This window comes from Cryptomeria japonica, chromosome 7, assembly GCF_030272615.1.
Source record: "Cryptomeria japonica chromosome 7, Sugi_1.0, whole genome shotgun sequence".
Classification (NCBI taxonomy): Eukaryota; Viridiplantae; Streptophyta; class Pinopsida; order Cupressales; family Cupressaceae; genus Cryptomeria; species Cryptomeria japonica.
This window is the reverse complement of record NC_081411.1, coordinates 615,796,283-615,868,371: the sequence shown is the minus strand read 5'-3', so window position 1 is coordinate 615,868,371 and position 72,089 is coordinate 615,796,283.

Genomic DNA, 72,089 nt, shown 5'->3' with positions numbered 1-72,089 from the left:
AGTCTACTAAGCATACCCACCTTGTGAAAAACCTAGAGGTAGGTTATAACCAATCTTACCAGGATTTTGATTTAGTTGATTCATTTTCAAGGTGAGGGGTGTATGCTTTGGCCAAGGTATCCATGTCTTGCTCTTGAATAGTCTATTTGATGAACATTTCAATCCATTGGTCAATGGCGTGGAAGTATGCTTCAGTGGCAACATTCTGAGCAACATTATAAGGATCTTGAAACCTTTTGTATACTCTTTGGAACTTAGTATTGAAGATAGTCAAAGGTTCATTGGGAAGTTTACTTAATTGGGAAAATTGATGGTATAGGGTTGCAAGGTCTACATACACCCTGAATCATGAAAGAAAAGCTTCTTCAAGCATGTTCCAACTAGTTATGGAATTTGCAAGCATGGAGAGGTACCAATGATACTTATTATCTCCCAAGTAAAAGAAAAGATGGCAAGCAACATCTTCATACTGGATATTATTTCATAAAAAGGCATCTTTGAAAGCTTCAATATGCTCTTCAGCAATCCCGATTCCCCCAAACTCAAATTTAGAACAAAACTTATCTGGGTTTTTGGGAAGTTCATGCATCCCACTAGGGATATTTCCTAAAGGAGATGGAGCCTGATTCAAAAAATCCATTGGTGTTAGAGCTTGGTTAACAAAAGGAGTTGCAATAGATTAAGGACTAGGGATGAGTTGGGAAGAGTGACTTGTATGGTGTTCCTAAATAGGTGGATCCTAGGACTTCAACTTCACTTTGTCTTTCTTCTACCTAATTGAGGGTCCAAGTTCCACAAACTTCTTCAGACTTGCAGCACTACCAAGGACTCTTTCGAACCTCTCAGGTGAGAAGGATGAGATTCACTCCAACTTGATGCTTCTCAATTCTGATCTAGCTAAGGATTGGGTGTCTGAGGTGCTTGAGGTGGTTAAGGTTGTACAGGTTGCTAGAGTTGAGCTCTTTGTTCAGCAATCTATCTTTGATCTTGAGCCTCCAAACATCTCCCCCTTCACCGCTCCTTGTCGAGCACCCTACGCATGTGTAACCAATCAACGTAGTTTTTCTTATGGTTCCAGGAAAGAGGATACAATTATGATATTGTCTCTTCTTGTTCAAACTCAAGGTTTGGTTGTGTAAATGGGAAGAGACTGTTGCCTAGTAGAACCATGTTATATCATGTTGTTGTAGTTACTATAAATTCAATGTGATCTATTGATGGCCCTCCTTCTAGCACCAGTTTTTGTTGATGGGTGTTTTTGTTGGAATCCAAGAATATTGAGAGGGGGGTGAATCAGTGTTCTATCAGAATGATAAATTTTTACCTTATTAAAACATGCATACACCAAACGGTATACCGGTACATATAGAATTGAAAGAAGTAAAGCAACCAATAAGCCAATCACATAACTGAATACCAAAACACAAAGAATTATACATGGAAAACCTCAGAGAGGAAAAACCACGGTGGGATTTGTGACCCACAATATCAATCCACTAGCCATATGAAGAGATATTACAAAATAGAGGAGCTTGCACATGTAGGAAGTCTTACAACCTATAGCACACTGCTCAATCACAAAAGGAGCCTCACTGGCTACATACAAATCTAGACTACAATCCGGAGAAATAATTGAACTACAATGATAGCATCTTCTATGCCTAAATATAGTTTTGGTTAAGCTTTGTCTGTTTCGGTCTGAAACCCTTAACCCTTACCAAAATATCCTTTATATAAATATCCTCACATACATGATCTCTCTCATATGTTTCACATTACATAACATTATCATATTCTCCTATCAATCCATATTTCAAAATGATCTAACCAACTGACCTATATACCCTTTACAATTCGTCATGCCTTCTGTCCTCTTACAAAGATAATTACAATATGGATGTACATGTCAACTCAATAATATAAATACATGAATATCAAAAATAATTGTTGATGTCAGATCTCCAAAAGATGTCAGCCTCCAATACCGATAACCTGATTCTAAACCATGTCGGCCTGCATTGTCGGTAACCAAATAAATCTATCCAACCTATCGGTGTCAGTGAAGTGTCTGTCGGTACACAATTGAACCAAAATATGAACTCAGAACATGTTAACATGTTTCCATGTTGCCATCAATGACAACATATTGAAACCAACCCATTGAGTGTCAATTTCCAACAATCTCCCCCTTTGGCATTGATGGCAAAACTCATGTAAAAAATGATCATGGTTTCCATCTGTCGGTTTCATCTTGAGCCTGCTCCCCCTAAGTTGAATATCCATCAATACAAAATATTCCATACCTCCATAATTTTCCACCTATACTCCCCCTAATGTATACAACTGCCTTTTTCTTTTTCACATCAATATCACTCCCCCTTTGACATCAATGCCATCAAAAATACCAAAAAGAATACAAAAAACTGGGATGAAGAATGAAAGACTGTACAATGAATATGTCTCAAAATACCTTACCGAAGCTAGATGTATTTGAAAATATCTGGATAGGCCTTATCCAAAAGCTCTAGATAGGTATCCCAACCAGATTTGAATGTGTCGAGAATAGATACAAGTCCATTTAGCATATGGGCAAATGACTCTTTCTCATTAAGCTCTGCAGGTGTGGGCTTACCAACCAGATCTATACACTCTTTCTCATGTACACTTAACGAATCCAACTGGGGACTCACCAATCCTCTAAGACTTTTGGTACTCCTTATTATTTTATCTTTTTCTTTCTCAAGAGAAAAAACTTGGGCTTCCAAAACCAAAATTTGACCATCTATAGATGTAGTTAATGAATTCAATCCATCAAAAGAATTGGCTATACCTGCAATCTCCTCCTAAATATCCTTAATCTTTTTATCTATCTTGGTTGTGAGTAAACTTGTATTACAACATACTCTATATATATTAGTACACTTCCTCAATGTATTATCTATCAATTTCAACTTTTCATTTATCTCCTTCCTCTCAAACTCAATTGATGGTATGATGAAAGAACAAGGATCTAGTCAACTACTGAGAGGGGGGGTGAATTAATAGATAGAAAAATTGATAAACTTCACCAATCTCAAAATCAATCTCTCAAATTAAACTTAGAACTATCAATGCAATATCACTGTCAAGATAAAATTGTCAAGCTAAAATGATTGACTATTACAACATATTAACAATAAACAACTTGAAACTCACAAACATCCAAATACTTTTACTGACATAAGTAAAACTCCATTTCATGTTGTTGCTGGTTATCATGACTTATCAAAGTGGATTAAGTAGTTAAGCAAATCAACCATAAAAAATATAACCACAAAAATATTCACCACTTGACACAATATTTTTGACATAGAAACCCAAATGGGAAAAACCACGGTGATATGAGACTCACAAGATAACTATCTGAACTCTTTTGAAGTTCACCCTGTTAGGAGCCAAGCCTGTTAAAGCTTTTACAAAAAGTCTTGTTAAGAACATATCTTGCTAGGGACCACCCGGTTAAGGGATTGACTATAATGCCTTGTTAGAAGCAATACCCTATGAGAACTTTGTAAAGGATTTATAATCCAAGCTAATGGATCACCTTGTTAGAGGATTTGAATATCACAAAACTTGTTAGAGCTTACCTGATTAGGGGATTTAACTATTGTAATTGTTAGAAAACAATAGGGGTTTGCTGATCTGTTTGAATAGTACTTCACTTTCTTGTTCAGATCCTTTTCATGCTCCTATCTGCCTTTACTCAAGCTATAGATACATCATCTGGTTTGGCAACCACACACTCAACAAAAACTTTGCCAACTCTGAAACTAAACAACTCATTGACCTTACAAACAAATGAACTAGGTCGGTAACACAACAAAAACCTAATTCACATAGAGATTACAAACAAGTCGGTTCAAGTATTACCATTAGATTACATAACAATCTCTACACATCATTCAAGAAAGCCTCGACCGCTCCTTGATCACCAATTCATCGAACTTAGTAGCTCATCACGTGCTTTTCATTACATGCAATATACTTGCTCATTCCCAAGACAAAAACCATTACCTCAACGTGCCAAAAACACTTTGAAACTCTCTTCATACAATATGCATACGTGTCATAATCATTACCACTCACCATAAAATCATAAACCAATATAACCAATTCACCAGACTTAATCGATTAGGGTTTATCAAATCAATAGGTAGGGTTTACCGGTTCAACTCTCCAATACTTAGCAATACCAGTTCACTCCACAAATTTACCTACCAGTTAAAGTTTCTTTTACTATCTCTTCCTACTGGTTACAAAACAACATTACAACAATATTATTACCTCATTAACAGTTAATTGACATCAATGACAACATATCATTTCATTAATGCAATCTTCATGCAAATGCCAACAATCTCCCCCTTTGGCATTGATGGAAATACAAATATCAATACCATTGATTGTTGTGATTGTGAATTGGAATCCTGGTTTACATTTTACCATTTACTCTCCTTGTCTTCATCTTTTCACTAGTTCTTCTCCCATAATCACATAGTTCTTCTCCCCCTTTGAGAACAATGCCAAATTGAAAGTAAAACATGCAATGTAAAACTTCACTGTTTAGCATCAACAACCTGCAACTTGATGCTCCCCCTGTGGAATAAATCCACTTCTACATCAATCCTGCTGTAAAATTTTGCAAGTAGCTCCATGACTAATGTACTCTACATCATGCTCAATTGACCTCATGAAGCGGTACAACCCCTAGCTGACTTCTAAGATACTCAAAAGTAGTGTTAGGCAGAGGTTTAGTAAAGATATCTACAAGTTGCTCCTTGGTAGAAACATGCTCCAAGATCACATCTTTACTCTACACTTTTTCCCTCAAGAAATGATACTTCAATTCAATATGCTTGGTTCGTGCATGCAAGATAGGGTTCTTTGAAATACTTATGGCACTGGTATTGTGACATAAGATCTTTACAGGTTTTATAAACTTCATCTTGAAACCTTCTAAAATGTGCCTCATCCAGATAGCCTAGGTACAATTCATATAAGTTGTAACATACTCAACTTCAGGAGTAGACTGTGAAATACAACTTTGCTTCTTGATACTCTATGAAACAAGTCTTCCTCCAAGAAAGAATTCTCCACTGGTTGTGCATTTCCTATCATCAACATTACCTACCCAATCTGTATCTATTTACACCTTCAAGTCAAAGTTTCCTTCATATGGATACCATAATCCATAGTCAACACTACATTTCAAATATCTTAATATCCTCTTGGTTGCTATCAAATGTGTTTCCTTTGGATTCTTCTGAAATCTAGCAACTAGACCAGCTGCATGAGCTATATCCGGTCTGTTGTGAATAACATAGTGTAATTTTCCAATGATTGACCTATACTCCTCATCAATAGATGTGGCCTCATCTTCCTTAGATAACTTACAACCTATAACCATTGGTGTCCCAACTGGTTTACAGTTACTCATACCAAATGTATTTAATACCTCCTTCACATACTTAGACTGTGTAATGAAAATACCACTCTTCATTTGTTGTATTTGCAACCCTATGAAAAAATTTATCTCTCCCACTAGAGACATTTCAAACTCACTTTTCATTTCTTTTGCAAAGTCATTGCTCATGTCATCATTACCTCCAAATATGATATCATCTACAAACACTTCACTAACCAGTATTTTATCTCCTTCAGATTTGAGATATATGTTGCTATCTTCATTGGTTCTATGAAAACCTATCTTCATTAGGTGTGAATGAATCCTTTCATACCATGCTCTCGGTGCTTTCTTAAATCCATATAATGTTTTATGAAACTTACATACCATATCTTTCTCATCAATCAGAGCATAACCATCTATCTGCTCAATGTATACTTCTTCTTCCAGTATTCCATTCAAAAATGTTGACTTTACATCCATCTGGTATAATTTGAATCCCTTGTGTGCTGCAAATGCAAGTAAAGTACTGACACCTTCTAGTCTAGCCACTCGTGCAAAACTCTCACCATAATCTTCTCCTTCTTCTTGTGCATAACCTTTGCAAATGAATCTAGACTTATTGTGAACTACAACACCATCTTCATTCAACTTGTTCCTGAAAACCCACTTAGTACCTATCACATTTTTATTTACTAGTTGGGGTACTAGGGTCCATGTGTTATTCTTCTCAATTTGTTCAAGCTCCTTCTCCATATCTTTAACCCAATGATCATATCCAAATGCTTCCTTAGCAGTTCTAGGCTCAATAGTGGAGATCATGCAAGAATTCTCTCTAATTCTTCTTCTAGTTAATACTCCAGTATCCTTATCTCCAATAATCTGCTCAGGATTGTGATTGAGTCTCACATATCTCAGAATAATATGATCATTATCTTCAGGTTATTCTTCATTGTTAACATCATCTTCTTCCGAATCTACCTGTTCCAGTTGAACTAGTAAAACAACATTTGCTTTACCGATTTCACATTTCACAGGTTTTGGTTCCAAAATTAAAATGCAAGGATCTTCATCCTTTTTCTCCACACCAGTTTCCCCTGAGACTTTAGGATACTCATCCACTCAAACATCAACACTCTAAATGATTCTTTGTATGTGGTTGTTATAACATTTGTAGGCCTTACTCTTGGTGGAATAACCAAGAAATATACCTTCATCACTTTTAGCCTCAAACTTGCTAACACAGTCACCTCTCTTAATAAAACATTTGCTGCAAAATCTCTTGAAATAACTAAAATTAGGTGATCTACCATACTAGTATTCATAAGGAGTCTTGTCCTTACCTCTTTTTACCAAAATCATATTCATTGTGTAGATAGTTGTACTGACAACTTCTCTCCAGAAAGTCTTCGCTACACCTCCTTGTATCAACATTGTTCTAGCAGCTTCAACAACTGACTGGTTGTTTCTCTTTGAAATACCATTCTTGTTGTGGTGTCCTCAGTGTAGAAAGTTTTCATTTGATACCATTTTCTTTACAATATCTAGTGAATTCCTCAGAAGTAAATTCACCATCTTGATCAGTCCTCAAACACTTTATCTTCTTTCCACTCTCCTTTTTAGCTAAGGCCCTAAATGCCTTGAACTTACCAAATGCATATGTTTTATCTTTCAAGAATGTGACTGACATCATTCTTGAGTAATCATCAGTGAAGATCATGAAATATCTATCACCTTGAATACTTTTAGTCCTTATTGGTCCACAGAGGTCTATATGAACCAAATCTAACAGATGTTCCGCTGAAAAAGTTTTTCTCTTGAATTTAAGGATGTCATCAATCCCAACTGACATTCCTTACATAGAGCATTAACTAGTTTGTCCAACTGAGGAAAACCTCTCACAACCTTTCACTTACTCACTTTAACAATGTTATCAAAATTTATATGACAAAATCTCCTATGCCAAAACCAACTATCATCTAATTTAGCAATTAAACAGTTGCTAACTTTAGGATTTAGGTGAAACAAGTTACCTTTAGTCTACTTGCTGGTTGCAATCAGTTCACCTTTGCTCCCATAGATTTTGCACATACCGTTTTTAAACACCAATGGATATCCTCTATCATTGAGTTGAGAAACACTCAAATGATTGTGCTTTAGACCTTCAACCTAGTAGACATCATCTACATTTCTCTTTCCATTAAGAGAAATAGTTCCCTTACCTTTAACCATGCAAGGTGATTCATTACCAAATCTTACAACTCTGCCATCAAATTCCTTCAAAGAAAGAAATTTTCTCTAGTCACCGGTCATGTGATGTGAACAACCACTGTCAATGATCCACATCATAATTATCCATTTGTGAAACTAAAGCCTTCTGAACATATGTTTCCTCTTTAATGGATACAAATACAATGTCTGCATTAGCATCACCATCAGATTCCTCATTAGTGATACCACCATTGACTGCAATAAGACAATCTCTTTTGCCTTTTCCTTTGTATTTCTTGAATTTCTCTTGCTTGTCTTCATTATGACCATTAGGATAGTTAGTAGCTATGTGTCCAATATTGTTGCATGCAAAACATTTCAAAGGTAATTTACCTCTATATTTACCAGTACCTCTGGGCAACTGCTTGGCTAACAATCCTTCAATATCAACCAAACTATCTTCATCATCAACTTCTCTGCTGGATCTAGATTCATAACTGTGACTGACATCTCTACTTTTCCTCAAAGATGGCTTAGAAACAGAAGCTCTAAATGTTGATTCAGATTTTTTAACACTACCATCATAACCATTTAATTCAAAAGCAGTAAGCTTACCAATGATGGATTCAAGGGTTACCTTATTTTTGTCAATAGATTTCAACTCTTGAATGGTTGCAACTCGAATAGCATAGACCGATAGAAGGGTTCTTGATACCCTACTAACCACTATGGCATCTTCCACTTTACCACTAGCACTCTTGATCTCACCAATTATCTCTTTTATCCTCTGACCATACTATTGGATATTCTCACCTTCATCCATCAGCATTTCATCAAACTTTCCTCTTAGACTCTCTTCTTTGGAAATCTTCACATGTTCATCACCACTATAAATCTCTTCAAGTTTCTCCCATACCTCATATGCAGTCTCCAGACCATAGACATCTACATACTCTGCATCAGACAAAGAACTGATAATAGCCTCTAGTACTTGATTGTTTTCTTGTTGCTCTTTCTTCTAATCATCAGTCATAATCCCACTAGGTGCAACATATTGAGTTCCAACATGTTCCCAGTATTGATTTTCAAGACTCTTGATATAAATTTTCATTATATCACTCCATATCCTATAGTTCTCTCTATTAAACTTCAGACCTTCCTTCTTCATCATGTTCTACAAGATCTTTACCTCAAGTTGTTAGTCTTAGACCTTAGAGGACCTGAGATGTTCTGATACCAATTGATGGTATGATGAAAGAACAAGGATCTAGTCAACTACTGAGAGGTGGGGTGAATCAGTGATAGAAAAATTGATAAACTTCACCAATCTCAAAATCAATCTCTCAAAGTAAACTTAGAACTATCAATGCAATATCACTGTCAAGCTAAATTGGTTGAGTGTTACAACAGATTAACAGTAAACAACTTGAAACTCATAAACATCCAAATACTTTTACTGACATAAGTAAAACTTCATTTCATGTTGCTGCCAGTTATCGTGACTTATCAAAGTGGATTAAGTAGTTAAGAAAATCAACCATAGAAAACATTCACCACTTGACATAATATTTTTGATGTGTAAACCCAAATGGGAAAAAACACGGTGAGATGAGACTCACAAGATAACTATCTAAACTCTTCTGAAGTTTGCCCTGTTAGGAGACAAGCATGTTAAAGCTTTTACAAAAAGTCCTGTTAAGAACAGATCCTGTTAGGGACCACCCGGTTGAGGGATTGACTATAATGCCTTGTTAGAAGCAATACCCTATGAGGAGTAACCTTTGTAAATGATTTAGAATCCAAGCTAATGGATCACCTTGTTAGAGGATTTGAATAGCACCAAGCTTGTTAGAGCTTACCCGGTTAGGGGATTTAGCTATTGTAATTGTTAGAAAACAATAGGGTTTTGCTGATATGTTTGAATAGAACTTCACTTGCTTATTCATATCCTTTTCATGCTCCTATCTGTCTTTACTCAAACTGCATATACATCATCCAGTTCGGCAACCACACACTCAACAAAAACTTTGCCAACTCTAAAACTAAACAACTCATCAACCTTATAAACAAATCAACTAAGTTGGTAACACAATAAAAACCTAATTCACATAGATATTAAAAACAAGTCGGTTCAAGTATGACCATTAGATTACATAACAATCTCTACACATCATTCAAGAAAGCCTTGACTGCTCCTTGATCACTGCTTCATCAAGCTTAGTAACTCATCACATGCTTTTCATTACATGCAATATACTTGGTCATTCCCAAGATAAAAATTGTTACCTCTGTTAGCATTCTACACTCTTAGGAGAATAGTTGATGTTGTCATTGATAGCAACCATCTGGCAACCCAATGGAAAGTCATCGACAATTAGTTTCTACATGCCAGGCATCACAAACTTCATACAACGGCAGACACCGGCATCGGCAGGAACTTCACCAGCATTCAAATTACATCGGCAACAAAGCATACTAACACTCCAACTAACATGGGATAAATTTTTGTTTATATAAATTGTTTTGTAATGTAATTATCTTTTGTAAAGTTGACATGGTATATTGTAAAAGGCTCATATATGTATGAGATATTATAGGTCATTTTATGTGAGTGATGAGAGAAAGATATAATGTGTGATAAGGTAATTTTGTATAAGGTGATATAGTTGATAGTGAAGGTTTTGGTTATTGACTGATCTTAAACCAGTACTGAACCTGGCATGAGAGATGTTGTTTTGAGCAGTACATTGTATTGGATTTGATAATCCATTTTGTAGTCAGTGTGACTCTTTATTGAGCAATGAGCTCTAGGCTGTTGGCCTCCCTGCATGTTCAAGCCCCTCATTGTAAGTAGTATTTATTCATTGGCCAGTGAGTAAATATTGTAGGTCACAAATCCCACCGAGGTTTTTCCCACACCAAGTTTCCTCGTTAGATATCTTGTGTTATGGTGTGTTTCTATGTTGTCTCTATTATTTCTATTTATTGCAATAATTCTTATTTACCGGTACACTATTTTGGGATGCAAAGTTATTAATAAGTTTAAATATTTTGTCAACCGGTTAGACATTGATTCACCCCCCCCCCCCCCTCTTAGTGTCTTTGGGACTATCATTGAATCTAACAACCTCAACATGTCAAAAATACTTTGAAACTCTCTTCATACAATATGCATACGTGTCATAATTATTACCGCTCACCATTAGATCATAAACCAATATAACTAATTCACCAGACTTAATCAGTTCGGGTTTATCAAATCAACAGGTAGGGTTTACTTGTTCAACTCTCCAATACTTAGAAATATAGGTTCACTCCACAAACTTACCTAATGGTTACAATTTTCTTTCACTAGCTCTTCCTACCGGTTACAAAACAACATTACAATAATATCATTACCTCATTACATCAATGACAATATAACATTTCATTAATGCAATCTTCATGCAAATGCCAACATCAATCACTTGATCAAATGTAGCTCTCTTTGCCTTTGTGAACCTCTCTTGTGCTTGTCGGTTTGATATCTACTGCAAGGATTGAAAATCCTTTGATATGTGCTTTGTGATAGTCTTAAGCTTGTCAGATGGTCTCACTTCTTTGTCAAACTTGCACTTCAGGACTAGTCTATGCAAAATGTGATAGACTGTTCAATAACCCCTTTATCCATAGATCCCTCCTTCAACATTTTATGTGCAGCCATCATCATGAGCTTAGTAGAACTCATCTCAGTTATGATTTTCTTTTCAACCTGCGAGGTGTCAATTGACAACAATGATGGAATTACTACTGGTTCCCTGTCGGATTCCCCTTTCTTCTCCTTTGAAGGTTTAACCTTTATATCTTCCTCACTTGCACCGATGGCTTCGCCAGTTGGTGCAGTCTCAATAACTACCAGTTCCTCCCTAGGAACTGTAACCTCATCCTGTACATTTGTATTCGGGGGTTGTTGTCCTTAACATTAGTAACCTGTACATTATCAACCTTTACACTCTCTGTATCTATCAGTATCTCAATAGTTACATGTACATTAGTATCTACTGGGGGCTCAATATCTACTACCTTAATGTTTTTCAAAATTGAGGGTGAAGTACCCATAATACCTTTACCTTTCCCTTCAACCAGGATGTCTACAGTATCTGTATTAGGTTCCAGTGAGGTATAAAAACCATGGTTCTCTTCAAATAACTTAACCCATGCCTTGTGGGTCTCCTTGATTATCTCATTTACTCTACCTAACATAAGACTGATTATTCTATGCTTGTTAAATATTTTCCTATCTACAACCTCAAGTGTCTTGTACATCTCCTCTGGAGCAATAGAGACACAAACAGATAACAACTCTTGAATCTTTATATATCTATCCTCTTGCATTGTTGATACTCTTCTAGCATCTAACATGTCATACAACTGTGTCGGTATTTGGTCTTCAATTTTTTAACAAGGCTTTTTTATATATATCATGTAGTCACATAAATCTGTCCACTTAATTAAATGAATATTTACTATTTATTTGATTATTTAACCATCAATCATTAGTTAATTAAATTAATATTTAATTAATTCATCTTCAAACTCTTCTCCTATTAATTAAATAAATTATCCAATTTATTTAAATTAATTCATTAAGCCACACTCAAAATCAATTAAATGAATAAAGCACATTTATTTAATTTAACCCCCTTTCCTCTTTCAGATAAATAATAAAACACACTACCCCCCCCCCCCCCCCCAACTTGCATTCTCCAACAAATGCAAGTTGCACCTATTTAGTTGAAATAATGAATTTTATTTTAATTAAAAACTTATTTTCCCTCACCCACCAAACCCACTTGCATCCTAAACCCATTCTAGATTCTTCTAAACCATTCCTAATTAGCCTAAATCCATCCCCTAATTATTGTCACATTTCTAAGAAACTTGAAGTCACTTCTCAAAGCCTCCAAAGTCTTTGAAAAGCATTAAATGTTTTATGAGCTAACCCCTAAAGTCTTCCAAACCATTAATGGTTCTTACATGACCATTTATGGCTCTTACATAACCATTAATGGTTAAACTCAACTCACCCACATGGTTAGAGACTTTTCTTCTAACTCAACCTCAATTTAACTCATGGGTCTCTTCAAGCATTCATTTCTTTGACCATGGTTACCCCACTAACTCTTGCACAAGAGTTTATCCATTGGATAAAAGCATTATTCATTAGATAATGCTTTATTCATTCAACTCAAGCCTAACCTTACTTCCCAAGCTATACTTGATGTCATCTCAAGCATTTAATTCTTCTTCCCTCTCCTCTCAAGCCATCTCATGAGGATATTTGTCATCCTGGGATTGGGTTGAAAACCCTCACATGGATCATAAACCCATCAATCCTGACCCTTGTTGAGATTACTCAATCTCAACCATCAATTTCTCTATTTTTCCTATAAATAGAGCCCATTTCCTTCATATCCAGATCCATAAATCTTGTATGCATCTAAAATGTACTAAAATTGAGAGAGCATTTTAGGAGCAAATCATATCTAAAATGTTGTTTTGGCTAAAATCAATATAGATTAATTAGGTATTTTCTCATATCTAGTTTGTGTGCATTTGCATAGTCTTTTATAATCATTTTCATAATCTTAAATCTCCATAAGACTTCCATAGTAGTGCAAAAAGATAAGGGCTACAATCATGTGGAACTTGGAGAGGAGAGGAATAAGGGAGGAGCAGCTATGAGCATTCTTTTGTCTATTTTTGTATGCTTTCTTTAATATGTTTGATATCTCTCTTGATATGCATTCTTAGGATTGTAGTTTCATTTGTATTTCATTTATAATTGATGCTACTAACACTAATGTTTGACTTCTTTGTCTTGTGTGTTCCTAACATCCTTTTTACAGTGCACCATTTGGTGAACCCGACGTGAATCGAACAGGCAACCTTCTAATCTAAAACTACTAACATTTTTTAAAATTGTTAAAATTGCCACACAGGTTGCGCTGTAGCGATATTGAACACATTTTAGCAATTTCAACAACTGAGGAGTTGGCGCTTTTGTCTGAATTATGGTGCTTATGTCAGAGAAGTAGTGCCTTTGTCTAAATTCTGATGCTATTGTTGTTTAAATAGCGCCTTTGTCACCATTTTAGCATTTTTGTGCTCTCTGTTTGACAAAGAATTCATTTGGTTTGACATTTTTAATTAGTGCATCTATTCATATAGTAGCGCTTTTGATGATCTTTTAGTGTTGTTGTCACTCTTTTAGCGCATCTGTATTAAGTAGTGCTTTTGTTTTTACACAGAGTAGCATTTTTGTAATAGAGAGTGAAAGAAAAATATTATGTAACCGAAAATCCAAAGTTTAGGCTTGTAGAAGCCCACCAAGAACTTTCTTTTTCACTAACTATTTGCATTTTATTTTTGCAGGTTTTCTAACTTCTTGTTGCAAGATTCGCAAAGTTAGGGACTTAGAAAGTTTATTTTCATTTTTTTTTTGCTTTCTTTCTAAAGTTTTTCTTTTAAAGATTGGATTAAAAAGAATTCACTTTCCATTTTGGATTAAAATCAACTTCATTTTTCTTTGGACTAAAATAAAAAAAATTATCAATTTGGGGTTTAAAAGGAATTTCATTTTGCAAAGTTAAAAAGAACCACAAAACAAACAAACAAAATTTGCTTTCTTTTGCAAGTTAGGAACAAAAATTTTCATTTTGGTGCTTAAAACAAACAAAACAAATTTCATTTCTTACAAGGTTAAAACTTCACAATCAACTTTTTATTTTTGCAAGTTAAAAAGAACAAACAACTTGTCCCTTTTTGTTACAAACTCGCTTTTACTTTGAGCAACGTGCTTTCAATTTTTGTTGACCAAGATTTTTCAATTTCCTATTTAGCAAACAAATTGCCTTGAAGTTAAAAAGAACACCATGTTTGCTGGAACAAAATCTCCAAATAGCATATAGATCACAGTGCAATAAACGAGTTAAAAAGAACAAATGTTTTCAGTGTTTGGTACACTTGTGCAAAAATCTATAGAGTGGTCCTACTTCTAACATAGATTATCCTCTCCCTTGGCTCTCATGGTCCTAGGTGCAAGAGAAAAGTGTTAGTAACGCTTGAAATTTTTTTTTTTAAGAGAGGCCTGCCAAGAGACACATCACTCTTGGGAATGACCTTGCGTGGTAAATCCTTTGAGCCACTATAGAAATCAGGTAAGAGCAAAAGTTATAGCCTTGGGTGTAGTTGTTCCTACAGTGTAACTTGTCGAAAGGACATATGGGCCCCACCACAAGTTAAAGGCTCTTAAGCGAGTCACTACAAAATGAACTTACATCCAAAGACATCGAACATTACTAAACACCTTTTATTATAGAAACCTACCCATTCTTGATTGATGATATTTGTGAAAAGTTCAGTGCAAGAGCATAGATGGTTTTTCTCCCAAGATACTCACCATACATATTTCCTTGAGTAGAAACAGGGTTTTTTGAAAGGCTACTTGTAGCTTGATAAAAGTGGTGACTCCCCCATCATAGGGATCATCTATCTGTTATGCTCGTGCAAGACTTAGTATATCACATCCTTACCTGCCACGTCGAGATTCATAAGGTATGTAGTACCAAAGTCAAAGAAATATCAATATGTGAGCTGAAAATATCGCAACTAGCCATTTGACCTTAGGGATAAAGTGTTTTTGAGTTGTATTTATCTTGTGTCAGACCACTAACAATTTAAGTCAACTTCAGGCTTTGGGAAACATAAAATATATTTGTTAAAAGGGTCAACAAAGTTCATGATTGGGTTAATCTAGACCCACACCTATTTTTGCCTTTTCGTTGAAAAGGGGCAAGGTTATTGTGTTTGTGTGCTTGATGTGTTTTCTTGTCAAAGAAATTCAAAACAATTTTAAACCAAGTACTCATCCAACAAATTTATCTCAAACATTGATAAACAAAATAAACATCAACAAGTGGAACAAGTATCAAGATTGTATGACCGTCCCTCACATCTTGAGAAAAAGGAGTCTTCATCAAAAGACCACATTGAAAAAGAGACAATTGAGTTCAAAAGCTCTTATCAAAAGAAGGAAGTTTTTCTATATCAATAGGCATTTTTTTCTCTCACATAGAGACTTCTTGCACCGTATGCACTTGTATCTTCAAGGCAAATCCAACGAATTTGACAAATAACCTTTGAAAAATAGAGCTTTTACTCAGTATAGAGCCTTGGATTATCACAAAAAACAAAGGATGCAAGATCAACCCTGCTTTCTTTCCAAAAATTTGGATCACCTACAATGTAGCTCGAGGGGAACCACCAACCTTTGAGAGAGAGGAAGAAGTAAAAACCCCCTTTGTGATAGAAAGTTTTTATTAAGGTCCATATTCTATCCACTTTCACCTTCACAAACCCATTCAACTCTCAAAACACAAAAAGGTCTTGTCCAAAGTTCTTTTAAAATTTTCTTAAATCAAACCAACAAATCACTTTTAGAGTGTCTCTACATCTAGGATCAATCATCCTAAGAGGCATTTCTACACAGGTTAAAACTAGTTTATGAGTGCATCCTCTCATTGATAGGTAGCTTGGTTTGTAACACATCTCAAACCTTGCTATACCTTATCACATCAAAAAATTTGAAAACACAAGAGAAATTCACAAAGAACTTTGGTAAACATCCAAACTTTAGTGTTAGAGATCCATCTTCTAAACATTTCACAAAACACTTATCTTCCATCAAACATTTAATCACCAACTCATAATCACCTTCACCAACCTCAAAACTTTCAAACAACATGGCTCAAACAAGATCAATGAGAAACTGACAACCAGAGATCGAAGACGAGGAGGAAGAAAACCTCAACAATTTCCAAAAAGCCATTGGAGGAGGCACAAATGATGAAGATCCTAGCACTCCAACTCCCAAAGATATCGAAAGAGCACAACACAATCCCAAGTTCAATAGACTCCTTGACGAAATCCTTAGAAACAACGCAGACGCTCATTTTCTGAGACTTTCTCAAGAGGGTGCCAAACTACCCTCTAACTTTGATACCGCACGAATACGACAGACATCTGAACAACATAGATGTAATGGTGGAAGAGGTAGGGATTACTTCCACTATGACCTTAATCATCAAGGGAATCCCCTGCCTCCTCTTCCTCCTACAGATATAGACATGTTGAGACAACAAGTAGAAAATCTCACTCAACAACTCAATAGTGGTGTGAAGACTACTCAGTTTTCACTTAACGATATTTGTCCCTATCCTTTTAATAGTAACATGCATATGCCACCTTTTCCACAAGGGTTCAAAACACCTAAGTTTGAAAATTATATGGGCAAAGGAGACCCTAGAGATCATGTATGAGAATTTCACTCAGCTTGTTTAGAGGTGACCTATGAGGACACCTATCTAATGTGCCTCTTTCCTCGGAGTTTGGGAGGCACAACCACGCAATGGTTTTCCCGATTACTAGGTGGCATTAGAACATTTGAGGAACTAGTTCAAAAATTCATCGCTCATTATGAACATAACATAGAATGAGATGTTACCATGGCAAATTTATGCAACACCAAACAAAAACTAGGGGATTTGTTCTCAGCTTTCCTGCAACGGTGGAGGCAACTGTCTAATAGACGTTCTCTTCATTTGCCTAAACAAGAACAAGTGGAAATATTCATTTCCAACTTGAATGATGAGATGGAATTTCATTTAGACATGAAGGGTACAAAATCCTTTGAAGAGATGATCACTTAAGGACTAAAATGTGAATGAGCCCTTGGGCATGTGCACAAAGATGGTGGTCAGAAAAGTGGACACTACCCAAAAAAAACTTGGAAAAACAAGCAGCACGTACGTGGTTTTAAAATTTCAAATTCCCGCATACGCGCTTAGGTTTGTTCTTCCCGAGCCTAGAAAAGGTAGCGCGTATGCGCTGCTTTTAGGAAAACAAGCGCGTACGTGCTACGCCTTGGAAATTGAGCGTGTACGTGCTACTCATAGGAAAATGAGTGCGTACGCGCTAATAATCCAAATAAAACCGCGTATGCGGTGCCTGGTAAAAAAAGTTTTTAAAAAAAAATTGGGTCTCATTTACCAATAAATCACGTTTTTAACTTCATTTTTTCCCCATTTTCTCACCTAAACCATGAACGGGGTGCTAAATTTGTCCTCTAGGCTATGGATCAAGGTTATTTTTTGTTTATTTTTGCCTTTTTTCCTGTTTATGCAATTTGTTTTACATTTTGAATTTAATTTCATTAATTTTGATTAGGTTTTTTCATTTTTTGTTTCAAAAACCAAATTCTTCTAATCCAGAACAAGAACAACCAAATGCACCTCCTAAAAACCCACAAGAACAACCAAATGCACCTCCTGAAAACACAGAAGAACAACCCCCAATTCCTCCTTTTGACCGCATAGCCAAAACACAGGAAGAATTAATTAATCAGTTAGGACAAAATATGTCTAAAATCAATAGACTGGTTGTAAAATTGAAAACATCTGAACTTGACCATCATCAATCCCTCGCCACTAGCCTAGAAAAATTAGCTAGTGGTGCCATAGTTGTTTCCACAAAAATTACCAAATGGGGAAGCTTTAGGGATAGGTGTTGTCAATTCTATACCAATGGGCTATCATACGATGGAGTAAAAAACAAAAATATTTCTAAACAACAAATATGTGCCATTTTTGTTGATCCTAAAACTGGTCAGTCATTACCTCTTAATGCAAAGAGGTTTCCCATACATTGGTGTACCAATGTGCAGATGAAGAATCTTTTTTGGCAGAGGTGGTGGATGGTCTTTGATGATCCACCTTGTAATAATTATGAGGTGCCATTATATTTTTTGAGAAAAATATATTGTGAGTTTGTGCTCAATGTGCGGCCAAACTATTTTGACATGAGAGAGTTTCATGGTAGAGGTGGTGGCTCTACCCAAGATAGACCTGGAGCCCCCTAGCATCCAAACCCAAGGTGCATCAAGTTGTCCCATTAGAGCTGAAAGAGTCGATGGAGCTACAAACTCTTTAGGCAGCCACAGCATTGACTGGTACCATCATCCAGCATGGGACGTCATTAGCACACCCTATTGTATTGGATGATGAGCCATTAGAGGGAGACAGAGAGCCCATCGAGCATATGTGTGTTAGTTGCTCCGGGATATGCTCAGGGATAGATGATGTAGCTGGTGCAGATGGATACTCATATCATCTATGCATGATTTGTGGTTGTAGATGTCAGGCTCACATGGTTGAGGATGTCGTGTTGACAGATGAGTTGATGGACATGGTGTTTGCCCATGAGCCACAGACACAGGTGTGTTGATTTGAATTCATAACATTTTATTTATCAGTCACTTTAAATTTGTAATTACATAAATGAATTTTCATTTATACATCAATTTAAATTGAGACAAATAATATGCATTTTGAGATGCACCAGCAGTATCCCATACACCTCCCCCTGTTACCATAGCTGCAACTTCGATGCCTGAGGTATAAATTTTGTAACATGTTAAAATAGAATAGTACACTTTGAATTCAAAAAAATACAATATATACTAACTATCTTTAATGCTTGGTCCAATTTCTGGTTTGTAGGTGTTGACAGGGAATGAAATGTCCCAGATTGATGACATCACGCTCTCAGCGATCGATTTTGGCCTACAAGGCTATACGGTATCATATTTTGTACAACTCTTTTTATGTATTGTTTTGATGGAATATGCAAGTCATTTCATTTTAGATTTTTAAAATTATGTTTAATTTATTATCTATACTAATATCTCATGTTAATTTTGTGTTTTTAGGGTACCTCCTTTGTGTCTAGGGCTCATCCTAAGAAAAAGAATTCCTCGAAGAAGCCAAAACGTGTGAAGAAGGTAATTGAACACATTTTTAGTTGTACAATTGTTTGAAAATGTTGAAATCAAGTATTAGTTGGGGTTTGTACATTGATTAGTGTTTTTTGTCTATTTTACATGTACAGTGGCCATTGAGCTTTGTGGATATGTTGAATGCACCTGATTCGCCCGCAGATCAAGAGAGGGTGGAGGTATGTATCTCTACTTTATTTTCCTGCTTTCATGATTATATGCACGTGTACATGTGAACTTGTGATATATTATAATCTTATAATTTTTTCATACGAGAAATATCCATACCTATTTCATCAATGGTGAACCCTCCTCCTTGCACTGGAGAAGCATCTCAGGATCCAGTACACTTTTGTTTGATATGTAAAATTTATTGTTTTCAACCTTCAATACTTATCATTATATTAATTGTATTTAATCTTTGTAAATTTTTTGTATAGGTAATAGTGACAGTTTCTACATCGATGGTGAGCCATCCTCAATCCATTGGAGAAGCATCTTAGGCACAGGTATGTCATTGTTCTCTATATTATAGCTTTTAAGTGTTTTTGATATATTTATGTTAGTACATTGTATTAATTGTACATTTAATCTACAATAGACTCCTTTGCGGTACGGCCATAATGTGGATCCATTTAAGTATGTCTTCAAGAAAACTCATAAGAGTGACAAGGAGAGGAGAACGAAGACATTAGCTCCTGGATCAGCCGATGAGGTAATCTAAATTTCAATTGCAAAGGAATTAAAGTTAAATGGATAGTTATGTTGTTAATTGTGAACTATTTTCTACAAAAGAATTCTAACTTGGCTTTTGAATTGTGGTTTTGCAGCCATCTAGAAGAGCCATGTACTGCACCGAAGAGGCTTGATTTTGATGATCCACCACAAGTTTACGATCATATAGTGTTAGTTTTGGTCATAGAATGACCAATACATGTAGATATATTCTACATTTTTATTGTATACCTATTTGGACATGGCATATGCCACATTTTTGTAATACTTGTATTGACTTGGCAGACATGACTTTTTTTATATATATAAATATCGATATTCGATCCAATAAATGTGTAATGAGTTAATTATTTTGTATTCGTTGTATTTTGTGGTTGTCCTTTTATAAATTTAAATGAATATTTGCATATGTAATCAACAATATGAATATAAACAACAAAAATATATGATATAAAGCATTGCAATCGTGGAATATGGTTTGATAAAAATTCTAAAATGTTGAATTAACCCTACAAAACTCCTTGTATTCAGTTCATTATTGTGTATTTGTTGTATTTGGTGGCTACCCTTTTATAAATTTAAATGAATATTTGCATATGTAATTAACAATATGAATATAAACAACAAAAATCAACAATATGAATATAAACAACAATGTGTTTGGTGTGAGAGCACCCTCATGCTCGCAATGGTCAAAATTTGTTCATTGTGTGCACAAATTGATGTCGTGAGTGTGTTCAGGTGGGTAGGTTTATGCTAGGCATGGCCCTGTCATGCATCCCAAAGCACCAGAACGTTGAGAGTCATACCCTACCGGTGCGATCTCTCAAGTGCCCTGAGTCCAAAAAATTGTCAAAATTTGATGGATTGTTTTTTCCAATCCACGATACATACGGTTGATCTATTTGATCCCGTGGGGTCATGTGAGGCTCCTCTACAATGGCCTATCTCATTTTTTGATGAATCAAAGCCATTTTAAATTAGTAGCATTTTTTCGCCTGCTCAAAAAATCGTCAATTGCTTGCAAGGAAAAGTCGCAAGATTGGCTAGAATTGATTTGGTTCATCTTCTGCACAAATAGACATCGTGAGCACGTCTGGGTGGGCAGGTTTATGCTAGGCATGGCCCTGTCCTGCATCCCAAAGCACCATAACATCGAGAGTCATACCCTACCGGTGCGATCTCTCAAGTGCCCTGAGTCCAAAAAATTATCAAAATTTGATGGACTATTTCTTCCAATCCACGACACATACAATTGATCTATTTGATCTTGTGGGGTCACGTGAGGCTCCTCTATAATTGTCTATCTTGGTTTTTGACGACTCAGAGCCATTTTCAATTAGTAACATTTTTTTCCCTGCTCAAAAAACCATCAATTGCTTGCAAGAAAAAGTTGCAAGATTGGCTAGAATTGATTATGTTCGTCATGTGCACAAACCGACGTTGCAAGAACATCTGGGTGGGAAAGTTTATGCTAGGCATGGCCCTGTCATGCATCCTAAAGCACCAGAACATTGAGAGTCATACCCTACCGGTGCGATCTCTCAAGTGCCCTGAGTCCAAAAAATTGTCAAAATTTGATGGACTGTTTCTTCCAATCCATGACACATACGGTCGATCTATTTGATCTCGTGGGGTTGCGTGAGGCTCCTCTACAATGGCCTATCTTGGTTTTTGATGACTCGGAGCCATTTTCAATTAGTAGCATTTTTTCGCTTGCTCAAAAAATCGTCAGTTACTTGCAAGGAAAAGTTGCAAGATTGGCTAGAATTGATTTTGTTTGTCGTGTGCACAAACCGACATCATGAGTGCATCCAGGTGGGTAGTTTTATGCTAGGCATGGCCCTGTTGTGCATCCCAAAGCACCAGAACGTCGAGAGTCATACCCTACCGGTGCGATCTCTCAAGTGCCCTGAGTCCAAAAAATTGTCAAAATTTGACGGATTGTTTCTTCCAATCCACGACACATACAGTCAATCCGTTTGATCTCGTGGAGTCATGTGAGGCTCCTCTACAATGTCCTATCTTGGTTTTTGATGACTCAGAGCCATTTTCAATTAGTAGCATTTTTTCGCCTACTCCAAAAATCGTTAGTTGCTTGCAAGGAAAAGTTGCAAGATTGGCTAGAATTGATTATGTTCGTCTTATGCACAAACCGACGTCGTGAGCACGTCCAGGTGGGTAGGTTTATGCTAGGTATGGCCCTATCGTGCATCCCAAATCACCAGAATGTCGAGAGTCATACCCTACCAATGCAATGTAGAAGTTGCTTGACAACTTTTTTGACAATTTTTTTGACAACAATGACAATTTTTGCTCAAATTGTATCTAGTATCAATCTATGACCCCTATGACCCGATAATGACTCAAATAATTATCCATGATTATACAAGAATCAAGAATGCTCATGATTGACCAAGGACACATCACATATACTCAAAACATAGTCACAAAACATTGACACACAAATAGTCACAAAACATTGTCACATATTATTCAAAAATTTGCCTCTAAATATGGTCAAATCAGCTCTTGGCTATTTGATTATACAAAAAATTGTCTTACAAATCATCTCATGGGCTTTTATACAAAATTTGGCATTACAATATGTGCGATTCAGCTCATCGCCATTTTAATATACAAAATTTGGCATGTACATATGTACAAATCAGCTCATTGCCACTTAAATATACAAAATTATGCCCCTAAACATGTAAAAATCAGCTCATGGGCATTTATATATACAAAAAATGAATATAGAACAATTCGTCGACGATTTATACAAAATTCTCAAAATCATTCTACTCTGAACCATAGAAGCAATCAAGTGAGCCTTCAGGATTGGCTCTAACTCGTATTGTGTCAAGTATTGCCTCGTGGTCAGATTCACGAACTTTCCATAAAATCTTGTTATGAGGTCTACCACGATACTTCATCAAATGAATATTTGTTGCAACAACAAGGTTAGAGAAATGAAGAATATGTTTGTGTGTTTCAAAGTCCTTGAACAACCAAACATCATAATTCTTGATAGGGTATCTCCGAAGCCATGTTCCTGTCACGACAACAGACCCTATTGGGTACTCAATACCCTCTCCATCAATGATTGTGGTTGTCAATTTTCTTTTAGGCTCAACACAACGACATGAATAGTAATACGTTCCTTCTTCATTGTTCTCTTCTGTAACAAATGCATACACATGACTGCATTTTATAAAGTGTTAATTAATACCAAAAATAAAGTATGATGTACAACAAAATGAACCAAAAAGAATTCTCACCTCTTTAATGCTTTACTTAATGTTGTTCTACTAATGTTTAATGACTTACTTGTTTTGCTTATCAAATGATCTTTTTTTTATTTTCTTTCTCATTATGGTTGATGTAATGACACGTTGAGTAGCATTAGAATCTTTACTACATGATTTTGAACCAATAGATTGATATGCATCAAATATATTTCTCTCTAAAATTCAAATTTTTAATCATTTGAACAATTAATTGACATCTTGTGGTTTGATTTAAGTTTTTAAAATAGTTTTGCCATATTATTTTAACCATTCTCTTACAAGTTTGTTCATTCATTTTATTGGGCATTGCTTTCAATATATTCTCATCAATGTCAATTAGATACTTTGGTTTCCTACGAATGATTCTAGGAGGTGTTAACATCGGTGCATTATGTACATTCAATTCATCAAGTAGAGAAGGTGTAATATGTTCATCATTTAATTGATTATTCAATGCGATATCTTCTTCAATTGCATTAGGTTCAAATGGTAAACTATCAAATGTTTCTTCTTCAATTGCATTAGGTTCAAACGGTAAATTATCAAATCTTTCTTCTTCAATTGCATTAGGTGCATTATATTCATTTGGTAAATCGAATTGAGATGTTGAGATTGACATACCTTCTTCTCCCATTGTTCTTATGTCACGCAATTTCTTCATACATTGCCTTTGTCTTCCCTTTTGAGCCTCTCGTTGTTCCATCGTTCCTCGCTTGTTATTTCCCATGGTTGAGATCGATTGACCTAAATAGAATCATATTACATATATATGTAAAGAAAAGTTCAAAAATAAATAAATAACCATAAATATGCATCTTATCACTATTTTTTTGGAATCAAACTATTAAACAATCACAATTCAATCATTTGAAACCATGCAAAAACAAAAAACTAATAAAAACAACAATTCAATCATTTCAAATCATGCAAAAACAAAAAATTCACTTACTTTTATGTATACAACAGTGATAGAAGTGCAGACACAGTTCTAGTGGGGCCTTCAATGACCTCAAAAACTTCTTTTGAGGTCGTTGAGGCTCTTGGGCAACTAAAACTATGTCTATAAATCGCGTACGCACTGTTAAACCATAAAATGTTGACAAGCCCAATGGTATTCTTTTTTCCCATTCTGGGTTGATAAGTAGCGCGTACGCGCTACTAAGCCTAAAAATGTTATCATAGGGTAATGAATAATGGGAATATTACCCCATACACACTTATGAGTAATAAGTACCACGCACATGCTACTAAGCCTTGAAAAAGTTATGGCAGGGCAGGGAACTAATAGTTTCAGTACCTCGTACACGCTCTTGAGAGAGAGAGAGAGAGAGAAAGAGAGAAGAGGGGGGGTGGGAGAGAAGAAGGGGTATGGAGGAAGGGAGAGGGAGAGGGAGAGAAGAGGGGGGGAAGGGAGAGAGAGGAAAGGGAGAAGGAGGGAGAGGGGGAGAGAGAGAGAGGAGAGAGAGAGAGAGAGAGAGAGAGAGAGAGAGAGAGAGAGAAGAGGGGGGAAGAGAGAGAGAGGAGAGGGAGGGAGAGAGAGAGAGAGAGAGAGAGAGAGAGAGAGAGAGGGAAGAGAGAGAAGAGGGGGGTGGGAGAGGGAGAGAGGGAAAGAGGGAGAGGGAGGGAGAGAAGGAGAGAAGAGGGGGGAAGGGAGGGAGAGGGGAGAGAGGAGAGGGGAGAGGGAGAGAGAGAGGGAGAGGAGAAGGGGTATGGAGAGGGAGAGAGGGAGAGAGAGAGAGAGAGAGAGAGAGAGAGAGAGAAGGAGAGAGAGAGAGAGAGAAGATGGGGGGTGGGAGAGAAGAAGGGGTATGGAGGAAGGGAGAGAGAGAGAGAGGAGAGAGAGAGAGAGAGAGAGAGGGAGAGAGAGGAGAGAGGAGAGAGAGAGAGAGGAGGAGAGAGGGAGAGAGAGAGGTGGAGTAGAGGAAGAGAGAGGAGGAGAGAGCGTGAGGAGAGGTAGTGCGCTGGGGAGTGGGAGAGAGAGAGAGAGCGGGAGGGGGAGGTAGAGAGAGGGAGAGGGAGAGAGAGAGAGGGAGAGGGGGGAGAGTAGGGGGGAGGGAAAGAGGAGGGGTCTTAAGGGGTCATATGGTGGACTAATAAAATGATATATTAAATTTAAAGTTATGAATAGAACAGCATACAATGAGACTCCAAGCGAACAAACAATGAGGCTTCACTAAAAAGCAAGTGTAAGAGCTTGACCTAACCCTAAGAGTACTGCCTAAGTTCTAAAACATATGATGCTATTAAATTTGCAAGGTTATAAAACTGATCTCGATTGTGACTATAGGAATTACACACTTGATTTCTTTCATGGGTATGTACCGTTCCAAGCTGTTTGACAAGTGATGATCATCATTTACTACCACTACCATGCATAAAACAAACTTTAATTTCTTTAGGTGACAGGCGTTGTGTAACAACATGGGAACTCTTGCATACCCACCACTATCATTCTACAGGACATCATCTGTGTTACTCTCCCTCTTTCTCTTCCTACCTGTTGTTTTCTTTTGAAAAACATATTGCAGGTACTCTGACTCATCATGTTGCTTTGTTGACACTATTTTCCACATCTACTCTGCTTCATTAAAAACACATTCGAGAAGAATATTGCTACAGGTTTCCTTGTTTGTCATGATAATACACCTGTGGTTCAATTTCAAACCCTATTCCTCCTATTCAATATACACACAAAAATGCATCAGTCAATTTTTTTAGGAGAGGATACATGATAAAAATCAAAGAGGAAGTTGCAGACAAGAAATAAATTCACTTACTTTATAGAAGTGCAGACACAGTTGTAGTGGGGTATGGAGAGAGAGAGAGAGAGAGAGATGATACACTTACATGTGTATATATATGTTTAATATATTATATATATACATATATTATATGTATATAAACATATTATATATACAATGTCATATTATATATTACATATATTATATGTATATACACATATTATACATAGAATATCATATTATACAATAGCATGTACGTAATGTTTATAGTAAAGGTAGCGCGTACGTGCTGCTTACACTATAAGTACCCCGTACACGCTTTTTAAACCATAAGTACCCTGTACATGCTTTTGAGTGTTTAGGCTTGGAAATAGGCCTGGATGACAAAGCTACGGATTATAAGTTTGATTTCCCTCCATTTCTCTCATTTTTGATGTGTTTTATTTTATCAACTTGGTTTATCGACTTTGTCATCATTAGGTTTACACTTCATAAAGTGGGGATTTCTAAAATTTCCACCATATTTTCACCTATCTTCTAAGCTTTCTAACCATATAATTTGTTTTCAATTTGAACAACAATAACATATTATTATTGAATTTCTTTTACTAGTGTCTCCATAGTTCTCACAGACATAGGTGCACCATTTTTTGAATAAATTTTGATATACTTATCCAAATTTTAAAAACTTTATACATTATTGTAGTGCACTTGATTCTTTACAATTTTAAAAAAAAATTGTATTTTTGATTTGTTTAGTGCAACTTATGCTTCGCGCACGAACAGGTACCGAATTTTCAAGATGTGCTCGATTGGAAAAATCATAAAAAACAAAATACTCAACAAAAAAATACACATCTTCTAGTGCTCACTCTTAACTATCTTTCTGCCAAAGGATTTGTCAAAATACTAAATCTAACTATGACTTTTTTGATGCGCACGTCAGACACTATGTTATGTTTTTCAAAAAAAAAAACAGGGTCAGTTTTTCATGCGCGAAGGATTTGACCCCCTTAATCTTATCCAATTTTAAAAAAATTTAGTAGTTTGGAAACTAGATTCAGAGTACTACAATATTTTTTTTTTTATTATCTTCATATCTTGAGTGGATGACTTTCAAATTTTGCCTCCAAGTTCAGGCTCACCTGATTTCAGAAAAAAAGTATCCACTTATACCCCCTTTTTGACCACCATCTTTGTGCACTTACCCCCTTATCAAAAAGGAACTTATCAAAATCTAAAATGAACCCAAAGATGGCCCTTGTCCACGTTATAATAGTGAAAAACCAATTTTTTGGAACAAGAACAAGAACGTTGTCAATGACGAGATAGTGGATGCACGAACAATAAAAATCGCACAACATGTGGTCAGGTTTGCAGGACAAAATCCCCCTCCTAAAAACAACACCATCACTCATCCACAACATCAAGGTCGCAATGTGCCACAAGAAGAACCAAGACAACGGCAACAAAACTACAAACCAAAACGCACGTACACACCCTTAGGGGAACCCATCAAAACCATATTGCATCAATTGGTCTCTTCTAATCTTGTGAACTTAGCGAAAACATATAACTATGAACCTCAAGTCAAACCTCCATGGTGGAGAGATAATGAACATTGTGAATTCCACCAGGGAAAAGGGCATAAGACGAGCAATTGCCATCAACTGAAAGATCTTGTTCAAGATCTTATTGACAGAGGAGAAACTGAAATAGGACATGACCCTAAAACATCCAATTATGATCATCTAATTTTCAAGAATCCACTTTCATCACATGATCAAAGGGGTCCTTCCACCTCCGGGCAAAACATAGATACTACAACTAATTATACACTAGTTGCCTATAATTATACTTTGAATCACCTCTATGACACTGATGAACAAGTTGCAACTCTCACCATCAAAGATCCAAATCCTGTGTGCAATTTTATTATGCGTCGTAGCAAAATTACCATTCGAGCAACACCACTAGGAACAACACCCCTACCCAAGAAATATAATCTTGTAGAATAATTGGATAAAATGCCTGCACTCATATCCATATTAGAGCTTTTACACTTATCCCCTTCACAAAAAACAATCTTGGATCAATCTCTCCAAGAAGTGTCAGTCCCCGCCAACCTTAACACAGATCAATTTCAAGCCATGGTTGGCAATCTCAGGTCATCACCATCCCTCACTTTTTCTGAAAGTGATAACGATTCATTCTAACAACCACATAATGCATCCCTCCACATTGAAGGATTTGTAAACCAACACATAATCAAGCGAGTCTTGATTGACAATGAAGTCATCTTGAATATATGCACCTTACAGTTGGTCACAGCATTGGGGTATGTGGTAGAATCAATGGATGCCAATAAAAAGATAACCATTATGGCCTATGATGATGTAGAGAGTTCTTCCAAAAGAGTTGTTGTATTACCTATCAGAGTGGGGCCAGTGGTGAAGCATATAGTCTTCCAATTTCTGGACCTTCCTTTTCCATATAATATTTTGTTAGGAAGACCTTGGATACATTCCATGCAAGTCATTCAAATATACCTATCATCAGTGTATAAAGTTTCACCATAATGGTGTAGAAATCACAATCCTTGGTGATGCAAATCCATTTGCATATTGTAACAATATTAACATTAGCCATATATTACCATACCTAACAATAGAGAAGCTATCCCTTCCACATTATATGTTAATCCAGCTTCTCTTTCTAGTTCGATCACCCCTATACCAAAGAAAGAGAAGTTGAAAATGAAAATGACTAAAGAAGGTCCTGGGAAATATAATTTTAGATAACTCTTTTGTGTTGGGCAATTACCCACCTCCCCTAGAACTCACGGCAAGCCTCAAAAGTTGCTTCAACCACCACTAGCCAAGAAAGCAAGCACTTTGGCGTAGTTCATCCCTGGTAAAAGTCAGGAAGAGGAAAATAGACATGAGGACCTGGCAGAATGGATCTACAAAGACCCTATCAACACATAAATCCCATAGGCTAAGCTTCCCACTGATAAATATGGCAAAGGCCTCACTATCGTGAAAAGAATGGGATATGATGGCCAGAGTCATTTGGGATATTACAAACAAGGATGACACGAGCCCTTACAACCTGAGTTGAAACCCAAATATAAAACTAGAATAGGTTTTCAAAAGGAATCTCTTCCTAAGCTCAGATTCAAAGGTAAACCCAGCAAACCCATGTATCAATCAGTTACTCCAAGGAGGCCATCCTTGATTATCTCTATGGCACCAACAAAACCCACTACACCAATGAAACTGATAATCCCATCAGTAGCATCAAAGCCATCAACAACATCAATAGAACCACTAATCCCATCAATAGTAGCAGTAGCACCAACTGTACCAACAACACCGATACTCCCATTAGCAGCATCAACAACACCACTAATCCCATTAGTAGTGGCAGTAGCACCAACTGTATCAACAACACCGATACTCCCATTAGTAGCATCAACAACACCAATAATCCTGCCAACAATCCCACCTCCAAAAGTGTATAAACCCGTGACCAATACACTCTTCAATACAAAAGACATCCCAACATGGTACAGTAATCAGATGTTAGAGAGTGATTCAAAGACAAACTCACATGAGTGGGAATTTGATTCAGTGAATCTAAATACTTCATCAAGGAAGACACGTCGCCTCCACCACCTCGTAAAGATATCCTAGTTTATGGAGAGGCATGGATTGAAACCTTTTGGGTTCATGAGCAAGAAGCACTCCCACAGACCCTACATTAAATCCGACACCAGAACCTGACAAGGAGAGTACCATAGATGAGCTTCACTCCACTATATTAACCCTCACTGATGGCTCCTCTAAACTCAACCTAATTGATGAGGTCATGCCTATCATCTACCCTGAACTCATCAACTAGAACCAACCAAATCCCCCATGTCTTGATCACTTCCAAAATGATGAGGCACTCATCGACTTTTTAGAAATACGGGATAACATACCAAGCGGGGATCATAAAGTTGGCTTTGCCATCGAACTTAATAGCGCAGTGTACTTTGGGGTAGATGCCAAACCTTTCAGCTACAAAAACATCACAATAAAACATGGATGTTCTAGTGAAAACCACACATTGGCACTTCTTCATCCCAAAAAAGTAAAAATAAAGAGCGTATCCAAAGGTGAAAACCTCTCTGAGGCACCTGCGGATGAAAGCTTTGACATCCTCCCCTCTAGTACAAATCAGGAGAGATCGACGATCCTAATCAAAGAAAAAAAAGAATTCAATGTGGGGACCCCTGAGACTCCTCACCAAATATATTTGGCATCTCTACTAACTCCAGAGGAACAGCCAAAATTTGTGGAATTTTTCTAGAAGTGTCAAATCAACTTCGCATGGTCTTATGCAAACATGCCTGGATTAGATCCCAATTTGGTCATGCATCACCTCACCGTGGCAGAAGGAGATAAATGGGTAAAACAAAATCTCAGAAAGATGCACCCATAGATTGTTGTTCTTGTCAAAGTGGAACTCAAAAATCTCTTAGATGTTGGTTTCATCCGACCAATCAATTATGCAGATTGAATCTCCAACACTGTTCCTGTCAGCAAGCCTAATGGGGCATCTATATCTATATAGAATTCAGAGATTTGAACAAGGCATGGCCTAAAGATGACTTCCCCTTACCAAAAATTGACATGATTGTCGATCTAATAGTGAGTCATGCAATGCTTTCTCTTATGGATGGCTTTTCAGGGTACAACCAAATTAAGATTGGTCCATAGGATCAACATAAAACTGATTTCACATGCCCATGGGGAACCTACTATTGGAATGTGATGCCATTTGGTCTGAAGAATGCAGGGGAAATCTATCAAAGAGATATGACTACCATCTTTCATGATATTATGCACACCTAAATGAAAGATTATGTCGATAATTTACTACCTAAATCATTACCAAGAGAGGGTCATCTAGAAATACAAGATAAAATCATCGACAGATTAGAGCAATATCATGTTCATCTTAATCCAACGAAATGTGTCTTCGAAGTAACCTCCGGGAAGCTCCTATGATACATTGTCTCAAGAAAGGGCACTGAAGTAGATCCAATGAAAGTTGAAGAAATCATGGACATGCCACCTCCAAATAACATCAATCAGTTAAGGACACTACAAGGGTGGAAACAATCAATTCAAAGATTCATTACACAAGTGGCTGATAAGTACCATCCCTTCACGCATCTATTACAAAAAAATTGTTGGCATTCTACACTCTAGTGAGAAATGATGGTGTTGTCATTGATGGCAACCTACTGCCAAACTTCAGGCAACCACCTGACATTCATTTGGTAAACCACCGGCAGGCATCGGCAGTGGAAAACACTTCATCGACAGTGGCAACAATGCATACCGGCACCCCAGCCGATAGGAATAAACTTTTGTTTATTGTATTTAATTGTAATTATCTTTTGTAAAGATGACATGGCATATTGTAATAGACTCATATATGTATGAGATCTTGTAAATCATTTTCATATGATAGAGGATGGAATAGGAGATGAGATAGGAAGGAGAAGATAATGAGAAAGATATATGTGAATGCATAGTACAGATTTTGTATAAGGTTTATGGTTATAGTCTGAGCTTAAACCAGTACTGAACCTAGCATAGTTGATGCTGATTTGAAGCAGTACATTGTATTGGATTTTCATAATCCATTTTGTAAGTTAGTGAGACTTCTATTTTGTAGATTGAGCAGTGAGCTCTAGGCAGTTGGCCTTCCTACATGTGGAGGCCCCTCATTGTAAGTAATATTTATTCATTGCCCAGTGAGTGAATAGTGTGGGTCACAAATCCCACTGAGGTTTATCCAACACTGGGTTTCCTTGTTAAACATCTTGTGTTATGGAATTCAAAATACTTAATAAGGTTAAATATTTTGTTAACCGGTTAGATACTAAATCACCCCCCCACCCCCCTCTCAGTATCTTTGGGACTATCATCAATCCTAACAATTGGTATCAGAGCCTAGTCCTCTATTTTCAAAAGCCTACCAGCTTGAGGAAGATTCTAACACCGGTACAGATGGAGAACTTAAGAAAGCAATTGGAAGGAGCTCTTGTAGACTATGATTTAGAGAAGTTGAAGAATATCAAACTTGAAGATGATCTGAGGACTGCATAGGAATTCATTCAAGGACTTCAAGAGAATCTTACTATTGCTAGAAATAAAAGAAAAGAACTTCATGAGAAGATGCAGAATGACAATGATGAAAAGGAAACTCTTAATGAGCTTGTGAACAAAATGAGACAAGAAAACATGACTATGAGGAATGAAATGCAAGATATGACTATGAGATTTTGTAAAGACATTGAAGACAGAAAGAAGAATGAAGATGACTTGACTAGGAGACTCAATGATGTTGGTAATGAAAATCTAAGACTCAGTCATGAAAATGATATGTTAAAGACAGATCTGATTCACATGCAACATGATAAAACTGAACTTATGAAGCAAATGGGAATTCTGGAAAATGAGTTGACTACTTCAAATCAACACAAAGAGAAATTCAAGAAAAGTTCAGAAGAACTTGATGATATGCTGAAAAATCATAAACCTAATGGAGATACTAATGGACTTGGATTTGAAATTGGTGAAAGTTTTGGTACTACAAAGAATCATGAGTTTTGGTACTGCAAAGAATCATGATCACAGTAAACCGGTAACACAACCTAATGCTTACAAATTTAATGGGAAATGCTTTAACTATAACAAGTATGGTCATAGAGAAAATCAGTGTAGATCTAGAAACAATCAGAAAATTAATGCACCCACCGGTCAATGTTCCAAATGCGAAAAAAGTTGGTTATAATTCAAAAAAATGCAGAATGAATGTAAGATGTTATTTTGGTGGAAGATTTGGGCACTTATCTAAGCAATGCAAAAAACAAACTTGCATAGGATATGGAAAGGCTATTCAGAAGAATAATGTGACTTGTTATGCTTGTAACAAAATTGGACATATTGCAAAATTTTGTAGAAGCAAGACTTCACTGGCAAACAACAAAGGACCAAGTTTGAAAGGAAAAGAAAAGGTTGATGAGGTAAAGAAATAATTTTCAAGACAATGGTTTAGAAAGACAAATCAACATGTTGATGAGACTATTTCTTCACCGGTAGAACAGAGTATCACTCCACCAGTAGGAAATTCTTTAACCAACTAAGAACTAACCCTTTGGGGGTATTGTTGCAAGTTGAACATCATGCAAATTACCCTTAGTAGATGGTGAGAAGATAGATTTCACTTAACCGGCGAGCATTTATTGCGGTTGTTGAATGAAATTTCATTATAAATCATCGTTTTTCCTTCATTTTTGAATCACAGATCATTCAAACTAGCAGAGAGCGCGAAAATCTGAGCAAAGGCATTCAAGGCGAAGAAGTGAAGCGATTTCTTTCAAGCACTCAAACATTATCAGGCAGCTTAAGGTATTTTTCAAATAGCTTCCTCCACTGCTCCCAAATTTATTGCAAACCCTACTGTTGTGGAAATTGTAAAATGCACTAGGCCCATTTTCAAAATTATTCCCGAGATAGCTAAGCAAGACAATTCCATAGGTGAATTCTCAAAAATTCCTAAAGGTGTAGCTTATGCTGAAGAACCTAGAATTTATATTCACTGCAATATTGAAGAATTAGGTTCTGTGGAAGTTAAAGATGTTTAATACCATAATTTGTGATGAAAATGGAAATTTTAAACCCGAGCACAAAGTTATTTAGACTTTAGGTTTTGTAGAAATCTTGAACATCCCTCAATTTCCAGAGGAGGTAGTGATAATTGTCCTAAGTAGGGCACATGGAGAATTTCTTTGGTAAGATTCAGTCTGCAAATTCACTCAGCAAGCAATTAGGGCACTGATAGGATTACCCTCTACTAGCAGCAAACCAAACAAGACAAAGAAGGTACCTAACAACACATTCATGACCTTAACTAGAGCAACATCTGATATTATATCTCTGAGAGTAAATGACATCAACGATATTAATGTGAGATTCATAAGTATGATATTAGGCTATAAGACCACAAATGCAAACCGACTTAACTCAATTTCTCGTCTTTGCATTAAAAGTGTTTATGATATGGTAAATAACAATGCAAAAATAGATGTGTGTGAATGGCTGACGGATGAACTACTACATAATTTGAAAAAGATAAAAGGAGACAAGAAAGGGACATTTTATTTTGGTAATCTTTTGGTATGCCTTATGTTGTATTTTTCAAAACAAATTCCCGGTATTGGATAGAAAGATTTTGGATATGACATACCAGTAGGCAAACAATTGCAAGAATCCTTCACCGGCATGGGTACTTCTAGGGAAAACAACAATATAACTAAATATTTCAAAGCTTTCCAAGCCAAAATGAGAACAAGAGAGAGACTACCACAAAGTATAGTAGATAAATATGATAAGGAAATCTACTTTGTTATTAAAAAAGATGAAATATGGATAGAAGAAATTCTTCCTAGAACTGTATGGGTAACTGAAATGGGGTATGAGGTTGATGTGAATATTATTGAGATTTATGCTAAAGCCCTGTTAGAAGCACCAAGAGAACCAACAGAAAAAAAAATTGGCAATGTAGAAACAATTGAGAGTGATGTACAAACAATGAAACAAAGAAAGAAAAGAGAAAAGTACATAAGGAGTGCATCACAAGTAGTAAAGGAAATAAAAGAAAATGTTATGAACCTTGCTAGAATAAAGGAAAGTGAACTAGAAGGATTGCAACCGGAGGCACATATCTCATCGGTTGGTACATCATCTGACAATGAAATACCTGTTGAATTTAAGAGAGTTGATAGGAAGAGAAAACCTTCACCGGTACCCTCTCCTCCACCCAAGAATACAAGAACTTTGAGAAAGAAGCAACAAGTGGTAAGACAACTGACAAAGAAGTTGACACCCAAGAAGAAACAAAAACAGGTGATACCACCTTTGGATAACTTACTAAATGAAATCACTGATGATGGTAAATTGGCAAATGTGAGCAAGTTGTACAACACATTCACTGATTCTAAAAAGGAAAGTGTTGAAAATGGTATTATTCTACATCTGGACATTTACAAGAAAGTATTAATTAAAGTTGTAGATGACTTGCCAAATGATCTATACAGAAGGTTAGATGCAAAGAGGATTGCAGTAATGGAGTTGGACAAGAAACTTAAGGTTGAAAAACTTCTAGATGTACATCCAGTTAACTCAAAAGAGGAGATTGATGAATTAATCTATGAATCTAACAGATCAATTTTTCCTAGTGGTCACTAGCAAGTGAGCTTAATGCTTGGCAGAGTAAATGAAATTGCAAAGGAAACAACTGACACATGGGATATCTTTTTTGTAGAAAAGGAAAAATAGGAAGAATTAAACTAACCTAAGAAAACATTCAAAGTATATCAAAAGGACAAGAACAAAGGGAAAGGTAAAATTGGTGGAATATCAAACATCAAAATAACTGACAACTTACCACCACCCTTGTATACTACACTAGTACACACTGATGATACATCGGCTACTGAAAATGTGGACATAACACATGATGACACTAACCCTGAATCAGAAATTCTATTCACCATGAATGTTGATACTCAGGAAGTGAACATTATTGTGGACAATGACATCACATAGGTACAGGATGATATTGCTGATAGTGGAAACATTGTGGAGCAACCGGTAGAAAATATAGAAGTTGAAATGCATACAAAAAAAACAAAGCATACAAAGAAACCTTTGGACAGTGGAATGAATACTGGTAGTGTAGGTGTTGGCACTGAGAAACCGACAAAGACAAAGATACCGACAGCTGATAACACAAAGAAACTGAAAGAGGCACAGGTACATTTTGAGATAGTAAAACCGGTAATCACTGAGAAACCCAAACCACTACAGGTTGAAACACAAACTCAGACTGATCCACTGGAGGTTGATACAAGCAAATTGGTTACTAACACTAGAAGCACTGAAATAATAAAGGCAGTTGGTTAGACATCCGAATTCAAACCCACTAATGTGACAGAGGTACTTCTGGACTCAATTAAGAAGATAACTAATTGTAATGCATTGGCCTACAAGGCAATTGATGATACAATACCTATTCTTAAGATGATTGCACCAAAATATAGTGTATATCATGTAAGGGATTCTTTAGGACAGTTAGACACATTGTCTAAATTAATTGTTGGAAATGTAATAACAGTGGATAAGGTAAATGAGGATACATTCAAAGAGAAAATGGAAAAAGAAAAGGAAAAATTCTTTGAGGAGACAATAAAGAAGTGCACTGAACATATTAACACACTTCTATTGGCACTGAATACAACAATTTTGGAGTATAAGGAACTGTACAAAGAAACATGCAAGCCACATATGTTGACCAAGAACATTGAAAAAGAGATAAGCAGAGTACAAAAGGAAATTGATGATATAGATGATAACATCATTGGTTCATCTGAACCTATATCAGTTAATGAGCAATAAATAGCAGGATTTAAGGAAAAGTTGGAGAAATTTGAGAAGGAAAAAGCAAGGATCAAAGCAAATGCCAAAGAGCTGAAGTATAAACTTAGTCCTAAACTGGATAACCTTATCTCTCTGAGAAATGATATCTCTAAGACATTAATTCAAGGAGAAAGATCACTGGAGGAGCATATTCATCATCTCACCAACACGATCCAATAGACTGAGGCAACCATGAATGACAGCAACAGATTCATGCAGAGTTTAAATTTGGTTTTGGCTGATATATTTCAAATTGTAACCAACCGATTACAAACCTTAAGGTGAAACTTTGCACTCATTTCACAAATTTTGATAGCTTTTGTGATTTATGTCAAAGGGGGAGTAGTTGACAGAGAAAAACGGCTATTCAGAGGAGATCATCTGCTCAGGGGGAGCACATCTTTTTGGTAAATTTTTGGACTTCAATTTTTGGAAACAGTTTTTGGATTTTTCTCATGAGTGTTGCCATCAATACCAAAGGGGGAGATTGTTGGCATTCTACACTCTAGTGAGAAATAATGGTGTTGTCATTTATGTAAACCTACTAGCAAACTACTGGCATCCTTCAGGCAACCATCTGACATTCATCTGGTAAACCACCGGCAGGCACCAACACCAGCAAACACTTCACCAGCAATGGCAATAATGCATACCAGCACCCCAGCCGACATGAATAAACTTTTGTTTATTGTATTTAATTGTAATTATCTTTTGTAAAGCCGACATGGCATATTATAATAGACTCATATATGTATGAGATCTTGTAAATCATTTTCATATAATAGAGGATATAATAGGAGACGAGATAGGAAGGAGAAGATAATGAGCAAGATATATGCGAATGCATAGGACAGATTTTGTATAAGGTTAATGGTTATAGCATGAGCTTAAACCAGTACTGAACTTGGCATAGTTGATGTTGATTTGAAGCAATACATTGTATTAGATTTTCATAATCCATTTTGTAAGTTAGTGAGACTTCTATTTTCTAGATTGAGCAGTGAGCTCTAGGCAGTTGGCCTTCCTGCATGTGCAGGCCCCTCATTGTAAGTAATATTTATTCATTGGTCAGTGAGTGAATATTATGGATCACAAATCCCATTGAGGTTTTTCCCATACTAGGTTTCCTCGTTAAACATCTTGTGTTATGGTGCATTTTCTATGTTGTCTTTATTGTTCCTATTTACTACATTAATTCTTATTTACCGATACACTTTTTTGGAATGCAAAATACTTAATAAGGTTAAATATTCTGTTAACCGGTTAGATACTGAATCACCCCCCCACCCCCCTCTCAGTATCTTTGGGACTATCATCAATCCTAACAATTGGTATCAGAGCCTAGTCCTCTATTTTCAAAAGCCTACCAGCTTGAGGAAGATTCTGACACCGGTACAGATGGAGAACTTAAGAAAGCAATTGGAAGGAGCTCTTGTAGACTATGATTTAGAGAAGTTGAAGAATATCAAACTTGAAGATGATCTGAGGACTGCATAGGAATTCATTCAAGGACTTCAAGAGAATCTTACTATAGCTAGAAATAAAAGAAAAGAACTTCATGAGAAGATGCAGAATGACAATGATGAAAAGGAAACTCTTAATGAGCTTGTGAACAAAATGAGACAAGAAAACATGACTATGAGGAATGAAATGCAAGATATGACTATGAGATTTTGTAAAGACATTGAAGATAGAAAGAAGAATGAAGATGACTTGACTAGGAGACTCAATGATGTTGGTAATGAAAATCTAAGACTCAGTCATGAAAATGATATGTTAAAGACAGATCTGATTCACATGCAACATGATAAAACTGAACTTATGAGGCAAATGGGAATTCTGGAAAATGAGTTGACTACTTCAAATCAACACAAAGAGAAATTCAAGAAAAGTTCAGAAGAACTTGATGATATGCTGAAAAATCATAAACCTAATGGAGATACTAATGGACTTGGATTTGAAATTGGTGAAAGTTTTGGTACTGCAAAGAATCATGATCACAGTAAACCGGTAACACAACCTAATGCTTACAAATTTAATGGGAAATGCTTTAACTATAACAAGTATGGTCATAGAGAAAATCAGTGTAGATCTAGAAACAATCAGAAAATTAATGCACCCACCGATCAATGTTCCAAATGCAACAAAGTTGGTCATAATTCAGAAAACTGCAGAATGAATGTAAGATGTTATGTTTGTGGAAGATTTGGGCACTTATCTAATCAATGCAAAAAACAAACCGGCATGGGATATGGAAAGGCTATTCAGAAGAATAATGTGACTTGTTATGCTTGTAACAAAATTGGACATATTGCAAAACTTTGTAGAAGCAAGACTTCACTGGCAAACAACAAAGGACCCAGTCTGAAAGGCAAAGAAAAGGTTGATGAGGTAAAGCAAGAATTTTCAACACAATGGATTAGAAAGACATATCAGAATGTTGATGAGACTATTTCTTCACCGGTAGAACAAAGTATCACTCTACTAGAAGGAAATTCTTCATCCCACTGAGAAGTAACCATTTGGGGGTATTGCAGCAAGTTGAACATCATGCAAATTACCCTTGGTAGATGGTGAGAAGATAGATTTCTTCTTTACCGGCAGATCTGTTAAGTTTCCACTTAACCGGCGAGAATTTATTATGGTTGTTGAATGAAATTTCATTATAAATCATCGATTTTTCTTCATTTTTGAATCATAAAGCATTCAAACTAGCAGAGAGCGCGAAAATATGGGCGAAGGCATTTAAGGAAAAGAAGTGAAGCGATTTCTTTCAAGCACTCAAACATTATCAGGTAGCTTAAGGTATTTTTCAAATGGCTTCCTCCTCTGCTCCCGAATTTATTGCAAACCCTACTATTGTGGAAATTGTAAAACGCACTAGGCTCGTTTACAAAATTATTCCTGAGATAGCTAAGAAATAAGATTCCATAGGCGCATTCTCAAAAATTCCTAAAGGTGTAGCTTATGCTGAAGACCCTAAAATTTATATTCACTGCAATATTGAAGAATTAGGTTCTGTGGAAGTGTTAAAGATGTTTAATATCATAATTTGTGATGAAAATAGAAATGTCCAACCTGAGCACAAGGTTATTGAGACTTTAGGTTTTGTAGAAATCTTGAACATCCCTCAATTTCCAGAGGAGGTAGTGATAATTGTCCTAAGTAGGACACATGGAGAATTTCTTTGGTTAGATTCAGTCTACAAATTCACTTGGCAAGCAATTAGGGCACTGATAGGATTACCCTCTACCAGCAGCAGACTAGACAAGACAAAGAAGGTACCTAACAACACAGTCATGACCTTAACCGGAGCAACATCTGATAGTAGATCTCTGAGAGTAAATGACATCAACGATATCAATGTGAGATTCATAAGTATGATTTTAGGCTATAAGACCACACATGCAAACTGACTTAACTCAGTTTCTAGTCTTTGCATTAAAAGTTCTTATGATATGGTAAATAACAATGCAAAAATAGATGTATGTGAATGGCTGAAGGATGAACTAGTACATAATTTGAAAAAGATAAAAGGAGACAAGAAAGGGACATTTCATTTTGGTAATCTTTTGGTATGCATTATGTTGTATTTTTCAAAACAATTTCCCGTTATTAGATAGAAAGATTTTGGATATGACATACCAGTAGGCAAACAATTGCAAGAAGCCTTCACTGGCATGGCTACTGCTAGGGAAAACAATATAAGTAAATATTTCAAAGCTTTCTTAGTTAAAATGAGAACAAGAGAGAGACTACCACAAAGTATGGTAGATAAATATGATAAGGAAATCTGCTTTGTGATTAAGAAAGATGAAATAAGGATGGAAAAAATTCTTCCTAGAACTGTATGGGTAACTGAAATGGGGTATGAGGCTGATGTGAATATTATTGAGACTTATGCTAAAGCCCTGTTAGAAGCACCTAGAGAACCAACAGAAAAAAATTTGGTAGTGCAGAAACAATTGAGAGTGGTGTACAAACAATGAAACAAAGAAAGAAAAGAGAAAAGTACATAAGGAGTGCATCAAAACAAGTAAAAGGAAATAAAAGAAAATGTTATGAACCTTACTGGAATAAAGGAAAGTGAACTAGAAGGATTGCAACCGGAGGCACATATCTCATCAGTTGGTACATCATCTGACAATGAAATACCTGTTGAATTTAAGAGAGTTGATAGGAAGAGAAAACCTTCACTGGTACCCTCTCCTCCACCCAAGAATACAAGAACTTTGAAAAAGAAGCAACAAGCAGTAAGACAACCAGCAATGAAGTTGACACCCAAGAAGAAACAAAAATAGATGATACCTCCTTTGGATAACTTACTAAATGAAATCACTGATGATGGTAAATTGGCAAATGTGAGCAAGTTGTACAACACATTCACTGATTCTAAAAAGGAAAGTGCTAAAAATACTATTATTCTACATCTAGACATTTACAAGAAAGTGTTAATTGAAGTTGTAGATGACTTGCCAAATGATCTATACAGGAGGTTAGATGCAAAGAGGACTGAAGTAATGGAGTTGGACAAGAAACTTAAGGTTGAAAAACTTCTAGATGTACATCCAGTTAACTCAAAAGAGGAGATTGATGAATTAATCTGTGAATCTAATAGATCAGTTTTTGCTAGTGGTCATGGGAAAGTGAGCTTAATGGTTGGCAAAGTAAATGAAATTGTAGAGGAAATAGGCTACAAATGGGATATCTTTTTGTAGAAAAGGAAAAACAGGAAGAATTAAACAAACCTAAGAAAACATTCGAAGTAGATCAAAAGGACAAGAACAAAGGGAAAGGTAAAATTGGTGGAATACCAAACATCAAAATAACTGACAACTTACCACCACCCTTGGATACTATAGCAATACACACTGATGATACACCGGCTACTGAAAATGTGGACATAACACATGATGACACTAATCCTGAATCAGAAATTCTATTCACCACGAATGTTGATAATTAGGAAGTGAACATTATTGTGGACAAGGACATCACATAGGTAGAGGAAGATATTGCTGACAGTGGAAACATTGTTGTGCAACCAGCAGAAAATGTAGAGGTTGAAATGCATACAGAGCAAACAAAGAATACAGACCAACCTTTGGACAGTGGAATGAATACTGGTAGTGTAGGTGTTGGCACTAAGAAACTGACAGAGACAGAGATACCAGTAGCTGATAACATAGAGAAACTGGCAGAGGCACAGGTACATGTTGAGATAGTAAAACCGGTAATCACTGAGAAACCCAAACCACTACAGGTTGAAACACAAACTCAGACTTATCCACCAGAGGTTGATACAAGCAAATTGGTTACTAACACTGGAAGCACTGAAATAATAAAGGCAGTTGGTCGAAAATATGAATTCAGACCCACTAATGTGACAGAGGTACTTCTGGACTCAATTAAGAAGATAACTGATTGTAATGCATTGGCCTACAAGGAAATTGATGATACAATACCTAGTCTTAAGATGATTGCACCAAAATATAGTGTAGATCATGTAAATGATTCTTTAGGACAATTAGACACATTGTCTAAATTTATTGTTGGAAATGTAATAACAGTGGATAAGGTAAATGAGGATACATTCAAAGAGAAAATGGAAAAAGAGAAGGAAAAATTCTTTGAGGAGACAATAAAGAAGTGAACTGAACATATTAACACACTTCTATCGACACTAAATACAACAATTTTGGAGTATAATGAACTGTACAGAGAAACATGCAAGCCACGTATGTTGACCAAGGACATTGAAAAAGAGATAAGCAGAGTACAAAAGGAAATTGATGATATAGATGATAACATAATTAGTTCATCCAAACCTATATCAGTTATTGAGCAAGAAATAGCATGATTTGATGAAAAGTTGGAGAAATTTGAGAAGGAAAAAGCAAGGATCAAAGCAAATGCTAGAGAGATGAAGTATAAACTTAGTCCTAAACTAGATAACCTTATCTCTCTGAGAAATGAGATCTCTAAGGCATTAATTCAAGGAGAAAGATCACTGGAGGAGCATATGCATCATCTCACCAGCACGATCCAACGGACTGAGGCAACCATGAATGACAGCAACAGATTCATGCAAAGTTTAAATTTGGTTTTCGCTGATATATTTCAAATTGTAACCAACTGGTTACAAACCTGAAGGTGAAATTTTGCACTCGTTTGACAATTTTTGACAACCTTTTTCATTGATGTCAAAGGGGGAGTAGTGGAAAAAGAAAAATGGCTATTCGGAGGAGATCATCTACTTAGGGGGAGCACATCTTTTTGGTAAATTTTTGGACTTCACTTTTTGGAAACAGTTTTTGGATTTTTCTCATGAGTGTTGCCATCAATGCCAAAGGGGGAGATTGTTGGCATTCTACACTCTAGTGAGAAATGATGGTGTTGTCATTGATGGAAACCTACCTGCAACCTATTGGCAACCTTCAGGCAACCACCCAGCATTCATCTGGTAAACCACTGGCAGGCACCAACACCAGCAAACACTTCACCAACAACGACAACAATGCATATCGGCACCCCAGCCGACAGGAATAAACTTTTATTTATTGTATTTAATTGTAATTATCTTTTGTAAAGCCTACATGGCATATTATAATAGACTCATATATGTATGAGATCTCGTAAATCATTTTCATATGATAGAGAATAGAATAGGAGATGAGATAGGAAGGAGAAGATAATGAGCAAGATATATGTGAATGCATAGGATAGATTTTGTATAAGGTTTATGGTTATAGTATGAGCTTAAACCGGTACTGAACCTGGCATAGTTGATGTTGATTTCAAGCAATACATTGTATTGGATCTTCATTACCCATTTTGTAAGTCAGTGAGACTTCTATTTTGTAGATTGAGCAGTGAGCTCTAGGCAGTTGGCCTTCTTGCATGTGCAGGCCCCTCATTATAAGTAATATTTATTCATTGGCCAATGAGTGAATATTGTGGGTCACAAATCCCACTGAGTTTTTTCCCACACCAGGTTTCCTTGTTAAACATCTTATGTTATGGTGTGTTTTCTATGTTGTCTTTATTGTTCTTGTTTACTACATTAATTCTTATTTATCGGTACACTATTTTGGAATGCAAAATACTTAATAAGGTTAAATATTTTGTTAACAGATTAGATAGTGATTCACCCCCCCTCTCAGTATCTTTGAGACTATCATCAATCCTAACAAAAATATCCACTTTCAATAGGATACAAAGTGCTAGCAAGCATTCCAAATGCTTAAAGACTACCTGATGAATACAGCGTTGTTGATCCCACCGGATCCAAATAGGCCTCTATTGCTATATATTTCAGCTACAAATATGGCATTAGGAGTATTGCTAGAACAACACAATGTAGAAAGAAAATAATGTGTTGTATACTATATCTCTCGCACATTAGTAGGATATGAACTCAATTACACACCTATTGAGCGAGCTTTCCTAGCAGTTATCTTGGCAGCCACCAAATTGAGGCACTACATGTTAACGCACAAGGTACAACTCATCACCAAAATCGATCCACTCAAATACCTACTCAGCAAGGTAGCATTAATAGACCACTTGGCCAAATGGGTTATGATCTTGAATGAATTTGATATCGAGTATGTGGACCGCAAGGCAATCAAGGGGCAAGCTATTATAGATCAATTGGTCGATGCACCCCTTGCAGGTGGCCATCCTCTTGTTTTGAACTTTCCAGATGAAGAGATCTTCATGATCATACCTACAAATCCTTGGAAGCTCTATTTTAATGGCTCATATACCAGACATGGCTCGGGGGCAGGTTTTCTTTTCATCACACCTCAAGGTGACAACATCCCGAAGTCATACAGGCTCACTTTCCCATACACCAATAAAATAGCAAAATACGAGGCCTTGATCACAAGACTCAGATTGGCTATATAACAGCATCTAAAAGAGCTACAGGTATATGGAGATTCTCAGCTAGTCATCTGACAAGTCACCGATGAGTATCAAACTAAGAATGATAAGCTCATGCCATATAAAAGGATGGTGGATAGTTACAAAGAATTATTTATAACTATTATATTTGAGCAAGTGTCTATAGATCATAATCGATCTCTCAACACAATGGCTACAATTGCATCTCCCTTGGATCTTTCGCAAAATTCAACACGCTATGAGTTCTTGGTAGAACATCTTTGGATCCCCGCGTATAATATCCCTGAAACTAAAATGATATGTCGCCTAATTGGTTCTGAATCCCCATGGTATTATGAGTTCTTCACTTACCTCTGTGATCACACACTTCCTCCTAACCAATTCAATAACCATTGAAAAACCTTCATCCACCAAACCACTCAATACACCATCATTGCCAAAACCCTATACAAGCGAAGTCTTGATGGTACTCTCCTTCGATGTCTGGAACAAGAGGAGATAACAAAAGGCCTTGGAAGAGGTACATGGAGGAACTTGTGGGGCTCACTCAAGCGGTCCTTCCTTAGCAAAGAAGATCATGCACGCTGGATACTATTGGCCATCCATAGAAAAAGGCTCCTATTATTTTGTCAGAAAATGCAAGAAGTGTCAAGTTCACGGAGACCTGATACATGCACTAGCATAGGAATTGCAACCAATCACAACACCGCTACCTTTTTGTCAATGGGGACTTGACCTTGTGGGTAAAATTCATCCATCTTCATCCAACTGTCATAAATTTATCATTACCACCACCAAATACTTCACAAAGTGGGTCGAAGCCAATCCACTTACCCAAGTCACTAGCAAGCAAATTGCCTCATTCATCCTTAATTATATCATCTTCCAGTATGGTGTACCCATGTCCATCATCACAGATAATGATCTTCCTTTCAAAAATTAGGATTTCTATGAGCTTTGTGAGAAGTTTCACATCCAACACCTCTTTTCCACCCCTTATTACCCACAAGGAAATTGTCAAGTCGAAGCATCAAACAAAAACATATTGAGGATCCTTTAAAAGACAATCAATGATGTTGGTTGTGATTGGCACATTCGATTAAATCCAGCACTATGGGCGTATCGAACTAGCATTCGTACCCCTACAGGTGCAACTCCCTACTTACTGGTCTATGGAGTAGAAGCCATCCTACCTATTGAGGTTGAAATACTATCTCTTTGGGTCTCTTTGCATAATCTAATAGATGATGAAGCATATCGGGTTGATGAAGCATACCGGGTCTCTCGTCTTCAGGACTTGGAACTACTTGATGAACGATGACAAGTTGCATACAATCACCTCAAAGCCTATCAGTAGCGCATGAGAAGAAGCTATAATCATTGGATTAAACCCGTACATTTGACGTAGGTGATCTTGTTCTCAGGGAGAATCCTTGCAACCAACCAAATAGAGACCATCGGGGCAAGTTTGAATCCAACTGGCCTGGTCCATATGTTAGCACTATTGTATTTGGGTGTGGGGCATATCAGTTGGTAACTTTAGAAGGAGAACCGCTAGCAGATCTGATCAACAGCATGCACCTCAAATGGTTTCATACATAAGATGTACAGAGCATCAAGCTCCTCCACTATATCAAAAAATATCAAAAATATTCTGAAAAATGTCCTGAAGAAAATACACAAAAAAATCAAGAAAATAGTAAAGAAAAATTGTTCATCCAAACAATGAAAACCGCTACAGTGGCACCTTGGGTAAGTACGATGGTGAAAACCTAGAAAATAGGTGCCATTCGTAAAGGCTATGGCTCCATTGTCTTTTAAACATGTTGCCATCACATCCATTGCATCCATTCATCCGTTATTCAAACCATGGCTTGTTATTGATCTGCAATCAGGGTTAGTACTTCATGTGTCTTGTATCCTACTTTCATAAAAACATCTAACTGAGGGCAATGATCTTAACCTATTGATGGAACTGGATTCTACATTACTTGTGATTCATTGAGTTCCTTATTCAAATTGGCTAGAAATAATACCAAAAACATTCAAAAACCCTCACAAAATTCAAAAACATGATAAAACATCAAAAATCGATCAAAAACATGGCAATGCATATTATTCCTTGTACATACACATTGCAACAGACACCAAAAAAACATTTTGAGCTACTCAAATGATGATCACTTATCAAATCAACCAACCAATCAAACCATCTACACACAACTGTCTTCACAAGGATGCATCTTTCCTCACAAACAAGACATGATAACATTTTATTTGACAAGAAAATTTTGTTTAAAGTTGATAAGTACTTGGTCGGTTTGTTATTTATTTATTCATATCAGGTTCCTACGCTACTCTAGGATATCCACAAATGATTACAGTATCTAGGATGGCTCTTGATATCTTTTTCTTTGTTTGTTGTCTAGGGATTGTTCCAATGAAGTTCTGGAGCATGTACTAATGGTGTCTACGTGGGAAGTTCACTAAACTACGTGATCCTATGCAAAATATAGTCATGGATCACTATGGCTTACTGACTATAGTGTATACCTCGATCATTTGCACGGAGGGTAACTTTTCCTTGTCTATAAATGCTTTCTTACAGGTGAAATGCTCGAACTTGTTTCCTGCTACCTCGGCCAAGAATGATACTACCATGCTCAATGAGGACAATAAAGCACTATGAATACTCTATGGATCATCATTTCATCTCATCTACATATATTGCATTCTGTTGCATGTCACCCATCCATTTACTCATTCATTATTCATATATATTGTTTGCATGCAAGTAATTCAGGCTTATATGCGAAAGCACCTAATATAATTTATCTTGGGTACAAAATCATGACGGAGTTCTCTAATACATCATCTCACATCTACATTCCACATCTGCAAATTCTCACCAACTTGCATTCATATATTATGAAGGCATGCCATTATCATGTTAGTTACATCAACTACATTCAGTTCATTATCATTTAGTCGCACTTGAATTCATTTAGATATTCATTTAGGTGCATTGATTTATTCATCACATTAGGCAATTTAACACATCATGTGCATTTATTATCATTTGCTTGCATTTCATTTAAGTGTGTTTACTTCTCCATTATCAAGAACATTCATTCATTCATTTAGTGCATTCATTTAAAAAACATTAAATATGCATTCCTTTCATCATCCTTTTAATTGCATTAAGGTTTAGTTATTCATTATCCGTTAATTGTATTAAGCATTTATTCATTATCCTTTAATTGCATTAAGGTGCAGTTATTCATTATCCTTTTTATTGCATTAAGATGCATTCATTATCTTTTAATTTCATTAAGGTGCAGTTATTCATTATCACTTAGTTGCATTTATTTGCATTATCATTTCAATATCATTTATCACAGTTATATTTTGAATCATTTTAGTCATTTATATTCATTTTAGATTCATCCAACCACAGCACATAATTTAGATACACCCCATTTAAGGGAAATCATACATGTAACATTTGTTCATCCATTATTCATCTAGTTGCATACATAAATATTTGCATAAACATTTGATTCACTTAGATTCGTCTTAAAAACATGCATCAAAAACTCATATCATCAACATAAGCAAGTATAATCTATCACAAATATCAATTATATCATCTCATCATTTAGCATACATCATCATCATTGCATCACATTTATATCATTACATAAGCATCATCCATCTTCTACCTGCATCCACATGATTAGAAAAATCGTCCATAGCATGCATATAGAAATCATATCATCACCATGTACATATAGAAAGAAAATCATCCATAGCATGAATCTAAGCATAAACTCATCAATCATCATTCTGCATACAAACATACATGTCATCATATTTATGCATATCATGTCATCACCAAACAAGGGATCTCCTCATATATTGCATCAAATATCGTATCACAAAAACATACATGTATCAGAGTACAATGATGTCACATTATATCAGTTACCAAGAGCCATCCAAGTCACAATCCAGAAATAACAAAAGTAACAAGTACATGGAAACTCTCAAATAGCACTTTGGCCAAATGTTACTCCACCACTAGCCCTTGCACCACCCTCACCATCTTGCCAAGGAGGACCCATCACACCACCACTGCTTTGAACCCTCTGAGACTGCTCTTCTCTTGCTTGCTAGATCTGGGAATAGCTCAATTCATGTTGACTACTCAGTACCATCTGCTCTTATAATCCCCACCAGTAATCTATCTCCTCCTAAGCCCGTCGCATATCCCTCAGCACCTCCCCAGATGAACCTTGTGCTCTCGCTATAACTCATCCTCTATCCTATACCTCCCTCAATCTGTCCACTAGATCATCTCTCTCTCACACCACTATAGTTATCTTAGCCTCTCGTGCAAACAGCTAGACATCCCTATCCTCCAAACGTGCCTAGGCTGCTATCAATCGAGTCTACAAGTGTAATATCATATACTCCCATAGATTTCCCTCTCCTCCACCTATGGCCCCTCCACTTGTCACTCCCCCTCCCATCTCCATAGGATCCTCTCCTCCACCTGTGGCTCCCTCTCCCATCTCCATAGGCTTTGCACCCCCACCAACATCCCTACCTCCTGCTCTAGATGCTCCATGTATAAGTGGACCTTGTGATAGTTGTAACGGTTTTCCCCCTCTACCTCTCCTCTATAATCATCCTCCTCCTCCACCTCCACCTCCACCTCCTCCTCCTCTACCAAAACCTCCCCCACCACCTCCCTCTCCCCCATCTCCTCCTCCTCCATCTCCTCCTCCTCCACCATCACCATCTCCTCTTCCTCCACCCCTTCCTCCTCTCCTCCTTTGTCGCCTTCTCCTGTCATCCTCAAAAGGTGGTATGGGCACGGTCGGATCTGAAATACGTGGAATCAGATGCGTGGTACGATACTACATATACTCCTCTATCACTCTTGCATACAAAATCTTTGGCCTCATCTACCATGGAATTGCCTATAAGGTTCGGAACTCTACCAGGGCCTAATCATAAGGTAACACTTCTCCCCACTAAAACCTCTTCTGTACTACCCGTGCATACTCCCCTGAACCCCTTGGCAAACCCTGCCTTCGTCCAAACTGTCTCATCACTCTCCCTGGTACCTATCCCTGCACTGAGTAGGATGTCCACCCAATCAAAAACTGTGTCATAAATATATATGGCAATGCCTCTCCATCATCCTCCTAGGGCTCGCACTTAAGATATGGCCTCCATATGTGTCGTGCCCAAACTTTTGGGCAAAAATGGAACAACAATTTTTTTTAAAACAACCTAATAAAACTAATTAGCTAAAATCAAAATGCAATAATAAGTCCTGTCTTAACTATGTTTGAACTCAGGAAATTTTAAAAGAGCTTTTCTACTAAAGTTAATCTAATTATCTTAATCAAGCATGCAAAAATAAATTAAATGTGGAAAGTAACTCTCCAAAAGAATCATTATTATTTTATTTATTAATAAATTAATTTAACAATAGTTCGCAACTAAAATGACAAGGGTTATTAATACTCTAAAATCATCCTTTGAAGGCTCCCAGAATTAATTAAATTAATTCTAGCATTTAGATTATTAAAATTTAATAATCATTTGAGCAATAAATATATTGCGTCTAAAATTCGACTAAAGGGCTAATTAAAACCATAATAAAAATTACCCTAAATACTTTACTTTACAAAATACCAAATTTACAAGTTGCCTAAGGTAAATCTCCTATAGGCTAAAAGATTTCAATAGTCTTTTAGTTATTATTATTAAAACCCCAAAAAAGATTTAAATCCAACACACACACACACACAGATATATATATATATATATATATATATATATATATATATATATATATATATATATATATATATATATATATATATATATATATTTAATGCAAATAATATATATATATAACATAGATTTTAATTTAAAGAAGAAATACATATAAACTAAATTATAAGAATAAATAAATATCCTCCTTAAAATTTAAAGCAATAAACTCATTTAAAAATGGGAATTACCTACACAAATTTGAATAGGGTTTTCCCCCCCTTTTTCTTTTACTCAAACCTAAACATTAAAATAACATATGAAAACCTAAATTTAAAAGATAAAATAAACTACCATACTTTTTTTTTTACCAACTATCTACCCTAACCCGAATCGAGTTAGGGTTTTTTTTTGTGTTATGCAGGAAGGGAGCAACAATGGCAGAGGGCATTGTTCACAGGCGGCGGTTTTGATTATGCACAAGCCGCAAGAGATATGATAGGGGGCAGCGTTTTATGGCGAGGCCACCCGCAACGGTGCTGAGGCACCACTGCAGGTTGCGACCTGCAGTGGCACTGAGCCGCCACTGCGGGTTGCAGCCTGCAGTGGGGCTCGGGCTGCCGAGGGTCTCCTGCATGGAGCTTCGGCTCCACGAGACCCTCGGGGTAGGACTTTCTTTTATTTTTATTTTTTTTCTGCAACTAAAATAAAATCATCAAGACCATATCCAAGCTTTCCCTTCCAAGTCTTTTCCCAAAGCAACCTACAATAAAAATCTTAAGGTTGTGACCATGGAGGGCTCACCTCCCAACCTAGGCTTACTAGAAGCCACCATCGAGCTTGGAGAACCAAGACCTAGATGGATCACACTCAAGCAATACACAAACAAGCATGGAAAACTCACAACAAACATATTCCCATCCCAAGGCTAAACATCATCACATAATGTGATTTTTACATGGGTGGAAGTGGACTAAGTACCTTGAGGAGAAACTACAAAATAGTAGATCACGAGTCATCTCATGGAAACCAAGAACACATCACAAGTCCAAATTGACCCAACATCCTTATAACCCCCAAGGCATACATGCCATAATATCTCCCCTTATGACCCCCAAATGCATAAATAAAACTATGCAGCAAGGGTCACATAAACAAAACTATGTAGCAAGGGTCACATAAACAAACCCTTGAGATCACTCTCTTAAAGAGAGCCTCTCACTCTAAGGCTGTCAATCAACCTTCCACCCCCAAGGCCACTCTACCCTCCCAAGGGTGAGATGGCTTTAGATACTCCCAAAACACAAATAAAACTCATAACCAAAACAAGTGAAAGATCACATATACTTCTTCACAAATTAAACACAAAGGAAGAAAACAAACTACATTCAAGCAATATTTCAAAGCAAAATTGTAACATACAAGGAAAAAGATTGAACCAACCTTGAATCTACCAAGGGTTTACAAGGGATAGTTTGGAGAAGAGCAGCCCAAATCCACACGTCTTTCCTTCAACACTTAGCCAAAAAAATTATATCCTAAACTTGTTTCAAAACTGCAAGATCTAGTCTCCAAAAATGGAGAGTGGGTGATTAACTTCCTAAGTCTCAATCCCTTGCCTAAGAAGGCTTCTTTCACTCTTTCCAACCTCTTGGATAGAGTGAGAGCTTACATTGGTTGGTCTTCCCAAAACCTTACATGCTCCCTAACCAAGGCACCTCAAAAAGGGAAACGGAATGGGGAAAAGGAATGACACATACCAAGAAGGTTATCTAACCAAGGAAGGCTCTCCTAAAGATGAAATTCGGCCAACTTGGGAAACTCACTTTTTGGGGAGATTAAACAAGTCCTAGGGAGTGGACACATGGCCAAATTTGGCATTCATCCATAGGTACACCATATGGCCCACTAAAAATGCTCCTAAACTGACTCTAGGAGTTGGTTTAACCCTTTGAAAGTCCACCCAAAGTTTACCTACGGGTCAACTCTAAGTTGACCCTCCTAATGGCTCACTATCCTAGGTTTACTTGGGACCTTCAAGGATAATTGGAAATATAACATTGGTAAAATGAACTCCTCAAAAAGAGGCATGACAATGCCAACTCAACATACCACACATGTGTCAAGTGACACTACAAAAAGAATTCCACATCACAAATATACACATGGCAATTGTCCCTATTGAAATTTATAAATTAAACCAATTACCAAATTGAACACTCATGCAAGCATAACATTTACAAATTAAAATGTGTTTACAAATGAGGGGTTGTCTCTCCAAATAGACAAAACCTGGATTCATAATCGCATATAGACCTAGACTTGATTCTCCCTAATGTTTCCATGGTCACATAGATAATTTTCGTATGCATCTCAATTACACATTAGTAATTCCCAAATAGCCTCATATAATATTAAACACATAAATAAGAATACAAATCAATCACTCTGCACACAATTGACATCATACCAATCAATTTACCATATACCAAAGCAATCCACATAAGCAATTATCATAATCCTCATAAATTTAATCCATTCATAAGATATGCATCATATTTCTAGCATCATAATAAAGTCTTGAAAATCAAAAAAATGACATACACCATCTCAATGTTATCCTATCCTAGAATCATATAAAATTCTATATCCATAATGCATAGAAATGAAGCATCAATATATCAATGTTATCCAATCCTGGGATCATATAAATTTCTATATCCGTAATGTATAGAAATAAAGCATCCATAATAGTTCCAACATGAAAATCATTGAAATGCTAGGATGGGTCAGGGTAGGGCCTCACAATATGACTGTATCTAAATCATCTAAAGCTCGCTGCCAAAACTCTAACTTCCCCAGATGGGGCTGGCTCATCAACCCTCCATACATATACGCATAGGGCTGATCTATCATCCTAAACCTCAAACTGATCGGCCGTGTGACTGACAGGTGCTCCCAAGCCCAGACATTCAGCAATGTGATCCCTACCCCTAGTGATCTAGCATCTCGGTACACTACCTCATGTAAGTCCTTGTAAAGGTGTGCTAATACACACGGCCCCCATGCATAGCGGGTCTCCTCTATCTCCATTTTCTCTATCACCTGACCCCACCCAACTGCCAATCCATGTGACTGTCGATCGAGGCATAGCAAACCCCCAACGATACCTACTAACACTGTGGGTAGAGGCTCATATAGTGCCGCTATATCCTCTCATTCTATCGATCCATCCTTTATGTATACACCATCTATAAAAATCCTCTCTATGGTCGATATCCCTAAATGGCAATCATATGTAACCATCTCTCCTCTCATCGAGATGTGTAGAATCCTCCATACATCCTACAGTGTCACTATCATCTCGCCCATCGCCAAGTAAAACGTGCATGTCTCATTGTGCCATCACTCTGCCAAGGCCGTCAGTAGACCGCAATTCATTCGAATAATGGGTAAATACATCATGTCATATAACCAAGTCGCACAGACACAATCTATCTCTGCCTCTATCAACTACGCCTGTAATCGCTAGGTGGCAGGATGCCTCTCCCGCATCTGTAACACAAGAAGCTCCTCCTACACATATCGACACACATCAATTGTTTTGTTACAAATTTTCTTAAGTTTCAACCTAGATTATCAATAGATACTTTGATCAAGTATCTTCGGGTCTCAATAGGTAATCGATCATGGTAAACCTAGACTACAACAGGCATTTATCACAAATGACCTAATCTCAACGGGGCTACTATGATTCATCAAAACAACTCATCAATCAATCAAACACAGGCATCAGGAGATATTTTCTCTAACACTAGGGCATTTTTTTCTACAATCGCGCTACTCTGCTGACAATAGCACTACAACTTGTGCACCACAACGCTACAAAAACAAACGCGCTAATATAACTATACTATAATGCTACTACATGGCAAACATGCTAGAACATTTACTCAAACGCGCTACTACTATGACCCAAATGCGCTAAACTTAACACTCGCGCTAAAAATACTATGCAATAGTGCCACTACGGCATAGTAGCACTATTTTAGGTGACAAATGCGCTAAAACATTGTTTTAGCGCTATTGTCTTGCTTGGACTTTGACGCTTGAAAAAATATGATAAAAATAAACAAAACACAAAATTCAAAATTTGCGTACCACTGGTCCGTAGTTGTCTGGCCACTGGAATTGACAGATCCGCTCTAGTCGGTGATCTTCTATAAGCACAAGCATGATGATTGTTGCTCACTCCTTCACCAAAAGTCAGTATCAGAGATCGAAACTGCCATGGAGATAGGTGCAAATGAGCCTGATTTCACCCCTCCCCCCCATATATACCCTTCATCCCTAACCCTAATTCACCCCACTCACCATCGTGGTCCCTATGAACTTCCAACGCCTCTCATTTCTCCATTTTACCCCTGTTTTCTCCCATTCTTTCACCATTATTGCTAATCTCTTCTATTCTCGCTCCCCTCCACTTATCATTCTTTTTTGAGAGATCGCCCGATTTTTTAAAATTTATTGGCCCATCTCTTGACGGGGCATACCACCCACTAGATTAACATCTATGGGGCATATTTCTTCACACCTATTTTTCTTTCTTTGAAATGACGTGATATACTGCACCGTCTCAAAGAGGGACAAATGTAGTCACATAAATATGTCCACTTAATTAAATGAATATTTACTATTTATTTGATTATTTAACCATCAGTCATTAGTTAATTAAATTAATATTTAATTAATTCATCCTCAAACTCTTCTCCTATTAATTAAATAAATTGTCCAGTTTATTTAAATTAATTCATCAAGCCACACTCAAAATCAATTAAATGAATAAAGCACATTTATTTAATTTAACCCCCTTTCCTCTTTTAGCTAAATAATAAAACATTTATTTAAATCTCTAAACTAACCCCCCCACTACTTGCATTCTCCTACAAATGCAAGTTGCACCTATTTAGTTGAAATAATGAATTTTATTTTAATTAAAAACATATTTTCCCTCACCCACTTGCATCCTAAACCCATTCTAGATTCTTCTAAACCATTCATAATTAGCCTAAACCCATCCCCTAATTATTGTCACATTCCTAAGAAACTTGAAGTCACTTATCAAAGCCTCCAAAGTCTTTGAAAAGCATTAAATACTTTATGTCTCCAACAAGCTAACCCCTAAAGTCTTCCAAACCATTAATGGTTCTTACATGACCATTTATGGCTCTTACATAACCATTAATGGTTAAATTCAACTCACCCACATGGTTAGAGACTTTCTTTCTAACTCAACCTCCATTTAAATCATGGGTCTCTTCAAGCATTCATTGTTTTGACCATGGTTATCCCCACTAACTCTTGCACAAGAGTTTGTCCATCGGATAAAAGCATTATTCATTGGATAATGGTTTTATTCATTCAACTCAAGCCTAACCTTACCTCCCAAGCTAACCTTCGTGTCCTCTCAAACATTTAATGCTTCTTCCCTCTCCTCTCAAGCCATCTCATGAGGACATTTGTCATCTTGGGATCGGGTTGAAAACCCTCACATGGATCATAAACTCATCAATCCTAACCCTTGTTGAGATTACTCAATCTCAACCATCCATTTCTCTATTTTTCCTATAAATAGAGCCATTTCCTTCATATCTAGATCCAGAAATCTTGTATGCATCTACCCTATACTAAAATTGAGAGAGCATTTTAGGAGCAAATCATATCTAAATTGTTATTTTGGCTAAAATCAATATAGATTAATTAGGTATTTTCTCATATCTAGTTTGTGTGCATTTGCATTGTCTTTTATAATCATTTTCATAATCTTGAATCTCCATAAGACTTCCATAGTAGTGCAAAAAGTTAAGGGCTACACTCATGTGGAACTTGGAGAGGAGAGGAACAAGGGAGGAGTAGCTATGAGCATGTTGGCAAGCATTTGGGAGTGTTTTGTGTCTTTTGTTCATTTTGTATACTTTCTTTAATATTTTTGATATCTCTCTTGATATTCATGCTTAGGATTGTAGTTTCATTTGTATTTCATTTATGATTGATGCTACTAACACTAACGGTTGACTTGCCTGTCGTGTGTGTTCCTAACATCCTTTTTGCAGTGCATCATATCCAAATACAACAAAACTGATTGATAGATTAATGATGAACAGTGAGTACCAAACTGGTACTTAGAGGGGGGGCGTGAATCAGTACAGGCAAAGAAAAACTTTCCTTCAACCGGTTAGTCAACAGACACTGTGCATTGATAGACAAACAGTAATATCGGTCCTCAACAGAGTACAACCGGCAAAACCCAGAATAGCTAGGAAGAACGTAATGTTAGGTCCCGGGGACAACTGAGAGGGGGGGGTGAATCAGTTGTCTAAAACTTTAAACCAAAAACAACTTAATCAATTACTGCTTTAATATCGGTGAGACAGTCTGTTATACCAGTGGATAGATTTAACAGATAAATGCAATACCGGTAAAGATTAATGCATGAAACCAAAAGATAAAATTATCCACAACACATGACACCAATATTTGTACGTGGAAACCCTATAAGGGGAAAAACCATGGTAGGAAACCTTACCCACAATCAAATGATACTACTGCAAATAGTAAGTGTACATAAATGGGGTTTGCACATGCAGAAAGGCCAAGCGCCTAGAGCTCACTACTCAAACACAAATGGGAGTCACGCTGACTACAATTGGATGGTTAAATCCAATAAGAATGTACTGCTTAAAATAGCATCTTCATATGTTGGATTTAGTACGGGTGTAATGCTAATATGCCTTCACAAAAACCTAGCTTCACTTTCAAATGATGTCTTCGTGTATAGCTCTGCTTAATCTCACATATCCCTTCACAATATACCTTCTTCGCATTCCACATTTGATCTTACAATTAAGACCTTACATTTATACCATAACCTAAGACCAATTTTAGTAGGTCGGCTCTACAAGATATTACAATAAAAACATTTTATAAATAATATAATATCCGATGCAATAATCGATTGAACATGTCGGCTTAATGCATTTACAACATTAATTAATCATCTCCATAGCGTGCCATGCTGATCTAGAAAAGATAAACCTATCGGTATAACCCTGGATAACCCTGGACCTATTTGTCGGTAAAAGCAAATATGCAAATATGAATATACCAATGATCAATTCTCCAAGATAAGATGTCCACACGATGTCTTCGACATTACCAAGTGCCTTCCATGCCATTCCAAGTGTCGGTGAACATTATATCATGCCGGTGTACCATATACCAGTAACTGTGCAATAGTTACTTGCTTGTCGGTGAATGTTTGCTAGATCTCCAAAGTGCTTTTAGTATGTGTTGACATCAATGACAAAACCATACCAAAATACCAACACATAAACCGGTTAACACTTGTCTTCTCATACAATCCTAGTACTACACTTCCATTTCACCCTTCTGAATTAACAAGAAGTAAGTCATCAAAAATACAATAGCTAATTCAGTATGATTTACTATCAAACACAAACCACTTAAACCATCACATGAAAATCATCACACATAACACAGATTTTTTTCACATGGAAACCCAACTAGGAAAAACCACGGTGGGGATGAATACCCACAAGCTGTTTTGAACTCTTTAGAAGTTCACTCTGTTAGGAGCCTAGTCTGGTTAAAGACTTCTTACAACAGGTTTTGTTAGGAACTGATCCTACTAGGGATCACCCAGTTAAGGGATGGCTAAGATACCCAGTTAAGGGTTAAACCTTTTTAAAGGTTACCTTGTTAGAGGATTTAAAGAACTCAATGAATTTGAGTCACCCTATTAAAGTATTTTCAATAAGCTGGTTAGAGCTACCCTGTTAAGGGATTTTTTCAACTATTGAGGTGATTAAAGATCAACAGGTTTTACAATGATCTGAGAACAGCACTCAATGTTAATGCAGATCTGCTTTAGCTTCTCTTCACCTTCTGCACTTACACTCTACAGATATCACTTCTCTTCTCTGGTCTGGCAAGAATCATGTATCACTTCCTACGTATACACACATACAACTTTTGCCAACAATCTCAGAAAGAAACACAACAACGACCTTATAGGAAAGATAGGTTGGTAGCATAAGCCCTAAACCCTAAACCTGTTAGGTTAAGTAATTCAAATGATTCAATCCTGGCCATTGGGCATATTGCATTAAACACAACAGTCTTGATCCGATCCCAAGACATTCACCATCGTTCGTTTTCCACCGCTTCCATGGCAGCTGATAACCCATCACGCGTTTTCTCTATTTACAGACTTCGCACATTCTCGAGGTAGAAGGAAACAATCTCCTTCATGCAAGATCCTTCACATGCACAAGGGTGACGTGGCAACTCAATCTGTTCTTTATTACAATGCTAACTCTTCATACAAAGTCACCGGTTGAGTCACACAGGCTTGGAGCTCATCAACCGGAAACCCTGAGACTACCAACTGGAAACCCTGAGACTACCAACCGGTAGTCATACAAAGGTTACATGTACCGGCTCCCATCAACATGTCGGTTTACCTTGAACCGACACACCGCTTTACTTTGGCACATATGCCGGTTCGTCGTGTTATACCGGTTCTCCCATATACCGGTTCTCTCTTCTTCATCATATTGACATCAATGACAACATACAATGTCATGATCATGATCTCATGCTGGTTCACATAATGCCAACACTGATTCCTCCACTTCTCTTTGTTTATCATTATCTAAATGTTCATGATAAAACTATACATTCTTTAACATACCATCTTTAGTAATTTCATCAACTAACTTTGCACAAGTCTTTGGTGGAATGATAGTTACATTACCAGATTCAATATCAATGTCATCCTTCTTCTTTCTCCTACTAGTACCAGATGGGGCTGAAGGTGTTTCTTTTGGTGCTCTTTTCTATGTCGGTACCCTGATAGTAACTTTCCTAACCAATTTCTTCTTAGCTTCTACCTATGTCTCTTCAGTTTTCTTCCTTAATACCCTTTTGAATGCCAAGGGTGTATCATCTTCAAATCCAGAATCAACTGCAATTGGCTTAATGAATATTTCTATCTCTTTCCTCTTCTTGCCTTTCTCTAGAATAGCATCAATCAATTCTTTGATGTCCTGTTAAAATTTTTCAACAAACTTACTTGCTTTACCTTCCTGCTCCTCTCTCTTCTTCCAATTGAACTCAGTTTCAACCTCTTGCTTCTTCTGCTTAGTAGTGCCAAAGGTTTTTATAGATTCATCTATAGGTGCATCGATTAGCATTTGTGCATAAGCATCAAGAATCTGTGCATCAAATTCATAAGCCATTTCCTCAATCCAAATATTTTGGAGCCTTAGAACTTCCATCAGAGATTCATCTTTCTTGACCATGAAGCATATGTCAGTTGAGTACTTCTCAACAATGTTTTTGGGAACCCTCATCCTAGAATTCATAGCCTTTTGAAATTATTTAAAGTAACCCCACACTTTGTCATCTCTCTGACTACACAATGTAGCAATTGATTGTTTTAGTTGCCTCCCTATCGGGATATCAAATGCCCATTTTCTCTTCCCAAAACTATGAGTCTCATTGATGAAAAATAGCATTAAACGAACAATTAGGTTACCATGCCGGAATGTTCCTTTCTTTTCTCCTTTAATCTTTCCTAGGTTAATCAACAATTCATCCAACCACATTGATATAACTACTCATTCTCCCTCATCATTTTATGAGCTACATAAATGCAAGAGCTATAAATAGAATTCAGTCGGTTTGATTGTGTTACCTTGTAACTGATGACCATGCTTCTGAATCTGATATCTGTGTTGGTGATAGTAATAATCCTCATTGATCACTTGTCTGATGTTGCATCAGTAATCTTGTTGACCTCATCATTTTAAACTTTCTTCTGCGGATATTGTCCAACCTGTGGTAAACTGATGATTGCCCTAATGGCCTCCTTCATAATCTTATACAGTCTATCCAACCAGATAAACTCTCCATACACCCTTCTCAAAACATACCTAACAATTTCATCTTCAAATTTTGGAGTATCCAGAATGCCAGTAAACCTTAAATCCATAATATGTTGGTATTCGGTCTTAATCTTTACAGAATCTCCCATTAAATCATTCATGTGCATGCTCTTAATATTAGTCATTCCTAAATCCTCAATATGATAGTGAATGTAATCTCTTACATCTTCGACATACACGACTCCTTCTGGAACATGAGAAAAAGTGCCAACCAAATCGTCCAGGGTAGCAACATGCGGATATTGCTTAAAAATCGGAATAGAAATGTCCTTGGCCTCAAAAATTGTCAGATTTACAACAAATATAGGTATAGATGATTATCCTGCTTCCATGATTGAAGATAAATACCTGTGAATAGCTGCTGACGAAAAATCCTAAAGACCTCTTCCAATCGCTAGTAAAATAGCTCGAGATGATATTGATCGCTCTGAATCTCCTTAGACTTCCTCTGAATCGCTCTAAATGCAAAGTGATCAGAAATTAAGTGATTTCAACCTTTTATCCTCCAAGAAACCCTAATCCTTTATTGACATCAATGACTTCTGATGGAAGATATTGTATCTCGATCAAACATCTCCATGTTAGATAAGCATCTCCAATGTCTGGAACATCTTCCAAAACCTCTTCCCGGGGCATATGCAGCATCTTCATGAATTTTCCTACCCCTAAGGCATCTACCTTAGTTACCAAATGAGCTTCCTACTAGTGCAAGAGCAATCTCCTTTGTCGGTTGAGTAACTGGTGCATTTCCATTTGATATTTGTTCTTCTATCTTCTTGACCCATCTCTAGGTATGATCTTACTGGATTTCATTAACCTTCTCTTTTCCTTTCTCATTTGATACTTCATTACCAATCAGTGGATTTATGCTTCTACAAAATTTAGCAGTATGTCCAACCTCATTGCATGCATAACATGTAACATTATTCTTTTGAATTGCCTTGCTAAAACCGATGTAATTGCTTGACCTGCACTGATTAGCCATATGTCCAAATTTTCCACATGCATAACATTTAACATTCATTCTGCAATCTTATTTCTTATGACCATACTTATTACATTTAGAACATTGACTAGGAGCAGAATCAGGGTTTTGATTTGCTCTATTTATACATTGCATATCCATGTGACCAATTTTATTACAAACAAAGCATATACCATTAAATTTATAAGCATTAAACTGCCTTACCGGTGCCTTATGATTTTGATCTTCATTTGAAGTATCGAAACTCTGTCCTTGTTTAAATCCAAGTCCACTGGAATCTCCATTCTGCCTTTGTCTCTTCAATAACTCATCTAGTTGTGTTGAACTAATCTTGAATTTTTATTTATACTCACTTGCAATAGTCAGATCATCTCTCGGAATTATTATTTTTCTCTCAAGCTCTTTTTCATTGCTCTGGGATTGTACTAAATCATTTCTCAACATATCATTATCATGAACCAACCTTCCACGTTCTTCAAATTTGTTTTTCAGAGGTACAACAAGATTTTCTTCCTTTTTATTTCAGTCCTCAATCTCTTTAGACATCCTCATAGTTATAGCTTGCATTTCATTTCTCATTACCATGTTCTCCTGACTCAGCTTCAAACATCTCTCATTAAGTGCATATTTCTCATCATTATCCTTATTTTGCAAAATTTCCTTTCTCCTAGCTCGAATATATGACAGTCTCTCCTGGAGGACAAGAATGAATTCCTGAGCAGGATTCAATTCATCTTGTAGCTTTAAGTTCTTCATCCTTTCAGTATCATAATCTTCAATGTCACCTCAAGTTGCTTCTCCAAATTCATATCCATGGATTTGGATTCAAGATATTTCTCAAGTTGTTAAACTTCCTCCAAGGCACAAGGCTATGATACCAATTGTTTAAATCCAAGAAAACTGAGAGGGGGGGTGAATCAGTGTTCTACCAAAATGATCAATTTTAACCTTATTAAAACATGCATACACCAACCGGTATATTGATGTATATAGAATTGAAAGAAGTAAAGCAACCAATAGTCCAATCACATAAATGAACACCATAACACACAGAATTATAGGTGGAAAACCTCAAAGAGGGAAAACCAAAGTGGGATTTGTGACCCATAATATCGATCCACTGGCCATATGAAGAGATATTACAAAATAGAGGGGCATGCACATGCAGGAAGGCTTACAGCCTATAGCACACTGCTCAATTATAAAAGGAGCCTCATTGACTACATACAAATCCAGATTACAATCCAGAGAAATGATTGAATTACAATGATAACATCTTCTATTCCTGAATACAGTTCTGGTTAAGCTCTATTTGTTCCAATATGAAACCCTTAACCCTTACCAGAATATCCCTTACATAAATATCCTCACATACATGATCTCTCTCATATATTTTGCATTACATAAATTTATCATATTCTCCTATCAATCCATATTTCAAAATGATCTAACCAACTGACCTATATGCCCTTTACAATTCATCATGCCTTATGTTAGCGTACAAAGATAATTACAATATGAATTTACACGTCAGCTCAATAACATAAATACAAGAATATCAAAAACAATTGCCAATGTCGGATCTCCAAAAGATGTCGGCCTCCAATACCAATAACCTGATTCTAAACCATGTCGGCCTACATTGTTGGTAATCAAAGAAATTTATCCAACACGTCAGTGTTGGTTCCGGTGCCAATGAAGTGTCTATGAAGTGCCTGATGGTACACAAATTAACCAAAATATGAAGTCAGAACATGTTGCCTTGTTGCCATCAATGAAAAAATATTGAAACCAACCAATTGAGCATCAATTGCCAACAGTTTTGACACACTCACCAATAGTCGATTAGAACATTAATGCATGTACCACCTTTTCTGAAAAGTGACCAATCTTGAAAGATTGGAAGCTCCAAGGTCTCTGTAATCGAGTCATGCTGGTGTTGGATGACTTATTGGCTGATGTGATTGTACCTGTCAAGGGGCCAACTGATTGTAACTACAAGCAGGGTTATTTACCTCTTTCGGGGTAAGGTATTTTGAAATTTTTTACTCTAATTCAAATAAATGTCAAAATATAGGATAGTGTAACAAGAGAAGATAAAGAGATCAATACATAACAACTGGGTGAACTATGAAGTTAGTTTATCACAAGAAGGTATTATTAATAACACTTGATCAGCATTTAACATAACTTTTCAGCAAATATGCAAAGTCAAACAACTCACATATAAATGAAAATGAATATCACAAGATCATATAACTATTATACCGCTTCACTCCTCATATACCATTAACATCCATAATATGATTTCACAAAAGATAAAATCGGAATAACAAAGTGTTGATACAAATGGAAGAAGATACCAAACTATGAACTGTAACCAAGAGAACACGTACTATAGATTAGGTAATCCACAAGTTTGTTTGCATTAAACTTTGCAAAATGAATAATAAACATTTTAAGAGTGTGTGAAAGGAAACTTCTTAAAATTAAGTTTACTAACTAACTGGCCTTGAATCATCAATTCATGGACCTTCAAAATAACTGAAATTCTACAATTTATAGAGTTTAACCCTACATTCTAGGAAGGCACCATGCCTACAAACTAGGATTACAAAAGGGGGGAGTTGTAGCTGACATTCAAATCGTTGCCAATGAACTCCAGTTAAGTGCTACTAAACTAGTACTCAATGTTCACTTCCAAAATGGTGCCCCAACAACAAGAACTTCGGATCATGCAAAAAGGGATGCTCAAAAAGTAAGTATTAAATGCAGCTCTAGTTTAAGGCTCAGTTGTATTATGGGTGATTGTGGTGACAATGCTCTAGTGCTTCTTACAACTACAAGTTCATCATCTACTTCTTCTTGTAGTTTCGATAGTTTTTGATGATGCAATCCAAGGAAGCGGTAGGTGGGTCAACAATGTAACTTATCCTAAATTTAGATACTCTAAGTATCTCCTTTATACTCTTTGACTTGCTGAACATTTGATCCATTATTGTCTCATCTCATTGATACTGAAAAATTACACACATTTATCTATTCATTTTGTCCATAGTAACCTCCTTAGTATCTGCAAAATGATCAACAACATAAGAATCCCACTTGCTAAGTACAACCTCTTGATGCAACACTCCATTTTGTTTGAGGATGTGGCCATACTTTCCTAACAATTTGATCAAGAATTGCTCATATTACTCAAGTGCATCAAGGAGTGGAGGATGTTATTTTGGGACCTTCATGTGGCTCTGCTCCTTTATTGCTATCTTCAATTCTAGAATGTCCATACATGATTGTAATTTATCAATAGTCTCTCCTCCAAATAAATCCTCTTTCATAATCACATCTTCTTCTAATCCTTTGATTTTCTTCAGGATCTTGTGTTGTTCCCATTGTGCAGAATAGAAAATAAGAGCATTTTCATTTAAATAGGCTTCTTCAACTACCTCCATTTTATTTTGTAGGAACATTTTAACTTTATTCAACTGATCTTTTGCCTAGGTCTTAACCGTTGTCACTTTCCTTATTTCATACAATGCCTTGATATCACCCTATGGGAGCGATAAAGTATATGGTAAAGGATCATCAGTTCTAGAATCAAGAGGTTTGGCTATCTCCATGATTAGTTGCTTGTATTGTCTCAATTGTGTCTTAACCTCTAGTTTCATTTTGTATTCCTTCTCCATCCTTGTTCCATCAATGGAAGTCATAGCAACTAGAGTATCAATCTCCCCCCACTTAGTATATCTACCCAAATTGACTTCTGATACGTGGTACCTAGGGGTGGCTTGAGAGATTTCCTTAGAATCTCGAACTAGTGTTGCTATGCTATAAATTACATCTCCTGAGTTTGTCCTATATAGATGATGAATTGTTCTTGATCTCTTTGCTATCCTTGGAGACTCGGTAATTGCATCTTGCGAAGTTATATTCAGGAGGATGACTTTTTCTTTCTTCTTGAAGGTAAAGTTTAACCATTGACGCACATTGTCGTCTTGTTCCCCTCCCTGCACCGTTACATCTGCAGTAATCCTGTGAGCATATTATTTCATTCTTTCTCTTCTTCTTGGTGCTCTTGTTCTTGTTGTTCTTATTTTTGCTCCTACTGATCTAGAGGATTTTGTGGTCTTTGTTGGAATTGAGAAAATTGTTGAGAAAGATTAGCTTTTAGTACCTGTGTGGGTTGTTGTTGATTTACTATCTCCTCCAGCTTTTCTAAAACTTCTTCTTCATATACTTTTTATGTTTCTTTTGCATGCCTTTTCCCATCTCCTCCTAACTATTAAAGTAATATTTCTTAGTCCTCGTGAGTAAGGACCATCCTTTCATCTAACTCATCATGTTCAACATAATCATTGTGTTCTTGTCCTTCATAATATCCCTTTTCTCTCATGACCTATACATGAATTTTCATTGGTTGCACCTTTACTGTTGGCTCTTCTATAACAGCCAGTTGTTTTTTTGTTTGAGTTGTTGCAGGCTTCTCCTTGTTAGAATCAATGACAGTCCCAAAGAAACTGAGAGGGGGATGAATCAGTGTCTAACCAGTTAACAAAATATTTATACTTATTTAAAACTTTGCATCTCAAAACAGTGTACCAGTAAATAAGAATTAATGCAGCAAATAAGAATAACAGAGACAGCATAGAGAACACACCATAACACAAGATGTTTAACGAGGAAACCTGATGTGGGAAAAACCTCGGTGGGATTTGTGACCCACAATATTCACTCACTAGCCAATGAATAAATATTACTTACATGAGGGGCCTGCACATGCAGGAAGGCTAGCAGCCTAGAGCTCACTACTCAACTACAAAATAGAAGTCTCACTAACTTACAAAATGGATAATTAAATCCAATACAATGTACTCCTCAAATCAACATCAATTATGCCAGGTTCAGTACCGGTTTAAGCTCAGTCTATAACCAAAACCTTGTTGTCCTTATACAAAATTCTTCTATCAATTTTGCATCATATCATTCATTTTTCATCACGCGCTTCACTTTCCAAAATGACCTACAAGACTTCATATATATATGAGTCTTTTACAATATACCAAGTCGACTTACAAAAAGATAATTATATTAAAATAAAAGACATTTCCATGTTGTCTTGAGTGTCGATATAATGTTGTCGATGTAATCTGAGTGTTGATGTAAGTGTATGTCAGTGTCGGTGCTTGTTGGTGTATGTAGAAATCTTAATGTCGGTGAATGCTTGTCGATTGCCTATCAGTTTGTCAATCAGTTTGCCATCAATGACAACACAACCATTCATAAACCATTCTCATAAAAGTGTAGAATGCCAACAATCTCCCCCTTTGGCATTGATGACAACACTCATGAGAAAAAATTGTTATCCAAAATTTGATATCTAGCAAGATGTACTCCCCCTAAGCAAATGATCTCCTTTGAATAAGCATTTTTCTCCTCCACTACTCCCCCTTTGACATCAATGACAAAGATTGTCAAAAATAGTCAAACGAGTGTAAGAATTTCACCTCAAGGCCTGTAACCCGTTGGTTGCAATCTGAAAAATATCTGCCAAAATTAAATTCAGACTCTACATAAACCTTTTGTTGTCATTCAAAGTTGCCTATTTGTTGGATCGTGTCGGTGAGATAGTGCATGTGTTCTTCCATTGATCGCTCTCCTTGAAGTAATGCCTTCGAGATTTCAATTCTCAGATAGATAAGATTGTCTAGCTTAGGACCAAGTTTATCTTTAAGTTCCTGAGCATTTGACCTTATCCGTTTATACCGATGTCAAAATCTTCCTCAAGTTGTTAGGCTTTTTCAAATAGAGGACCAAGCTCTGATACCAATTGATAGAATCAATGACAGTCCCAAAAACACTGGGAAGGGGGGGTGAATCAGTGTCTAACTGGTTAACAGAATATTTATACATATTTAAAACTTTGCATCTCAAAATAGTGTACCAGTAAATAAGAATTAATGCAGCAAATAAGAATAACAGAGACAACATAGAGAGCACACCATAACACAAGATGTTTAATGAGGAAACTCGGTGTGGGAAAAACCTCGGTGGGATTTGTGACCCACAATATTCACTCACAGGCCAATGAATAAATATTACTTACATGAGGGGCCTGGACATGCAAGAAGGCTAGTAGCCTAGAGCTCACTGCTCAAATACAAAATAGAAGTCTCACTGACTTACAAAATGGATAATTAAATCCAATACAATGTACTACTCAAATCAGCATCAACTATGCCAGGTTCAGTACCGGTTTAAGCTCAGTCTATAAACAAAACCTTGTTGTCCTTATACAAAATTCTTCTATCAATTTTGCATCATATCATTCATTTTTCTTCACACACTTCACCTTCCAAAATGACCTACAAGACTTCATATATATATGAGTCTTTTATAATATACCAAGTCGGCTTGCAAAAAGATAATTATATTACAATAAAAGATATTTCCATGTCAGCTTGAGTGTCGATGTAATTTGAGGGTCGGTGTAAGTGTTTGCCAGTGTATGTAGAAATCTTAATGTCGGTAAATACTAATCGGTTGCCTATCAGTTTGTGAATTAGTTTTCCATCAATGATAACACAACCATTCATAAACCATTCTCATAAGAGTGTAGAATTCCAACACTCCTATGGTTCTTTTTTCTTATTTTTAACTTTTCTCTTCTTTCCTACAACTGCAATTGGTTCATCAGCTTCATCAGAATCTATCTCAATATTATGGATGATGACTTGTTCTCGTGTTGGCATTTGAGGAGGTGTGGTCTTTTGTGTTGAAGGAGCAGGAGGAGATTGTGTTTAGTACTCTCATTTTGAGAAGTTCCCTCTCTTGTAACCTTCCCAATAGTAGAAACAATGGGCGTAATGGAAGCATGTGGAAAATCTTGTAACCCTCTGGTGATCCCATGTTCAGCATCAATTTTCAAGAATTGAAATTCTTTCATTTTAGCATCCAACTGCCTCTTAATCTCCCCATTATCAATTGGTATTGTTACCTCCTCAGGATCAGTGGAAGTATTCTTCCTTGAATCAGACCTCGTTCTTCTTTCATATTATTTGTGGACTTTAGTCTGAGGGTTATTAGTAGCTTTACCCTTTTTCTTCTCCCTGGCAGTGCTTGGTCGGATCCTTAAATTTAACCATTGTATTGTTCTATCTAGAACCTTTGCAGTAACAGTATCAGTATCTAGTTCTTCTCAGTTGGACCATCTAATAGGAGTAAGGGGTATTTTATCAATTCCCTTTTCTTTGAATACAGGATCAAGCAGCTCACCATCATTCCTTAGCTTCTTTGGAATATTTGTTTCAATTTCAAAATCTCTAATCTATGGAGCAGTCAATCTGCAATATCCTTTTTCTCTGACATCAAAGCTATCCTATAAATTTGCCCAAAAATATTCTAAGGCTAGCTTATGACCCTTGTAAAAGATAGGCATCATTTTTTTCAGCTTTCCATATGGGTCATATCCTTCTCTTGAATAATTGAACTCTTTTAGGCTCAAATCTTGAAGTTCTTGTTTTGTCACCTTAGCTACCTATATATTAGGACATGTATAATGTTCTAGGGAAATGGGAAAATTCATTCCCCTCTTTTGTTTCTATGTCAGCAATGCCTGTAAACCAACTAATTGTCTGCCATATTTTAAAATGACTATTATGTTTCTACAATACCTTGGTAGAAGGAATGGATTTCTTGTAAAGCCACTGACCCAAAGGTAGGTAGATCGTTGGTTTTGTAAAAACTAGCACCCCCATTATTTAACCATTTGCATTGCCTCTGGGGTCAATTTGTATCCAACATCACCTGTTATTTTATTATTACAGCATAAATGAAAGCATCATTCAGTCTTTTAAAATTAAGTTTGGCCTGAGAGATAGGAAATTGAGTGTAATATTACCACTCTTTTTTGTTTAGGCTCTTCTCTTAGTTTCCCTTCAGTTTTTAGCCCTGGAAACTTACCAGTATGAGCTACCACCCATATGACATAAGAACTCATGAATAACTTCTTCATTTGGAGGACCATAGTTAGCTGGTTATGAATGATATCTAAAATAACCTATAGCCAATCAAAATATTCTTTACCAATCAAAATTGTATGCATGTAATGAAACATCCATGTATGAAAATGCTTGCAGTCTGGCTTTCCAAACTCTCTTCTCAACATGATGATGAGTTCTCGTTGAGGTTACTGAAAATTTTCTCTCAAAATCTCTATAGATTTTAGCCTTGTCTTCCTTGGCTCCTCAAGCCATGCTTCATTGATGTATCTTTTGTAGTTAGAAGCATTCTTCACAAATATAGAGGTGAACTTCTCTTCACTTGTTACTAAAACCTCCTCTCTCACCGGTATTCCAAAGGTCATCCCTATCATGTCTAGTGAGAGAACGACAATCACATTCCCATTTGCATCAACATATTGTTTTGTATCCATCTGGTAGTATTGAGCAATTGTCATTATAAGCTCGAGCGACTGCATGGCTTGAGGAAAAATAGTCACCTCTACCAGTCCTCATCTCTTAATTCTCCCGTAGGGTGCTTCAAGGGTATGAGATGCAGATGTCAATTAGATTTTGATATCTTCAATTTATGTGTCTGATCTTAGTGTGGGTTACCCATTGAACTTCATCTTCTAGATTTGAGGCGAGTGTCTGCCCTTGATACTGATACTTCATTATTATTCGCTTCTTGTCAAGCTTTGCTTCCTCCTTAGTTATTTTCTTACTTGGGGATGGGTCCATCAATCTACTTTATCATGCAAGAAAAGATCAATAATTAGCTATTACTTCATATTATCAAATCATCACATATTTCAAAACTTCTGGGTTCCGAGGTATAAAACCCTTCAAAATAGCTAACTTCAAGATTCTAGGGTCCTAGGATCTTGAGTAATAAAATGCAAAACAGGAAGGAACTTTGGAATTCTAAACTTCCGGGATCCCAAGTTAAGGAAATAGCAAAAACAACCAACTTCAGAACTCTGGGGTTTCAGAGTTCCAAGTTTCGCAAAGACCTCAAAAGGTAGATTTCAGAACTCTGGGGTTCCTGAGGTGAGTAAAACCTCAAACATTATAGGGTGCAAGGATTTCAGGATTCAAGAATCACAAGATGGATAAAACTCTTGTCAAACGAGGACTTTGGAACTCTGGGGTTCTGGGGTTCTGAGTTGCTGAATTGGGTAAAACTTAGGCACTTCAAGATTTCGGGGCCAAAACTAGGGTTCTACGAAGCAAAAAAAATGAATCAGCCAATTTTATTGAGAGCATAAATGGTGCAGGGCACCTAGCACTCCAAGAATGAAAGCTTTGTTTTCTTTTAATTTTGTGTGTTAAATTTGTCATGTAATAATGGATCAACCATTGAGTACTCAATAGAGCCATGGTTGAGTTGTCCAAATTTTGGTTTGAGTCAATTGTGCTCAGGATGTTGTTAGCTTGAGAAGTGAGATGCTTAGGTAGTTCACAGGAAAAGTACTCCAGATGAATGTATTCATGTATTTGGAGTCAATTGAGTTGTTTTTAGGTCTTCTAGGGTGTTTGAGGACCTTCAAGAGTCTTAGAATGCATTAGAATGTAAAATTGCATCCTAGAGAAAAAGTTGTCAAAAGTTGTTGAGCAACATTTTGCAAGTTTTTGCAAAAGTTGCAATTTTGGTTATAGGCATTAGGAAGTTGGTTGAACCAACTGAAACAAGTTGATATAAGCCAAATTTAACTTCATTGTATGGGTTAGAGGATTGGAAATGTAAGAGCAAGTTTTTGGTTTGTGAAGCAACCTTGTTTCCACCGGTTGTTAACAGTTTTTATCTTGTTTTCCTTGTTTGTACGGTCCAGTACAGACTAGATGGTATAAAATAATTTCCATATTTGAATGTTAATTTTATTTTATTTCATTAAAGTTGATTTTCAAGTTTGATTGTTTCAGGTTGTAGAGATTTCTTCCATTCTTTGCAACTAGGAGCAAAACCCTTGCAAGTAGGGTTTAAGAGCAATAAATGGCTCTAACCTAGGCATTCTTTAATGGAACCTATTGAAATCATTAAGAATTATAGTTTAGGGTTTTTAAATAGCTTAGGAATAGGGTGTATGGTGTTTCAAGTCCAGGAGAAGGAGAAACAATGAAGCCCTAGGCTCACCGCTTGGAGTAGGTGAGTTAGGACAGCAAGAAAAGTGTGATTTGTGAGCACATGGAGAATGGTGCAGGTCCAAGTGGCACATGAATGTAAATCCCTCTAATTTCCTTTGAAGGTTCCCAAATTGTTTGGAGCAAGAGATTTTACTGGTGAAGAGTTTTAGACCCATCTTGCCAAGTCACCAGCTAGGCCTAAAACCCTTCAAAATAGTGCAGCATTGGAAACCACACTTGTATGAATAAACCAGATGCAATTTTCCAATATTGTTTGTAACTTCCAAAAGGGTACTCAAATATGTGATTTATTTCTAGGCTTGTTTGGGACTTTTTCAAATTAAACCCCTAAAACCGCGTAGGGAGGGCTAATGCAATTAGGCCTATTTAGGTGCCAGTAGAGACCTAGAAGGGTTAGGAAGCC